The sequence below is a fragment of the Petromyzon marinus genome, unplaced genomic scaffold (genome assembly GCF_048934315.1).
Source record: "Petromyzon marinus isolate PM22_M1 ecotype Great Lakes invasive population unplaced genomic scaffold, UKy_Petmar_22M1.pri1.0 PM_G_Scaffold_4, whole genome shotgun sequence".
NCBI classification, from domain to species: domain Eukaryota; kingdom Metazoa; phylum Chordata; class Hyperoartia; order Petromyzontiformes; family Petromyzontidae; genus Petromyzon; species Petromyzon marinus.
The window spans coordinates 208,447-280,000 of record NW_027422983.1 but is presented as its reverse complement, the minus strand read 5'-3'; the positions used below and the strand labels follow the sequence as shown (position 1 = coordinate 280,000).

At 54.1% G+C, this 71,554-nt stretch overlaps 2 protein-coding genes across 3 annotated transcripts in view; both read left to right on the top strand.

The window, feature by feature from the left end:
- Positions 1 to 2,860, top strand: part of LOC142916578 (uncharacterized) — a 20,771-nt gene extending 17,911 nt beyond the window's left edge. The window contains exon 10 of one of the 2 annotated variants that reach the window (XM_076061703.1): positions 2,689 to 2,860. The gene's annotated coding sequence lies outside the window, so the exon portion shown is untranslated. The remainder of the gene's footprint in view (positions 1 to 2,688) is intronic. The other variant, XM_076061704.1, reaches the window with a different exon arrangement.
- Positions 2,861 to 30,610: 27,750 nt separating this feature from the next.
- Positions 30,611 to 56,573, top strand: LOC142916577 (protocadherin Fat 1-like). The gene is made up of 16 exons (XM_076061702.1): positions 30,611 to 33,962; positions 34,101 to 34,225; positions 38,000 to 38,213; positions 38,516 to 38,577; positions 39,479 to 39,784; positions 39,901 to 40,117; positions 41,252 to 41,391; positions 42,022 to 42,318; positions 47,272 to 47,482; positions 47,753 to 51,478; positions 52,349 to 52,735; positions 52,965 to 53,167; positions 53,863 to 54,016; positions 54,144 to 54,386; positions 55,209 to 55,598; positions 55,721 to 56,573. The coding sequence occupies exons 1-16, from the start codon at positions 30,722 to 30,724 to the stop codon at positions 55,924 to 55,926; spliced, it is 10,122 nt and encodes a 3,373-aa protein (XP_075917817.1). The 5' UTR covers positions 30,611 to 30,721; the 3' UTR covers positions 55,927 to 56,573.
- The last annotated feature ends 14,981 nt before the right edge of the window (positions 56,574 to 71,554 follow it).

Below are 71,554 nucleotides of genomic sequence, written 5' to 3'. Positions count from 1 at the left end.
ACTAGTTCAACACTATCCGGTTGTGTGTTGGAGAGTAAAACAACTACAACATTTACAATTATAGTTTAGTGTATAGTAGTGTAGTGTATAGTAGTGTAGTGTATAATGTAGTATATAGTTTAGTGTATAGTATAGTGTAGTGTATAGTATAGTGTAGTATATAGTAGTGCATAGTGTAGTGGAAATTGTGTGGTATAGTAGTGTATAGTGCAATGTACAGTGTAGTGTATAGTAGTTTATAGTATAGTGTAGTGTGTAGTGTAGTTTACAGTGTAGTGTATAGTTTAGTTTATAGTGTAGTGTATAGTGTACTGTTTTGTAGTGTGTAGTCTCTAGTGTAAAGTGTAGAGTATAGTGTAGTGTATAGTGTAGTTTATAGTGTAGTGTACAGTGTAGTTTATAGTGTGTAGTGTATAGTGGTTGAGTAGTGTATAGTATAGTTTTTACTGTAGTGTATAGTGGAGTGTATAGTGTAGTTTATAGTGTAGTGTACCTCCGAGCCAGAGGACATCCCTGTCATACCCAAAAGTGTACAGGGAATGGCTCCGACTCCTGGCCACGTAGTTTTGCCCGGGCCCGCTCACCATCATGAAGGTCCTTAATAATCGTGAGCAGAGGGTCAGGGACTCTGAAAGCACGAAGAACAATCCAGAGCCCAGGCCTACTGATGGTATCATAGGCCTTGACAAGGTCAATAAAGCAGAGATGTAGGTCTTGTTGGAATTCCCTACACCTCTGCTGTAGCAGGCGGACAAAAAATGGCATCTTTGCAGGACCGCCCTTTCCTCAAACAGCATTGGGGCTCCGCAAGCCTCTCCTCAGCATGCCTATCGAAGCGATGTTGAATAATCCTTGAGATGCCCCTGTAGTTGTTACAGTCTGTGCGGTCCCCCTTCTTAAAGAGGGGGACCACCAGGGCATCCTTCCAATCCTGCGGAACCCGTCCAGTGGTCCAGACTGTTGTTAAGATGTCATGTAGGGCAGTCTGCGCACAAAGGCCACCCTCCCTCAGCATTTCGCTTGGGAGATCATCTCTGCCCGCTGCCTTTCCTGGTCTCAGGCTCTGGATCGCCTTCAGTACTTCCTCAACAGATGGCACCTCAGCCAGCGCACTCACAGAGGGTGACTTCTTACAATATTTTAGGCATCACAGCCTCAGCAGGGTTATCCCCACTTTGTCCCACATTTTCCAGGCTGAGAGATTCCCCCTCCCCCAGGGCCTCACAGAAATGCTCAGCAAATCTGCAAACCTGTTCCTGGGGGTCGGAGATTGGATCACCGTTCTTTCCCCTAATGATGGTAATAGGTATGGCGCTGCAGGTAACTTTTTTGATGGAGTTAAAGAGCGATTTGTGATCACGGGCCATTGAGGCAGACTCCATCTCCTCAGCAACCCACAACCACCTCCCATCATTGCAGCGCCTCACGGCTCTCCGTACCTCCAAGCGAAGGCTGTGGTAAGCCTCCTCAATCTACGACATGGGATGTTGTAGCCAATGAGATTGGGGCCTGTCGCTTTTTCTCAGCCAGCCTGAACACCTCCTCTGTCAGCCTGGGTCTCTGGGGAGGTCTGGACCGTTTTCCCAAATCAGCCATTGCAGCTGCATGAGCCACAGTCCTAAATGCCGCCTATTTCCCCTCGACATCAGGAGGAGTGGGGGACGATGCCAACCCCAGCCACAAGTGATGATGACATTTTCACTTGCAGCTTTCATCAGCTAGCTGAGACCATGCCACCTTAGGTTGGAATGGGGTCCTGGGTGTACACCCACTACCGGAGTGGAAAAATGGCAGGTGCATCTTACAGATGACTAGTCGATGGTCAGTGGGCAGATCAGCTCCACGGTGGGTCCTGGTGTCAAGGACATGGGCTCGCATCCGCTGGTCCGTCACTATGTAGTCCAGCAGATGTTCTTGCTTGGACCCGGCATGCATCCATGATGTTGTGTGGATGCGCCGATGCCGGAACAGCGTGTTGGTAATTTCAAGCCCATTGGCTGCACAAAAATCAAGCAACCTCCTACCGTTGTTATTGAGCTGATCTGGTCCATGCCTTCCAATCACTCCAGACCAGGTGCCAGCATCATGACCAACTCGGGCATTGAAGTCACCCAGCAAGATGACTCTATCCCGAGGGGCCACTTTAGCTAGCACCTGTGACAGGAGGTCATAGAAGGCATCTGACTCATTGGCCTTGCCTGCATCCCTCCAGATGTTCATCTTCGGTGGGGGCATAAGTAACTACGACCACCACTCCTCGCCTCTGGTTGATGGGAAGGCGAGCCCAAAGTAGCCTGATGCTTACAGCTTCCCACACCTCACCGCCACGCTCCCACGCCCCCTTCATTCTTGCATTCAGAAGAAAAGCCACACCCTGTTCTTTGGCAGTCTCCTGCCCCGAGTAGAGGACTGTCCACCCCTCATGATAGCAGGAGCCAGAACCGGTCCACCGGACCTCCTGAATGCCACAGAGATCCAGGCGGTGCCGGTCCAGCTCCTAACAGAGGAGTGGCAGCCTCTCCTCCGCAGTGAGCGTTCGAACATTCCACGTGGCCATCCGCAGTGGTTTTTTGTTGTTTCTGTAGGTGACCCGAGGTAGGTACGTATCACCACCTTCATCACCACCTCCACCTTCATGCTAGCTAGCTACGGCGTGTCACCCTTGCCTACTTTCTCTGCTCCCTCCAGTGGCTTCGAGAGTGGCGTGCTGGCCGGGGGTCGCCACGACGACGACGACGATGGCGACGATGGCACCGTGGGGATGATGGAGCAGCACGAGGAGGAGGTGGAGGAGGTGTAACTGGAGGAGGTGGAGGAGGTGTAACTGGAGGAGGTGGAGGAGGTGTAACTGGAGGAGGTGGAGGTGAAGGTGGTGTAGGAGGTGGTGGAGGAGGAGGTGGAGGAGGAGGTGTAGGAGGTGGTGTAGAAGGTGGTGGAGGAGGAGGAGGTAGAGGAGGAGGTGAAGGTGGTGTAGGAGGTGGTGTAGGAGGAGGTGGAGGAGGAGGTGTAACTGGAGGAGGTGGAGGAGGAGGAGGTGTAGCAGGTGTAACTGGAGGAGGTGTAACTGGAGGAGGTGGAGAATGAGGTGGAGGAGGTGTAACTGGAGGAGGTGGAGGAGGAGGTGAAGGTGGTGTAGGAGGTGGTGGAGGAGGAGGTGTAACTGGAGGAGGTGTAACTGGAGGAAGTGGAGGAGGAGGTGAAGGTGGTGTAGGAGGTTGTGGAGGAGGAGGTGGAGGAGGAGGTGTAAGAGGTGGTGTGGGAGGTGGTGTAGGAGGAGGTGGAGGATGAGGAGGAGGTGGAGGAGGAGGAGGTGAAGGTGGTGTAGGAGGTGGTGGAGGAGGTGGAGGAGGAGGTGTAGAAGGTGGTGGAGGAGGAGGTGGAGGAGGAGGAGGTGAAGGTGGTGTAGGAGGTGGTGTAGGAGGAGGTGGAGGAGGAGGTGTAACTGGAGGAGGTGGAGGAGGAGGAGGTGGTAGCAGGTGTAACTGGAGGAGGTGTAACTGGAGGAGGTGGAGGAGGTGTAACTGGAGGAGGTGGAGGAGGAGGTGAAGGTGGTGTAGGAGGTTGTGGGAGGAGGAGGTGGAGGAGGAGGTGTAGGAGGTGGTGTGGGAGGTGGTGGAGGAGGAGGTGGAGGAGGAGGAGGAGGAGGAGGAGGAGGAGGAGGAGGTGAAGGTGGTGTAGGAGGTGGTGGAGGAGGTGGAGGAGGAGGTGTAGGAGGTGGTGGAGGAGGAGGTGGAGGAGGAGGTGGAGGAGGAGGAGGTGAAGGTGGTGTAGGAGGTGGTGTAGGGAGGAGGTGGAGGAGGAGGTGTAACTGGAGGAGGTGGAGGAGGAGGAGGTGTAGCAGGTGTAACTGGAGGAGGTGTAACTGGAGGAGGTGGAGGAGGTGTAACTGGAGGAGGTGGAGGAGGAGGTGAAGGTGGTGTAGGAGGTGGTGGAGGAGGAGGGTGTAACTGGAGGTGTAACTGGAGGAAGTGGGGGAGGAGGTGAAGGTGGTGTAGGAGGTTGTGGAGGAGGAGGTGGAGGAGGAGGTGTAGGAGGTGGTGTGGGAGGTGGTGGAGGAGGAGGTGGAGGAGGAGGTGGAGGAGGAGGAGGAGGAGGAGGAGGTGAAGGTGGTGTAGGAGGTGGTGGAGGAGGTGGAGGAGGAGGTGTAGGAGGTGGTGGAGGAGGAGGTGGGGAGGAGGAGGTGGAGGAGGAGGAGGTGAAGGTGGTGTAGGAGGTGGTGTAGGAGGAAGTGGAGGAGGAGGTGTAACTGGAGGAGGTGGAGGAGGAGGAGGTGTAGCAGGTGTAACTGGAGGAGGTGGAGGAGGAGGTGGAGGAGGTGTAACTGGAGGAGGTGGAGGAGGTGTAACTGGAGGAGGTGGAGGAGGTGTAACTGGAGGAGGTGGTTGGAGGAGGTGAAGGTGGTGTAGGAGGTGGTGGAGGAGGAGGTGGAGGAGGATGAGGAGGTGTAACTGGAGGAGGTGGAGGAGGTGTAGCAGGTCTAACTGGAGGAGGTGGAGGAGGAGGTGGAGGAGGTGTAACTGGAGGAGGTGGAGGAGGAGGTGAAGGTGGTGTAGGAGGTCGTGGAGGAGATGTAACTGGAGGAGGTGGAGGAGGAGGTGTAGCAGGTGTAACTGGAGGAGGTGTAACTGGAGGAGGTGGAGGAGGTGTAACTGGAGGAGGTGGAGGAGGTGGAGGAGGTGTAGGAGGAGTCTGATGGGGACATCTCCTGGTGATGTCTCTCCCCCCGCGGCCTCCATGGGCGCCACTGTCGGCTCACACCGCTGGCGAGGCCTCTCGGTCTCCGTGTGTGTGCAGCGTGCGCATTAGTGGTGTTGTTGTTGTCGTTATTGTTGATGTTTCGATTTAAAGCTTTCGTGACTGCAAGGATTCATCTTGTTTGGTTCTTTCGGTAAAGTCACGTAGATTGATAATAAAATAATGCTAAATTCTCCTGTTTGATTTGTACTAGGTGCCTCTGTGGATGTGTAAGCTTTGACTTTTACATTGCCATTTCTATGACCAGTCACAAGCTAATCACTCAGTTATTTCAATGCTAAATTCTGTTTGATTTGTACTAGGTGCCTCTGTGGATGTGTAGGCTTTGACTTTAACATAGCTATTTCTATGACCAGTCACAAGATAATCACTCAGTTATTTCAATGCTAAATTCTCCTGTTTGATTTGTACTAGGTGCCTCTGTGGATGTGTAGGCTTTGACTTTAACATAGCTATTTCTATGACCAGTCACAAGCTAATCATGCAGCTATTTCAATGCTAAATTCTCCTGTTTGATTTGTACTAGGTGCCTCTGTGGATGTGTAGGCTTTGACTTTAACATAGCTATTTCTATGACCAGTCACAAGCTAATCACGCAGCTATTTCAATGCTAAATTATCCGAACCAAACATTGAACTAATTTTCAATGGTACAGTATATTTTTTCAAGTATTGGTATCCCAAACTTTCGCAGCAGCTTAAATTCCCTTTTCACACCATCAATATGTAAATTCCCCCTGGTCTGCACATGTTCACCCCCTCTACACCGTTCATCGTGCTAAGTCCGCCAATTAAATGCAAATTTTTATGCTAATTCCTTTGTCAAGGCGCTCTGTTTCTTCTCACACAGCTTAAAGGTCGCGGTCTGAGCTTGGCTGTGTTCGCTCCAGCGCTGTCCTCCAGACAGTCTCGTCCCTTCACCTGATGAAGGCCACTTGTGTTGTGGCCGAAACGTCGTGATAATTTTATTGTGTTATTTTATTAATTTATTATTTTATTCTCATTCTACGTGGTGACTTTACCGAAAGAACCAAAGAAGATGCACCTCTTAACCCCGTCATCTCGTCAATTCCCGGATGCTCTTAGTTTTGAGTATCCTGCGGTGGTCTGAAGCGTTTACTGTGATAAAAATTTGGAGTGTTTCAAAGCAGTCCGCAACCTCGAATAGTGCAGCTCGGAATAATGGAGGACTTCGCGTTCATATTGTGTTGCTTTCTGGAGCCGAGGACATGATTACGAGGCGCAGGACCAGCAAAACGGTGTCGTCCAGCGGTGTGGAATAAACGTGTGTTGCCTCCTACTCCTTAGTGCCTCAGAAGTGACTCACTGCCTCTGGTACCACAAGTACACAGTATATATTCCCCGACAGTACACAGTATATATTCCCCGACAGTACACAGTATATATTCCCCGACAGTACACAGTATATATGCCCCAACAGTAAACAGTATATATTCCCCGACAGTACACAGTATATATGCCCCAACAGTACACAGTATATATTCCCCGACAGTACACAGTATATATGCCCCAACAGTACACAGTATATATTCCACAACAGTACACAGTATATATTCCCCAACAGTACACAGTATATATTCCCCAACAGTACACAGTATATATTCCCCGACAGTACACAGTATATATGCCCCAACAGTACACAGTATATATGCCCCAACAGTACACAGTATATATTCCCCAACAGTACACAGTATATATTCCCCAACAGTACACAGTATATATGCCCCAACAGTACACAGTATATATTCCCCGACAGTACACAGTATATATATGCCCCAACAGTACACAGTATATATTCCCCGACAGTACACAGTATATATTCCCCAACAGTACACAGTATATATTCCCCGACAGTACACAGTATATATGCCCCAACAGTACACCGTATATATTCCCCAACAGTACACAGTATATATTCCCCGACAGTACACAGTATATATGCCCCAACAGTACACAGTATATATGCCCCAACAGTACACAGTATATATTCCCCAACAGTACACAGTATATATTCCCCGACAGTACACAGTATATATTCCCCAACAGTACACAGTATATATTCCCCAACAGTACACAGTATATATGCCCCAACAGTACACAGTATATATGCCCCAACAGTACACAGTATATATTCCCCAACAGTACACAGTATATATTCCCCGACAGTACACAGTATATATGCCCCAACAGTACACAGTATATATTCCCCAACAGTACACAGTATATATGCCCTGACAGTACACAGTATATATTCCCCGACAGTATACAGTATATATTCCCCAACAGTACACAGTATATATGCCCCAACAGTATATAAAAATGAGGCAAAAGTTGAATGTAGAATGTCGATGTTGACGCGGAGGAAGACGCCGTGGTGTCTTCGGACGTGGAATACGCCGGGGAGGTGATTCCCCAGACAGCCCCGGGGCACCCCGGGGAATAATCCCTAGGGGCCGCTCCCGGCGGAGCAGCTGGAGGAACAATTACGATAATAAATATTACCCGACACATTCTGTTCTTCTTTGGTTCTTTCGGTAAAGTCACCACCACGTAGAATGAGAATAAAATAATAAAATAAAACAATAAAATTATCACGACGTTTCGGCCACAACACAAGTAGCCGTCCTCGGGTGAAGAAACAGGACTGTCCAGAAGACAGCGCTTTTATTCTCATTCTACGTGGTGACTTTACCGAAAGAACCAAAGAAGATGAATCCTTGCAGTCACGAAAGCTTTAAATCAAAACATTCAATTCTGTTCCCGTTCACAGCGATTTCGAGCACTCTGCTGAATTTCTAACGGCAAGTGCTTGATATTGTTGCGTACGAGAATCAGATGCGTCCACTCGAAGCGATTTTATCAGATTGACGAATCTATTGTTATCTGTACCGTGTGTGCATCTGGTGATACCGACGTCGATTAGGACAGGGGTGATCCATTCATAAAGCGATATGTAAGCTGCTGTTTGGAAGAGCGCAACCGATTCGAGAAGGAATCGACAACTGGAATCGAAATCTCCGCCACCCAGAGTCGTGAGTATTTATCGAGGCCGCACGAGCAAATCCGACGAGCCGTGAAGCTCTTTGTGACGGGTCTCGCATTTAAAGGCGCCGCTGCTAACGTGGCCTCCCTGTTTGGATCTCTCGTTTGTTGTTGGGGGATTATCAAGAGGCATCGAGCGTCTTGTTTACTGTTGTTGTTAGTGTCACCCCCCCCCATCTCCCCCCCCCCCACGTCTCCCCTCTCCCCCATGTCCCCCTCCCCACGTCTCCCCCCCCCACGTCTCCCCCCCCCCCATCTCCACCCCCCCACGTCTCCCTCCCCCCACGTCTCCCCCCCCCACGTCTCCTCCCCCCCCACGGCGCCCTCTGGTTGAGCACCAATTGGGACGAGGCTCAAAAGAAAGCCGTCCCTGGTGTGGACCAATCAGTTTCAAGGACAATGCATCATCATCATATTATCATAGTGTGTGTTTTGTTTGTATTTTGACCACAAGTATTGTGGTTAATGCAGCAACATGATTCCTTGTAACAAAAAAAGGTTTGAGTTTTGTTGCTGGAAAAAAAGTGGGAAACTCCTATTATTATATCATTATTACATTATTATATTTTATTATTATATTTTGGTACTGGCAAAAAGGTCTAATGATGTGAATCTTCCTGCGGTAACGATTTTCTGACGTTTTACAAAGCCGGCCTTGTGTTGTGAGCACAGCTGATGCTGCGTGCTCCTCATTCCGAACATCAAAGGCACGCACGCGCCACAATTAATGATAATGAGTGATAATTAGTGATAATTAATTGTGCCTGTTCCCCCAACAATATAATTATTGATGTCGTATAACCGGTGGCGAGCCAGTGGGGGGTGGGGTGGCACGTGTCCACCCCCCCTCAATGATCCAATCGAAATCCCTCATTTCGATTGGATCATTGGGGTTTATTAGCATAATTATACTTAAGTAATTATACTGTGCCCCAACAGTACACAGTATATATTCCCCGACAGGTGTGACGCTGCTACGAGTCATCTGGGAGATGAAACGAGGACACGCAGCGAGAGGTCCCAGGCCAGACAGACACACTACAACACGTTTAGAGACCCACACACACTACAACACGTTTAGAGACCCACACACACACTACAACACGTTTAGAGACCCACACACACACTACAACACGTTTAGAGACCCACACACACACTACAACACGTTTAGAGACCCACACACACACTACAACACGTTTAGAGACCCACACACACACTACAACACGTTTAGAGACCCACACACACACTACAACACGTTTAGAGACCCACACATACACTACAACACGTTTAGAGACCCACACACACACTACAGCACGTTTAGAGACCCACACACACTACAACACGTTTAGAGACCCACACACTCACTACAACACGTTTAGAGACCCACATACACACTACAACACGTTTAGAGACCCACACACACTACAACACGTTTAGGGACCCACACACACACTACAACACGTTTAGAGACCCACACACACACTACAACACGTTTAGAGACCCACACACTACAATACGTTTAGAGACCCACACACACTACAACACGTTTAGAGACCCACACACACACTACAACACGTTTAGAGACCCACACACACACACTACAACACGTTTAGGGACCCACACACACACTACAACACGTTTAGAGACCCACACACACACTACAACAAGTTTAGAGACCCACACACACAATACAACACGTTTAGAGACCCACACACACTACAACATGTTTAGAGACCCACACAACACACTACAACACGTTTAGAGACCCACACACACTACAACACATTTAGAGACCCACACACACACTACAACACGTTTAGAGACCCACACACACGCTACAACAAGTTTAGAGACCCCCACACACACACTACAACAAGTTTAGAGACCCACACACACACTACAACACGTTTAGAGACCCACACACACACTACAACACGTTTAGAGACCCACACACACTACAACAAGTTTAGAGACCTACACACACTACAACAAGTTTAGAGACCCACACATACACTACAACACGTTTAGAGACCCACACACACACACTACAACACGTTTAGAGACCCACACACACACTAAAACAAGTTTAGAGACCCACACATACACACTACAACAAGTTTAGAGACCCACACACACACTACAACACGTTTAGAGACCCACACACACTACACCACGTTTAGAGACCCACACACACACTACAATAAGTTTAGAGACCCACACACACTACAACACGTTTAGAGACCCACACACACACTACAACACGTTTAGAGACCCACACACACACTACAACACGTTTAGAGACCCACACACACACTACAACAAGTGTAGAGACCCACACACACACTACAACACGTTTAGAGACCCACACACACTACAACACGTTTAGAGACCCACACACACGCTACAACACGTTTAGAGACCCGCACACACGCTACAACAAGTTTAGAGACCCACACACACACTACAACAAGTTTAGAGACCCACACACACACTACAACACGTTTAGAGACCCACACACACACTACAACACGTTTAGAGACCCACACACACACTACAACACGTTTAGAGACCCACACACACACTAAACAAGTTTAGAGACCCACACACACACTACAACACGTTTAGAGACCCACACACACACTACAGCACGTTTAGAGACCCACACACACACACTACAACACGTTTAGAGACCCACACACACACTACAACACGTTTAGAGACCCACACACACACTACAACAAGTTTAGAGACCCACACACACACTACAACAAGTTTAGAGACCCACACACACACTACAACAAGTTTAGAGACCCACACACACACTACAACACGTTTAGAGACCCACACACACACTACAACACGTTTAGAGACCCACACACACTACAACACGTTTAGAGACCCACACACACACTACAACACGTTTAGAGACCAACACACACTACAACACGTTTAGAGACCCACACACACACACTACAGCACGTTTAGAGACCCACACACGCACACTACAACAAGTTTAGAGACCCACACACACACTACAACAAGTTTAGCAACCCACACACACTACAACACGTTTAGAGACCCACACACACACTACAACAAGTTTAGAGACCCACACACACTACACCACGTTTAGAGACCCACACACACACTACAACACGTTTAGAGACCCACACACACACTACAACAAGTTTAGAGACCCACACACACACTACAACACGTTTAGAGACCCACACAACACACTACAACACGTTTAGAGACCCACACACACTACACCACGTTTAGAGACCCACACACACACTACACCACGTTTAGAGACCCACACACACACTACACCACGTTTAGAGACCCACACACACACTACAACAAGTTTAGAGACCCACATACACTACAACACGTTTAGAGACCCACACACACACTACAACACGTTTAGAGACCCACACACACACTACAACACGTTTAGAGACCCACACACACACTACAACACGTTTAGAGACCCACGCACACACTACAACACGTTTAGAGACCCACACACACACTACAACAAGTTTAGAGACCCACACACACACACTACAATACGTTTAGAGACCCACACACACACACTACAACACGTTTAGAGACCCACACACACACTACAACACGTTTAGAGACCAACACACACTACACCACGTTTAGAGACCCACACACACACTACACCACGTTTAGAGACCCACACACACACTACAACAAGTTTAGAGACCCACATACACTACAACACGTTTAGAGACCCACACACACACTACACGTTTAGAGACCCACACACACACTACAACACGTTTAGAGACCCACACACACACTCCAACAAGTTTAGCGACCCACACACACTACAACACGTTTAGAGACCCACACACACACTACAACAAGTTTAGAGACCCACACACACACTACAACACGTTTAGAGACCCACACACACACTACAACACGTTTAGAGACCCACACACACACTACAACAAGTTTAGAGACCCAAACACACTACAGCACGTTTAGAGACCCACACACACTACAACAGGTTTAGAGACCCACACACACACTACAACACGTTTAGAGACCCACACACACACTACAACAAGTTTAGAGACCCACACACACACTACAACAAGTTTAGATACCCACACACACACTACAACACGTTTAGAGACCCACACACACACTACAACACGTTTAGAGACCCACACACACACTACAACACGTTTAGAGACCCACACACACACTAAACAAGTTTAGAGACCCACACACACACTACAACACGTTTAGAGACCCACACACACACTACAGCACGTTTAGAGACCCACACACACACACTACAACACGTTTAGAGACCCACACACACACTACAACACGTTTAGAGACCCACACACACACTACAACAAGTCTAGAGACCCACACACACACTACAACAAGTTTAGGGACCCACACACACACACTACAACAAGTTTAGAGACCCACACACACACTACAACACGTTTAGAGACCCACACACACACTACAACAAGTTTAGAGACCCACACACACATTACAACAAGTTTAGAGACCCACACACACACTACAACACGTTTAGAGACCCACACACACTACAACACGTTTAGAGACCCACACACACACTACAACACGTTTAGAGACCAACACACACTACAACACGTTTAGAGAACTACACACACACTACAGCACGTTTAGAGACCCACACACACACACTAAAACAAGTTTAGAGTCCCACACATACACACTACAACAAGTTTAGAGACCCACACACACACTACAACACGTTTAGAGACCCACACACACTACACCACGTTTAGAGACCCACACACACACTACAACAAGTTTAGAGACCCACACACACTACAACACGTTTAGAGACCCACACACACACTACAACACGTTTAGAGACCCACACACACACTACAACACGTTTAGAGACCCACACACACACTACAACAAGTGTAGAGACCCACACACACACTACAACACGTTTAGAGACCCACACACACTACAACACGTTTAGAGACCCACACACACGCTACAACACGTTTAGAGACCCGCACACACGCTACAACAAGTTTAGAGACCCACACACACACTACAACAAGTTTAGAGACCCACACACACACTACAACACGTTTAGAGACCCACACACACACTACAACACGTTTAGAGACCCACACACACACTACAACACGTTTAGAGACCCACACACACACTAAACAAGTTTAGAGACCCACACACACACTACAACACGTTTAGAGACCCACACACACACTACAGCACGTTTAGAGACCCACACACACACACTACAACACGTTTAGAGACCCACACACACACTACAACACGTTTAGAGACCCACACACACACTACAACAAGTTTAGAGACCCACACACACACTACAACAAGTTTAGAGACCCACACACACACTACAACAAGTTTAGAGACCCACACACACACTACAACACGTTTAGAGACCCACACACACACTACAACAAGTTTAGAGACCCACACACACACTACAACACGTTTAGAGACCCACACACACTACAACACGTTTAGAGACCCACACACACACTACAACACGTTTAGAGACCAACACACACTACAACACGTTTAGAGACCCACACACACACACTACAGCACGTTTAGAGACCCACACACGCACACTACAACAAGTTTAGAGACCCACACACACACTACAACAAGTTTAGCAACCCACACACACTACAACACGTTTAGAGACCCACACACACACTACAACAAGTTTAGAGACCCACACACACTACACCACGTTTAGAGACCCACACACACACTACAACACGTTTAGAGACCCACACACACACTACAACAAGTTTAGAGACCCACACACACACTACAACACGTTTAGAGACCCACACAACACACTACAACACGTTTAGAGACCCACACACACTACACCACGTTTAGAGACCCACACACACACTACACCACGTTTAGAGACCCACACACACACTACACCACGTTTAGAGACCCACACACACACTACAACAAGTTTAGAGACCCACATACACTACAACACGTTTAGAGACCCACACACACACTACAACACGTTTAGAGACCCACACACACACTACAACACGTTTAGAGACCCACACACACACTACAACACGTTTAGAGACCCACGCACACACTACAACACGTTTAGAGACCCACACACACACTACAACAAGTTTAGAGACCCACACACACACACTACAATACGTTTAGAGACCCACACACACACACTACAACACGTTTAGAGACCCACACACACACTACAACACGTTTAGAGACCAACACACACTACACCACGTTTAGAGACCCACACACACACTACACCACGTTTAGAGACCCACACACACACTACAACAAGTTTAGAGACCCACATACACTACAACACGTTTAGAGACCCACACACACACTACACGTTTAGAGACCCACACACACACTACAACACGTTTAGAGACCCACACACACACTCCAACAAGTTTAGCGACCCACACACACTACAACACGTTTAGAGACCCACACACACACTACAACAAGTTTAGAGACCCACACACACACTACAACACGTTTAGAGACCCACACACACACTACAACACGTTTAGAGACCCACACACACACTACAACAAGTTTAGAGACCCACACACACACTACAGCACGTTTAGAGACCCACACACACTACAACAGGTTTAGAGACCCACACACACACTACAACACGTTTAGAGACCCACACACACACTACAACAAGTTTAGAGACCCACACACACACTACAACAAGTTTAGATACCCACACACACACTACAACACGTTTAAAGACCCACACACACACTACAACACGTTTAGAGACCCACACACACACTACAACACGTTTAGAGACCCACACACACACTAAACAAGTTTAGAGACCCACACACACACTACAACACGTTTAGAGACCCACACACACACTACAGCACGTTTAGAGACCCACACACACACACTACAACACGTTTAGAGACCCACACACACACTACAACACGTTTAGAGACCCACACACACACTACAACAAGTCTAGAGACCCACACACACACTACAACAAGTTTAGAGACCCACACACACACACTACAACAAGTTTAGAGACCCACACACACACTACAACACGTTTAGAGACCCACACACACACTACAACAAGTTTAGAGACCCACACACACACTACAACAAGTTTAGAGACCCACACACACACTACAACACGTTTAGAGACCCACACACACTACAACACGTTTAGAGACCCACACACACACTACAACACGTTTAGAGACCAACACACACTACAACACGTTTAGAGACCCACACACACACTACAGCACGTTTAGAGACCCACACACACACACTACAACAAGTTTAGAGACCCACACACACACTACAACAAGTTTAGCGACCCACCCACACTACAACACGTTTAGAGACCCACACACACACTACAACAAGTTTAGAGACCCACACACACACTACACCACGTTTAGAGACCCACACACACACTACAACACGTTTAGAGACCCACACACACACTACAACAAGTTTAGAGACCCACACACACACTACAACACGTTTAGAGACCCACACAATACACTACAACACGTTTAGAGACCCACACACACTACACCACGTTTAGAGACCCACACACACACTACACCACGTTTGGAGACCCACACACACACTACACCACGTTTAGAGACCCACACACACACTACAACAAGTTTAGAGACCCACATACACTACAACACGTTTAGAGACCCACACACACACTACAACACGTTTAGAGACCCACACACACACTACAACACGTTTAGAGACCCACACACACACTACAACACGTTTACAGACCCACACACACACTACAACACGTTTAGAGACCCACACATACACTACAACAAGTTTAGAGACCCACACACACACTACAACAAGTTTAGAGACCCACACACACTACAATACGTTTAGAGACCCACACACAGACACTACAACACGTTTAGAGACCCACACACACTACACCACGTTTAGAGACCAACACACACACTACAACACGTTTAGAGACCCACACACACACTACAACAAGTTTAGAGACCCACACACACACTACAACACGTTTAGAGACCCACACAACACACTACAACACGTTTAGAGACCCACACACACTACACCACGTTTAGAGACACACACACTACACCACGTTTAGAGACCCACACACACACTACACCACGTTTAGAGACCCACACACACACTACAACAAGTTTAGAGACCCACATACACTACAACACGTTTAGAGACCCACACACACACTACACGTTTAGAGACCCACACACACACTACAACACGTTTAGAGACCCACACACACACTACAACACGTTTAGAGACCCACACACACACTACAACAAGTTTAGAGACCCACACACACACTACAACACGTTTAGAGACCCACACAACACACTACAACACGTTTAGAGACCCACACACACTACACCACGTTTAGAGACCCACACACACACTACACCACGTTTAGAGACCCACACACACACTACACCACGTTTAGAGACCCACACACACACTACAACAAGTTTAGAGACCCACATACACTACAACACGTTTAGAGACCCACACACACACTACAACACGTTTAGAGACCCACACACACACTACAACACGTTTAGAGACCCACACACACACTACAACACGTTTAGAGACCCACACACACACTACAACAAGTTTAGAGACCCACACACACACTACAACAAGTTTAGAGACCCACACACACACACTACAATACGTTTAGAGACCCACACACACACACTACAACACGTTTAGAGACCCACACACACACTACAACACGTTTAGAGACCAACACACACTACAACACGTTTAGAGACCCACACACACACACTACAGCACGTTTAGAGACCCACACACACACACTACAACAAGTTTAGAGACCCACACACACACTCCAACAAGTTTAGCGACCCACACACACTACAACACGTTTAGAGACCCACACACACACTACAACAAGTTTAGAGACCCACACACACACTACACCACGTTTAGAGACCCACACACAGACTACAACACGTTTAGAGACCCACACACACACTACAACAAGTTTAGAGACCCACACACACACTACAACACGTTTAGAGACCCACACAACACACTACAACACGTTTAGAGACCCACACACACTACACCACGTTTAGAGACCCACACACACACTACACCACGTTTAGAGACCCACACACACACTACACCACGTTTAGAGACCCACACACACACTACAACAAGTTTAGAGACCCACATACACTACAACACGTTTAGAGACCCACACACACACTACAACACGTTTAGAGACCCACACACACACTACAACACGTTTAGAGACCCACACACACACTACAACACGTTTAGAGACCCACACACACACTACAACACGTTTAGAGACCCACACACACACTACAACAAGTTTAGAGACCCACACACACACTACAACAAGTTTAGAGACCCACACACACACTACAGCACGTTTAGAGACCCACACACACACACACTACAACAGGTTTAGAGACCCACACACACACTACAACACGTTTAGAGACCCACACACACACTACAACAAGTTTAGAGACCCACACACACACTACAACACGTTTAGAGACCCACACACACACACACTACAACACGTTTAGAGACCCACACACACACTACAACAAGTTTAGAGACCCACACACACACTACAGCACGTTTAGAGACCCACACACACACACACTACAACAGGTTTAGAGACCCACACACACACTACAACACGTTTAGAGACCCACACACACACTACAACAAGTTTAGAGACCCACACACACACTACAACAAGTTTAGATACCCACACACACACTACAACACGTTTAGAGACCCACACACACACTACAACACGTTTAGAGACCCACACACACACTACAACACGTTTAGAGACCCACACACACACTAAACAAGTTTAGAGACCCACACACACACTACAACACGTTTAGAGACCCACACACACACTACAGCACGTTTAGAGACCCACACACACACACTACAACACGTTTAGAGACCCACACACACACTACAACAAGTTTAGAGACCCACACACACTACAACACGTTTAGAGACCCACACACACACTACAACACGTTTAGAGACCCACACACACACTACAACACGTTTAGAGACCCACACACACACTACAACAAGTGTAGAGACCCACACACACACTACAACACGTTTAGAGACCCACACACACTACAACACGTTTAGAGACCCACACACACGCTACAACACGTTTAGAGACCCGCACACACGCTACAACAAGTTTAGAGACCCACACACACACTACAACAAGTTTAGAGACCCACACACACACTACAACACGTTTAGAGACCCACACACACACTACAACATGTTTAGAGACCCACACACACACTACAACACGTTTAGAGACCCACACACACACTAAACAAGTTTAGAGACCCACACACACACTACAACACGTTTAGAGACCCACACACACACTACAGCACGTTTAGAGACCCACACACACACACTACAACACGTTTAGAGACCCACACACACACTACAACACGTTTAGAGACCCACACACACACTACAACAAGTTTAGAGACCCACACACACACTACAACAAGTTTAGAGACCCACACACACACTACAACAAGTTTAGAGACCCACACACACACTACAACACGTTTAGAGACCCACACACACACTACAACAAGTTTAGAGACCCACACACACACTACAACAAGTTTAGAGACCCACACACACACTACAACACGTTTAGAGACCCACACACACTACAACACGTTTAGAGACCCACACACACACTACAACACGTTTAGAGACCAACACACACTACAACACGTTTAGAGACCCACACACACACACTACAGCACGTTTAGAGACCCACACACGCACACTACAACAAGTTTAGAGACCCACACACACACTACAACAAGTTTAGCAACCCACACACACTACAACACGTTTAGAGACCCACACACACACTACAACAAGTTTAGAGACCCACACACACTACACCACGTTTAGAGACCCACACACACACTACAACACGTTTAGAGACCCACACACACACTACAACAAGTTTAGAGACCCACACACACACTACAACACGTTTAGAGACCCACACAACACACTACAACACGTTTAGAGACCCACACACACTACACCACGTTTAGAGACCCACACACACACTACACCACGTTTAGAGACCCACACACACACTACACCACGTTTAGAGACCCACACACACACTACAACAAGTTTAGAGACCCACATACACTACAACACGTTTAGAGACCCACACACACACTACAACACGTTTAGAGACCCACACACACACTACAACACGTTTAGAGACCCACACACACACTACAACACGTTTAGAGACCCACGCACACACTACAACACGTTTAGAGACCCACACACACACTACAACAAGTTTAGAGACCCACACACACACACTACAATACGTTTAGAGACCCACACACGCACACTACAACACGTTTAGAGACCCACACACACACTACAACACGTTTAGAGACCAACACACACTACACCACGTTTAGAGACCCACACACACACTACACCACGTTTAGAGACCCACACACACACTACAACAAGTTTAGAGACCCACATACACTACAACACGTTTAGAGACCCACACACACACTACACGTTTAGAGACCCACACACACACTACAACACGTTTAGAGACCCACACACACACTCCAACAAGTTTAGCGACCCACACACACTACAACACGTTTAGAGACCCACACACACACTACAACAAGTTTAGAGACCCACACACACACTACAACACGTTTAGAGACCCACACACACACTACAACACGTTTAGAGACCCACACACACACTACAACAAGTTTAGAGACCCACACACACACTACAGCACGTTTAGAGACCCACACACACTACAACAGGTTTAGAGACCCACACACACACTACAACACGTTTAGAGACCCACACACACACTACAACAAGTTTAGAGACCCACACACACACTACAACAAGTTTAGATACCCACACACACACTACAACACGTTTAGAGACCCACACACACACTACAACACGTTTAGAGACCCACACACACACTACAACACGTTTAGAGACCCACACACACACTAAACAAGTTTAGAGACCCACACACACACTACAACACGTTTAGAGACCCACACACACACTACAGCACGTTTAGAGACCCACACACACACACTACAACACCTTTAGAGACCCACACACACACTACAACACGTTTAGAGACCCACACACACACTACAACAAGTCTAGAGACCCACACACACACTACAACAAGTTTAGAGACCCACACACACACACACTACAACAAGTTTAGAGACCCACACACACACTACAACACGTTTAGAGACCCACACACACACTACAACAAGTTTAGAGACCCACACACACACTACAACAAGTTTAGAGACCCACACACACACTACAACACGTTTAGAGACCCACACACACTACAACACGTTTAGAGACCCACACACACACTACAACACGTTTAGAGACCAACACACACTACAACACGTTTAGAGACCCACACACACACTACAGCACGTTTAGAGACCCACACACACACACTACAACAAGTTTAGAGACCCACACACACACTACAACAAGTTTAGCGACCCACCCACACTACAACACGTTTAGAGACCCACACACACACTACAACAAGTTTAGAGACCCACACACACACTACACCACGTTTAGAGACCCACACACACACTACAACACGTTTAGAGACCCACACACACACTACAACAAGTTTAGAGACCCACACACACACTACAACACGTTTAGAGACCCACACAATACACTACAACACGTTTAGAGACCCACACACACTACACCACGTTTAGAGACCCACACACACACTACACCACGTTTAGAGACCCACACACACACTACACCACGTTTAGAGACCCACACACACACTACAACAAGTTTAGAGACCCACATACACTACAACACGTTTAGAGACCCACACACACACTACAACACGTTTAGAGACCCACACACACACTACAACACGTTTAGAGACCCACACACACACTACAACACGTTTACAGACCCACACACACACTACAACACGTTTAGAGACCCACACATACACTACAACAAGTTTAGAGACCCACACACACACTACAACAAGTTTAGAGACCCACACACACACACTACAATACGTTTAGAGACCCACACACAGACACTACAACACGTTTAGAGACCCACACACACTACACCACGTTTAGAGACCAACACACACACTACAACACGTTTAGAGACCCACACACACACTACAACAAGTTTAGAGACCCACACACACACTACAACACGTTTAGAGACCCACACAACACACTACAACACGTTTAGAGACCCACACACACTACACCACGTTTAGAGACACACACACTACACCACGTTTAGAGACCCACACACACACTACACCACGTTTAGAGACCCACACACACACTACAACAAGTTTAGAGACCCACATACACTACAACACGTTTAGAGACCCACACACACACTACACGTTTAGAGACCCACACACACACTACAACACGTTTAGAGACCCACACACACACTACAACACGTTTAGAGACCCACACACACACTACAACAATTTTAGAGACCCACACACACACTACAACACGTTTAGAGACCCACACAACACACTACAACACGTTTAGAGCCCCACACACACTACACCACGTTTAGAGACCCACACACACACTACACCACGTTTAGAGACCCACACACACACTACACCACGTTTAGAGACCCACACACACACTACAACAAGTTTAGAGACCCACATACACTACAACACGTTTAGAGACCCACACACACACTACAACACGTTTAGAGACCCACACACACACTACAACACGTTTAGAGACCCACACACACACTACAACACGTTTAGAGACCCACACACACACTACAACACGTTTAGAGACCCACACACACACTACAACAAGTTTAGAGACCCACACACACACTACAACAAGTTTAGAGACCCACACACACACACTACAATACGTTTAGAGACCCACACACACACACTACAACACGTTTAGAGACCCACACACACACTACAACACGTTTAGAGACCAACACACACTACAACACGTTTAGAGACCCACACACACACACTACAGCACGTTTAGAGACCCACACACACACACTACAACAAGTTTAGAGACCCACACACACACTCCAACAAGTTTAGCGACCCACACACACTACAACACGTTTAGAGACCCACACACACACTACAACAAGCTTAGAGACCCACACACACACTACACCACGTTTAGAGACCCACACACACACTACAACACGTTTAGAGACCCACACACACACTACAACAAGTTTAGAGACCCACACACTACAACACGTTTAGAGACCCACACACACACTACAACACGTTTAGAGACCCACACACACACTACAACACGTTTAGAGACCCACACACACACTACAACACGTTTAGAGACCCACACACACACTACAACACGTTTAGAGACCCACACACACACTACAACAAGTTTAGAGACCCACACACACACTACAACAAGTTTAGAGACCCACACACACACACTAAAATACGTTTAGAGACCCACACACACACACTACAACACGTTTAGAGACCCACACACACACTACAACACGTTTAGAGACCCACACACACACACTACAACACGTTTAGAGACCCACACACACACTACAACACGTTATTAGGGGCAGCGCTGTCACCAACCCCTCAGCGTGCCGCCGTCTCCATCCCGTGCTGCTGCTAACGGCCCCATTTGGTGCTGTCCGCTCTCACCACTCTGCAGGCAAGTGGCAATGTAACTTTCACCACTAACTATCACTAACTACTATCACCACTAGCTACTATCACCACGACAGCCACCACTACTATTACTACCACCACGACTATCACTAGTACCACCACTACTGCCAGCACTACTACCACTGCTACTGCATTCGACGATGTGTCTACTACAGGGGGTGTGCGGTCTCTATATATGTAATGTGTATGTGGTCTCTATATCATGGTAACAATGTGTGTTCATATTCTTGGTTCTTTCGTTAAAGTCGCGTAGACGCAAAATAAAATATATTTCACGACGTTTCGATCGCAACACAAGCGATTGTCATCAGGCGAAACAGAACCCAGCAGTATAGAACAGCTGAACTAGGAAGAACACAGCGAGAACGCTTCTACCACAACGGGTTGTATATGTCAGCTGTGTCAATGGGCGAGATTATGGGGAGAGAGATTAGTGAGAGATGAGCGTGTCAAAGTCAATGAGCTTCCGTCGCCGCATGAGAGCACACCGTCGCCTGCACAGCGGTAGCGTTAACGGGGGATTGGCACTGTCGATGGGAGAGAGGGAGAGCGATTGGGGGAGATTACCAAGCGAACGTCAAGTCTGTGGAGCACAAACTGGCCAGGCCTGCGCTGTGAGAGGCAAGCGCGTCAACCACCGCAGTAGTGGCCGTGCCAGGTGAGACACGCGCCCATCGAACGGTAAGAACCATTGATGCATCGAGGCAAAGGGAGCAGAGGTGGCGATGTTAGTGAGAACCCCAGCCCGTTAATGCAAAGTGCATCCCACAGGGCAATGCAACTCAGTCGGAGGTAACGGCCAAACGGCAGGAAGGTTGGAAGCATCACAGCGAGTTATTACTTTACCCGGTTCATAACGTCCTTCCAATGATTGCTCGGCTTATGCCCATCTCCTCGGTTGAAATTGTTTCTGTGTTTATATATCTGGACGGCTTGATGGACAAATCTCGATGGTGGCCCAAAGGTTTGCGGAGTATCTTGGTCTCGGAAAACACAATATCGTGCAAGCCCACAGCGTTATAACAATGATCAGCCACGGCAGAGGTATTGGTTCTGCAGTGTTTCAAATCTGCCTTGTGTTCGCGAACACGGTCCGAGACACGTCGTTTCGTTTCCCCAATGTCACTGCTGCTGCAGACACAACTTGGTTTGTAGACACCCGGGTATTGCATGTCAGGAATGACATCCTTAACAGATGTGATCAATCACGGATTTTGTGTATTGTATTGATTCGTACCTGGATCTTGTGTATGTTTAAGATTTTGGAAATCTTTTTGGTAACACCTGCTATGTATGGCAAGGTGATGGTTTTAACTGGGTGCTCAGATGGTTGTCTCCCCATGGTTTGGGATACAGCTTTGTGGATTGTGCGGCCTGAATATCCATTCATCTTGAGGGCCTTGTGTACATGCTCCGGCTCACTGGCTCGGTGATGTTGGTCGGAGATGCAGTGTTGCCCTACAGTGTAGTGATTTGATGGGGGAATTCTTCTGGGCCGGATGGTGTTGGGAATCAGGCTTTAGAAAGGAACCCGTGTGGGTGGCTTTCCTGCAGACGCAATGTCCCAATGAGCCATCAGGCCTCTCCTCGATCAAAACATCCAGGAATGGTAGCTTATCGTCATTCTCCACTTCCATGGTGAATCTGATGGATGGGTGTATGGAAATTATGTGGTTGAAAAAATGGTTCAGTGCTGGCAGGCCATGCGGCCAAATGACGAAAGTGTCATCTACGTATCTCTTCCACAAGGAAGGACGTAGGGTGGATGGCTGGATGGCATCTGTTTCAAATTTCTCATTGAAAACATTTGGTACCACTGATCAGGGAGAACCCATGGGGGTACCTTCATTTTGTTTGTAGAATATGTGTGTGTGGGGGGGGGTCTCTCTATAACAGGGGTCGGGAACCTTTTTGACTAAGAGAGCCATGAAAGCAAAAAATTTGGAAATTTATTTCAGTGAGAGCCATATAATATATTTTAAAAGTGAATTCAACTAAATGTCAGTATAATAAGCCTCTGAATTTATTCTTTTAAATAATGTTGTTATAACACTCACCATTAATGCGACTTCTGGTGCTGCATGGATTTGCTGATGTCTTTGTAGTCGGGTTGGTACTTGGTGAGGTTAAGCTTCATGCAAGCGTTGAGGCTTTCATCCGTTAAACGTGATCGTAGGTTGGACTTGATGTTTTTAAGATGTGAGAATGACTGCTCACATGCATACGTAGATCCAAACATGGGCAATACAGCAATACTCACACGCTGCAGTGTGTGGTATGTGACAGGAAGCGCGTTCCAAGTTTTGAGAATCAGCTGGTCTTCGGGTTGGAGTTTTTTCATTTCTGTCCACATGTGCTTGCTCGCCAACTCCGCTTTCTGTCGTGTGATTCTTTCCAAATCTTCATTCAGTGACTTGAACTTATTCACCCACATGTCTGAGGCCTTCAGGTCAGCCACTTCTGCTTCAAAATCTCTGACGGAGACACCAGGGATGTAATTCAGGTCGGCTGTGTTCAGTGAACACTCGTTTGGATGGGTGATGAACTTAAAAAGACGAGTGTGCTCACGAAATTCTCCAAAGCGTGCTTTGAAGGACTGTAGGAGACTGGATGTGCAGCCAGCTAGCTGGTGGAGATCAAGGTTTTGAATGGGCTCACTTGCTGTGCATGCATCTTTAAATTGGCTCAGTTTTTCAAAATGTAGTAAGCGACCTGTTTCAAGATCCGTGATGAAAAGCTCCAGCTTGTTTTCAAAAGCAAATACAGCTTGTTGAAGGGATAACACTGTATTTCCAATGCCTTGCATTTTCACGTTGAGCTGGTTCAGATGTTCAGTCAGATCTACGAGATAGTAAAACTTGAGGAGCCACTCGGTGTCGGCTAGCTCAGGATGCCCGACGCCTTTCATTTCAAGGAAAGTCCGGATTTCGTTCAGGCAAGCCGCAAAACGGCTAAGCACCTTCCCTCTTGACAACCAACGCACATTGCTGTGCAAAAGCAGACCAGGATAGTTATTTACAACTTCATCCAGCAGTGTTTTAAACTGGCGATCATTTAAGGCTCGGGCAACAATAAAGTTGATCACACGAATGACCAGCGACATCACTTCACTGCCTGTCACACATCTGAGCACAAAGTGCCTCCTGGTGTATAATGCAATGGAAACTTAGGATGGGTCTATTTTCATGTTCACGGAGAAGCGCCACAAATCCTTTGTTTTTCCCCACCATACACGGAGCACCATCAGTACACACTGAGAGAAGTTTATCCATAGGTAGACTTTTTTCTTGAGCAAACTCCATGAAAGACTTGAATAAATCCTCACCTCTTGTGGACCCTTTTAATGGCAGAACAGCAAGACTTTCTTCGCGCAGTGTGTCACCAACAGCATATCTTGCAATCACGCTGAACTGCGACAAATGGCTCACGTCTGTTGACTCATCCAAAGCCAGAGAAAAGAACGGCGCTGCATTTATGTCCTTCACTTGCGTTTCCTCCACTTTGTTTGCCATCACGATGGTATGATCATGAACAGTTCTTGCCGACAGAGGCATGTCTTGTATCCGTTTGATTATCTTGTCTTTGTTCGGAAGATCATGAAAAGTTCATTGGCTACATCCAGCATGAACGTTTTAGCATACTCGCCATCTGTGAATGGTTTTCCGTTCCTCACTATTGCTAAAGAACCAGCAAAGCTAGCCGAATTATAGTCACCTTGCCGGGTCCATACGCGGAGTTGCTGCTGGCTAGCTTGCACCCTGCTCAGAAGCTCTTGGCACGCTTTCTTTCTGCTGTCTCCCGCAGGGTATTTTGATGCAAAGGTAGCATGGCGCGTGTCGAAGTGCCGCTTTACATTCGACCGTTTCAACGATGTAATTTTGTCATTGCAAATTAGACACACCGCAGAACCCGCTCTCTCCACAAAGGCGAATTCTTCGGTCCGTTCGTCCTGAAATGTACGATACTCGTCGTCTTTTTTTCTTTTCGCCATCTTCGTCGAAGGGTCAGCTTTGAGCTAATGACCGAGCAGACGCAGTCTCAGACTGATTCAAAAGGGGGCGTTTACCTGTTTTACCCAGCAACGGCAAACGTAGGCCAGTATCATCCAATTAAAATAATGGACAATTGCTCCTGCAGCCCTGAACAGGACATGCGCAGTGAAAAATAGATGGATGGATTAAAACAAGTGAGAATATTTTGTTTTATCTGCGAGCCATATGCAATCATCAAAAGAGCCACATCTGGCTCGCGAGCCATAGGTTCCCGACCCCTGCTCTATAATAATAATGTGTGGTGTGTGTGTGTGGTCTCTATATAAATAATAATGTGTGGTCTCTATCATAATGTGTGGTGTGTGTGGTCTCTATACAGGTGGTCCCCGACTTACGACGGTCCGACTTACGATATTTAGATGTTATGTGGGGGCTAGTGCCCCCCTCCCCACTCCCCATTACGTGGGGGCTGATCTCACTCACCACGAGCAGGGGGGGGGCGCCACGTCTAATGGGTGGGGGCTGGTACCCCCCTCCCCCTCCACGCGCGGGGGGGGGGGGTGTTTGCCTCCCCCACCCCCGTCCCCTCCGCGTTTGTGTCTCTCGGACCGACATAGCTAGCGGCTGGCCCAGCCCGCCTAGGGGTTGATTAGGCGCCGCGTGATTCCCCCACTCCGTGTGGCCTAACCGCGTGGATGACGTAATGGTTTGACTGGCCGGCTGTTTTGAGTTAATTAATTACTTCTGCTAAGCCATTGTGTCAACAAGCCAAGGTGCTCGGAATCAATAATTAATTACTCTCTGCGCACGCTCGCGGGCGCGTTCAAGCGTCCCTCTAATTAATTATTTATTTGTGCGTGTGCGCGTCTTGCCTATGCCGATTAAAGTCACCCACACACCGTCGTTGCGCCGACTGCTGTCCCACCGCTCTTCACAGATGCACACATGGCACCACGCGTCACAGCGTCAGTCTGTGCTGAGATTTATTTCCCGGAGCGAATAGTGAACCCCCGTTTATGGCCCCCTCCAGCCAGCACCCTTCCTCCTATCACTTACCCGTCGCAGATTGCGTCTATCCCCCAAGCTCGAGCTGACTGAATTGGCCCCCCTTTCCCGTACCCACTCACCTCTTCAGCTGCCCGATGGGGGCTGGGGAAGATGCTCGCCTCGGGGACTTTTTCTGGCCGACCGTTTCCAGCTCCACCCTGCAGGCGTCGCACGGACGCTGAGGACGGCTGGTCTCTCCCGCCGCTCCAGAAGAACTCTGATTCAATCCACCCCTCCGGCCCCCTTATGTCTCCAAAGCCCCTTAACCCCCGGGTCACATGACGTCATCCTGCGCATCCAATCGAATCCTCTTTGCGGCCGCTTTGAGCGCTCTGGCCGTTGGGTGGGGGGGGGGGTCGCGTCATCCCCCCCCCTTCCCATTGTGTCTGTGCCTGCGTTCCTCGCCGTTGACTCATCGATAATCCCCTCGTTCCCTCCAACTTAAGTCAACTTCTTATCTGCCTAGGGGCTTTTCCCTCCCACCCCACTGTTTACCCTGCCGCTGGGTACTGGCTGAAGGTCCCACCCCCCCATGCTGTGTATGCTTCATCACGGCCGGCCTGTAAAGCTCTATGCCCCCTTCTTGGGGGGGGCGCCATATAATCCGGTCTGGGGGGCTCGGCTAATTTCCTGGTCCGGGGAAACCGTGGAACATCCCTGCTAGTGGGGTCCTCGGGTGAAAACCCATCGCACCAGGTGATCCCTCCTCGCGACCCTACGGGGGTGCATGCGGGTGTTTAGTGGGGCGTGCGTGCGTTCATGGGATGGGGAGGGGGGTGCGAGTAGAGGGTAGAGCCGGCGGAGTTGCTCCGCTGTGGTGGCACCACAGTTACGATGGCGATAGCAATATGACAAAATAGCAAAATATTTTTAATTTTGCGCGGCAGGCAAACGCAGCAGCGTGCTACGAGGTACGAGACTGTAACTTGATCATCGCCATCCTCCTCTTCCAACAACTAAGTTAATGTGGCCATCAACCTAACATCGTTCAAGTGTGCAGACGACGGACAGAATCTTGGTGAGTCCAGTACAATATGATACGTTACGATACGTTCAATGCGTGTATGATAACATAGCTTTAGCGATTTCATTTTAGGGTTACTACGATACATACGTTTAATGCATGTTAAAAGTTTTTATAGCAGATAGGATTGTTTCCTGAAAACACTTTCTATGAAATTGCAGTTCACATAGGTAGGCTAAGAATTTACCTTGTTTTTTACTTTGAATTTTACTGTGCAATACAGTATTGTAATTAATAAATACATACAGTATATAGTTTATACAGTACGATACTGTAAATTGCTCTGTTTTGCTAAACTATCACCATTCTTTAAGACTCCTGGGTAGGCTTAGGCCATTTTCGCATTACGATATTTTCGACTTACGATGGGGTCGTGGTAACGCATCTCCATCGTAAGTCGGGGACTACCTGTATATATAATAATGTGGTGTGTGTGGTCTATATGGGGAGCGGTAGTGTAGCGGTTGTCGCGCTGCGCTATGAACCCAGCGACCCGGGTTCAATTCCCGCTCACGGCCAACACCATCAGTGACGATTATCTAAACCGATCCTGGGCCTCCCCTAGGTCGACTCAGCCTCAAATGAGTACCTGGTGCGGTGTGTAGTAAACATCGCCACTGGGGAGACAAAGGCGGTCGGGTGTGGTTGCTGGCCACCCACCCCCTCGTGTACCGTTACCGGCCTTCGTAGGCGCTCGCAAACAGCACTTGCCCCTACAGTCTGTTAAGGCTACACGGGGGGGTCTTTGTCTCTCTAACCTATACAATTAATTTTATCGTCTGTCTGTGTCCGTCTGCGCACGCGTGCTTGCGAGGGATTTGGCTACCAAACCGTGGGGTTCACGTGAGAAATGTTTCTGCCAGGAAGCACGCCGTGGGCAAGCGCTGTGCCGTCTTCCCGTCGCTCGCATTCAAAAGAGTTAAAGTTGAGTTGTGTTGGCGATTTCCATTTAAATATTTAGTTAGGTTTGCGGCTATCTATTTATTTATTTATTTCCCCACGCGCCTCGGCCCGGAGACAACATCATCAGCTGCGCGCACGTGCACAACGCTCGCACGGTTGGCCCCTGCAAGCTCTCACGCACCATCGACGGAGGCGTGCGTCCTTTTTTATTCGCCTGCACACTCTACAGGCAAGTCGCACACATTGGTATCGTAAGCATTTATATAATTACACTTTGCACCGCTGGCAGGGGTTGCCCCTAGCAATGCACACACGATCGGCACACATTTTCATTCGCGTTAAAACTGCAACAAAAACGCACACAACACGCTGAGGTTGAATGTCCTCTTCTCCCCACTCCACACCAATGCATCCTGTTACTACTATAGAGCCCCTAGATATTATTATTACTGCGCTTAGATAGTATTATTGTAGCGTGGCCGGGGGAGCGGCCCAGCCCACACCCTACCAAGGTGAGTGGGTCTCTCTGGTCTCGCAGTGGGTGGGTTTCTGTGGATCTCTGTGCCTGTAGAAACGTGCCTTTTCAAGTATTTGGCTGCTGCTGTAATTATAAATGTCCACGAGGTGACGACGACGATGATGAGCCACTTTGTTGAGCTATCGTTCACGACAGCCAATTCGCTTCTCAAAAAGCACTACCCGGTAGCTCAGCGGGGTGCCTTACCTGGCAAAAAAAAATAGTTTGGTTTGTGTTTGGTCTTGATCTGACATGTTAGAGGAGGAGGAGGAGGACCGACACCCCATTGGGAGCGCCAGACTTTGGCGTCGCCCACCTCTCCGACCGCGGCTCCGTGTCGTCGGCGGCTCTCGGGCGCAGAGCCTGACGCCCAACACGATGGCCTCGGCGCTCCTCCCGCTGCTGCTCCTGCTGCTGCTGCCGCCGTGCGGGAAATGCCTCGACGGGCAACGGGGCCGGCCGAAGCCCGCCCTGCGCTTCACCAGCTTGTCCTACAAAGCCACCGTCTACGAAAACTCCGCGCCCGGGACGTACGTGGAGAGCCACGACAAGATGGGGATCCACGTCGGCCGCTCGGCCCCCGGGGCCCGGTACGCCGTCGTGTCCGGGGACGAGGGGGCCGCGTTCGAGGCCGAGGGGCTCGTCGTGGGCGACTTTTGGTTCCTGCGCGTCCGCACGAGGGGCGTGCCGTTGGACCGCGAGGAGCGCCGCGGCTACACGCTGGGGGTGAAGGCGTTCTCCGAGAACAGCCGCGGTTCGGCGTCCGCCACGGTCTTCGTCCAGGTGCTGGACCGCAACGACCTGAATCCGCTGTTTTCGGCTTTGTCGTACGCCGCGAGCGTCGCCAACGACGCGCCGGCGGGCACCACGGTCCTACGTGTCGCCGCCACGGACGCCGACGAGGGCCCCAACGGGCGCTTCAGTTACGCCCTGGCGTGGCGCTCGGACGCGTTCGCCGTGCACCCGATGAGCGGCGCGGTGACGCTCGCCAGGAGGCTGACGGAGCCCGGCGACGCGGGGCTGCACGAGTTCAAGGTGATGGCCGTCGACGGCGGCGGGCTGAGCAGCTCGGCGCGTGTCGCGGTGAATGTGAGCCGGGCGAACGCCCACGCCCCGCGCGTCACAGTCGTCGCGACCCGCGGGCAAGGGGCGCCGTTCGCCGACCCCGCTGCCGCGTACGCGGAGCTCGCTGCGGTGGACCGCGACGCCGGCCCCGAGGGGGAGATCGTCGCCGTGGAGATCGTCGCCGGCGACCCCCTCCGGGCGTTCTCTGTCGCCCCGATGGACGGCGCCGGCCCCGCCTCGGCCTACGCGGTGAGGCTCTCGGGGCGGCTGGACTGGGCGGACTTCCCCTTCGGGGTGAACCTCACCGTGCAGGCTCGCGACGGGGGGAGGCCGCCCAGGCACTCGCGGCCCGTCACGGTCACGGTCCGGGGGGGCGGCGCCGCCGGCGCGTTCGAGCGGAGCGTCTACGCGGGCGCCGTCGAGCGGCGGTCTCCGCCCCGCGCCGTCGTGCTCGCGGTTCGAGCCTCTTGCGGCGCGCGGGGCTGCCGGTACGTCGTCCGAGGCGGCGCCGATGGCGACTTCTTCGCCGTGAACCCCGCCACCGGGGTCGTCTCCGTCCGCGGGTCCCTGGCGGCGGTCGACAGACGCCGCTTCGAGTTCGACGTCGGCACCGACGCCGGCCCGGGCGTCGCCGGGGTCGCGATCGACGTCGCGGACTACAACGCCCACGCCCCGGTCTTCGAGCGGCCCAACTACTCCGCCTCGTTGAGCGAGGACGTCCCGGCGGGCACGTTCGTGCTCATCCTGCACGCTGCCGACGACGACGAGGGGGACGACGGCCGCGTGACGTACGGCCTGGTGGAGGACGAGCCTGGCCCCTTCGCCGTCGACCCCCGCACGGGCATCGTCGTCACGACGGGGCCGCTGGACCACGAGGAGATGGCGGGGGCCTACCGGCTGCGCGTGCGAGCCTCGGACTGGGGGACTCCGTTCCGCCGGGAGGCCGAGGCGACCGTGACGGTGAACGTCACCAACATGAACGACAACGCGCCCGTCTTCGAGTCCGTAGACTGCGTGGGCGAGATCCCCCGGGACCTCCGGCCGGGCGAGCCGATCTTCACCGCGTCGGCCATCGACGCCGACGAGCTCCGGCCGGTGCTCTACGGCATCGCGTCCGGGAACGAGGGCGGCTTCTTCGCGCTGGACGGCGCCCTCGGCGTCGTGACGCTCGCGCGCTCCCTCGCCGACGTCGCCGCCGGGCCGGCGGGGGCCTTCCGCCTCGGCCTCACGGCCACCGACGGGGAGCTCTCGGCGGAGACGGCGTTCCTGAACGTCTCGGTCGTGGACGCCGCTCCCGGACGGGTGCCGTCATGGCGGTGCGTGGAGACGGGGATCGCCCGGAGGATGGTCGCGTGGCTCCACCGGGCAAACCAACGGCGAAACCGCCCGCGCCCCCTCGCCGCCGGCGCCGTCAATCGGCACGCGCCGGCGTTCGCCGCCCCGGCGGTCGCCGTGGAAGTCCGCGAAGATTTGCCAGTCGGGGCCGAGGTCACCCGAATGGAGGCCACGGATCCGGACGACGGCTTCGAGGGGAAGCTGCTGTACGCCCTGACGGACGACGGCGGGGCGAGCGGCCTCGCCGTGGACGCGGAGACCGGCGTCGTGAGGGTCCTGGTGCCGCTGGACCGCGAGGCCACCGCCTCCTACCTCGTGAACATCGTCGTCCGCGACCTGGGCACGCCGCGGCGCTCCGCGAGCGCCACCCTCCGGGTCGTCATCTTGGACGTCAACGACAACCGGCCGGAGTTCTCGCGGCGCGCCTACGAGGCCCGGGTGCCGGAGAGCACGCGGCCGGGCCGCGAGGTGCTCCGGCTGGAGGCCGCCGACGGCGACGCGGGCGCCGCGGGCGCCGTGCGCTACCGTCTGCTGTCCGACACCGACCTCTTCCGCGTGGACGCTGAGACGGGCGCCGTGGAGGTGGCGGCGCCGCTGGACCGCGAGCGGCGCGCCGAGCACGCGCTGCTGGTGGAGGCGTCGGACCTGGCGCCGGAGGAGAGCCGCCTCTCCTCCGTCGCCGCGGTGACCGTGACGGTGGAGGACGTGGACGACCACGCGCCCGCGTGCGCGCCGGCGCCCCTCCGCCTCCGCGTGCCCGAGGACTTCCCGGTGGGGGCCGTCCTCGGCTGGCTGGACGCTCGCGACCCCGACGCGGGGCCGGCCGGGGAGGTGCGCTACTCCCTGCCGGGCGAGGACGAGGACGGCGGCACGTTCGGGGTGCACGAGACGAGCGGGGCCCTGCGTCTGGCGCGGCCGCTCGACTTCGAGAGGCGGCGCCGCCACGACCTGACGGTGGCCGCGCGCGACGGCGACCCCGGGGGGCCGCCGCCGGCCGCCTGCCGGGCGACGGTGGAGGTGGTGGACGTGGACGAGAACGACCACGCCCCGCGATTCGCGGAGTTCGCGGCGGCCGCCGCCGTGCGGGAGGACGCCCCCGTGGGCGCCGTCGTCGTCACCGTCACGGCCACGGATGAAGACCGGGGGATCGACGGGGAGGTGCGGTACTCCCTCGTGAATGAATCCGGCCTGGGCGTCTTCAGCATTCATCCAGAGAATGGTAAACCGCACCTACTCCCCCCCCTCCTTCCTCCCTTCCCCCCCCCCATCCTCCTCCTCACGGCTCACGACGCCGACTGACGGCTCACGCCGGCGCCCGTCTCTGCCGTGTGTCGTGCACGGCGCTCCGCGCCGGCAGGGATGATCATCACGGTGCAGCCGCTGGATCGGGAGACTGCTGACAGCTACTGGCTCACGGTGCGCGCGACGGATCGCGGAGTCGTCCCTCGCTTCTCCACACTGCACGTCTACGTGGACGTGCAGGTACGGAAACTCACACACACGTACACACACACACGTATATACACACACACACGTACACACACACACACGTATGCACACACACGTATACACACACACACGTATTCACACACGTATACACACGTATATACAACAACAACAACCGCCATTCGCCACTAAGTGGCGGTGACGTCACCACGACGCTTGTGCCAGGCTATGTGCACCCTGAGGCCACGTGAAGTGTCGAACGCCCGCTGGCAGGAGGTCACGGGGCAGACCCAGGTGCCACAGGTCGACTGACTGAGATGACTGGCTGATGCACCACCTGTACCCCCTACTGTGCAAACCTGCTGTGCTTGAGCCACTCGGCGCTCCGCTCGTTGTTGTGAGCGTCGCTCCTCCGCCCTCCGTTGTTGTTGGATGGCGACTACCTCCAACTGCCCAGTAGCGTCCTTCACGAGCCTCCTCCACAGAGGCCGATCTTGACACCGTTGGTACCAGTCATCGGCAAGTCCACTCAGCTCCACGTCCTCCTGTACCACATCACACTATCTCTTCTCTAGCCCGTGCCGCGCCCGCTTAGCCCCCTCAATCCGGCCGGACAAAAGCTGTTTTGGCATGCGGTGGCTGGGCATGTGGGCTACATGACCCAGCCATCGCAGCCTTCCCCGCCAGAGGAGCTCACCGATTGGACCTTGCCCAGATCTTTCCAGGATTTGTGAGCTCCTCACACAATCCAGTCTGGTTAAACCCAGGATGGATCGTAGGCAGGCCAGCCTAAATGTTTCTAACCGGCGAAGATGTTTCATTAGGGGGGTCCACGTTTCGCAAGCGTAGAGAAGGGAGGGAATGACCGTGGCCGAGAAGACCTGAAGCTTAGTGCGGAGCGACAGACCAGGTAGCTTCCACACAGCGTTACGCAACCGATGAGTCCTCTGCTGTTAAACTGGAGCCAGTCATAAGCACACTGCCCAGGTATGGGAAACTCTCCACTCTCTCCACAACTGCCCCATCACCGATTGGGAGTTGTGGGGGTGGAGTGTCCGATGGTACAAAATACCCAGGCAGGTGCTTAGTTTTGGTGGGGCTGATGGTAAGGCCCCACCTCTTAGTGGCACGCTCCAGTCTCAGCAGCAGCGTCTCCAACTCCTCCTCTGAATGAGCAGCTATTACCAAATCATCAGCATACATAACGTGGTTGAGCAATAGGGAGCCATCCCTTGACCGCACCCGGGCATCGATCAGCCTCTCATTATATCTGTACCATATGGAAATTCCCTCGGTACAGCTATTGAAGGCTTCACGAACTATGTGGTCAAAATAGATGTTAAATAATGTGGAAGCCAGAGGACATCCCTGTCGCACCCCAAGGTGTACAGGGAATGGCTCTGACTCCCGGCCACGTAATTTTACCCGGGCCCACTCACCATCATGAAGGTCCTTAATGATCGTGAGCAGAGGGTCAGGTACTCCAAAAGCAGGAAGAACAACCCAGAGCCCAGGCCTACTGATGGTATCATAGGCCTTGACCAGGTCAATAAAGCAGATATGTAGGTCTTGTTGGAATTCCCTACACCTCTGCTGTAGCAGACGGACAGAAAATATGGCATTTGTGCAGGACCGCCCTTTCCTGAAACCGCATTGGGGCTCCGCAAGCCTCTCCTCAGCGTGCCTGGCAAGGCGATGCTGAATAATCCTTGCCAGGACCTTTCCCGGCACACTGAGGAGTGAGATGCCCCTGTAGTTGTTACAGTCTGTGCGGTCCCCCTTCTTAAAAAGGGGGACCACCAGGGCATCCTTCCAATCCTGCAGAACCCGTCCAGTGGTCCAGATCGTTGTTATGATGTCATATAGGGCAGTCTGTGCATAAACGCCACCCTCCCTCAGCATTTCGCTTGGGAGATCATCTCTGCCCGCTGCCTTTCCTGGTCTCAGACTCCGGATTGCCTTCAGGACTTCCTCAACAGATGGCACCTCAGCCAGCCACTCACAGGGGGTGACTTCTTCCAATATTTGAGGCACCGCAGCCTCAGCAGGGTCATCCTCACTTTGTGCCACGATGTTTTTCTGGCTGAGGGATTTTCCCTCCCCCAGGACCTCACAGAAATGCTCAGCAAATCTGAAAACCTGTTCCTGGGGGTCGGAGATTGGATCACCGTTTTTTCACCTAATGATGGTAATAGGTGTGGCGCTGCAGGTTACTTTTTTGATGGAGTTAAATAGAGATTTGTGATCACGGGCCACTGAGGCAGACTCCATCTCCTCAGCAACCCGCGACCACCACCCATCCTTGCAGTGCCTCACGGCTCTCCGAACCTCCGAGCGAAGGCTGCGGTAAGTCTCCTCATTCTCTGACGTGGGATTCTGTAGCCGATGACAGTGGGCCTGTCGCTTTTTCTCAATCATCCTGAACACCTCCTCTGTCAGCCAGGGTCTCTGGGGAGGTCTGGACCGTGTACCCAAAGCAGCCATTGCAGCTGCATGAGTCACAGTCCTAAACCTCGCCCATTTACCCTCGACATCAGGAGGAGTCGGGGACGATGCCAATCCCAGCCGCAAGCGATGATGAAATTCTCGCTTGCAACTTTCATCAGATAACTGAGACCAGGCCACTTTAGGTTGGAAAGGGGTCCTGGGTGTACACCCACCACCGGAGTGGAAGAATGGCAGGCGCATCTTACAGATGACTAGTCGATGGTCAGAGGGCAGATCAGCTCCACGGTAGGTCCTGGTGTCAAGGACGAGGGCTCACATCCGCTGGTCCGTCACTATGTAGTCCAGCAGATGTTCTTGCTTGGACCCGGCATGCAACCATGATGTTGTGTGGATGCGCCGATGCCGGAACAGCGTGTTGGTAATTACAAGCCCATGGGCTGCACAAAAATCTAGCAGCCTCCTACCGTTGTTATTGAGCTGATCTGGCCCATGCCCTCCAGTCACTCCATACCAGGTGCCAGTATCATGACCAACTCAGGCATTGAAGTCACCCAACATGATGACTCTATCCCGAGGGGCCACTTTAGCCAGCACCTGTGACAGGAGGTCATAGAAGGCATCTGACTCATCGGCTTTGCCTGCATCCCTCCACGGATGTTCATCTTCGGTGGGGGCATAAGTAACCACGACCACCATGCCTTGCCTCCGGTTGATGGGAAGGCCAGCCCAAAGTAGCCTGGGGCTTACAGCTTCCCACACCTCACCGCCACGCTCCCACACCCCCTTCATTTTTTTGTTCAAAAGAAGAGGCACACCCTGTTGTTTGGCAGTCTGCTGCCACGAGTAGAGGACTGTCCACCCCTCATGGTGGCAGGAGCCAGAGCCGGTCCACCGGACCTCCTGAATGCCACATAGATCCAGGTGGTACCGGTCCAGCTCCCGACAGAGGAGTGGCAGCCTCTCCTCCGCTGTGAGCATTCGAATATTCCACGTGGCCACCCGTAGTGGCTTTTCGTTGTTTCTGGAGGACACACACACGTATACACACACACACACACGTACACACACACACGTATACATACACACACGTATACACACACACGTATACACACACGTATATACACACACACACGTATATACACACACACGTACACACACACACGTATACACACACACACGTACACACACACACACACGTATACAAACACACGTACACACACACGTATATACACACACACACGTACACACACACGTACACACACACAAGTACACACACACATACACACACATGCGTATGCACCGCTGCATTTTAAAACGACACACAATGCGAGTACCGTGTGTCTCTCCCCCCCCCCCCCCCAGGACGTTAACGACAACCCCCCGCGGGCATCGCGTCCGTGGTACCAGGCCGCGGTGGCGGAGAACTCCCGTGGGGGCGTCAGGGCAGTGCAGGTGGACGCCTGGGACCTGGACAACGCCGCCGCCATGTCCTCCAACGATGCCCGGGGCAGGGGCCTCACGTTCAACATCGTCAGCGGAGACCCACAGGGATTCTTCACCATAAACAACGCGACAGGTGGGGGTTGGTGGTGGTGGAGAGCAAATCCAGAACATTTACAATTATAGTGTAGTGTAGAAAGCAAATCTATAACATTTACAATTATAATGTAGTGTATAGTGTACACTACATTATGCACGACACAACTATACACTACAGAATGTGCCAATTCGTTACTAGTACAGCACTAACCGGTGTGTTGGTGAGCAAATCCAGCAACATTTACTATCCACGTTGGCCCCCACCCCACCCCACTGCGTGCGTGTGCCGGCCGGCGTGGGATGGTTGTTGTTGACCTCCGGTGAACGGACTCGTTGCAGGCGTCATCCACACCACCAGCAGGCGGCTGGACAGAGAGAGGCAGGCGGAGCACGAGCTGGAGGTGAGAGTCACCGTGATGGTGGTGGTGGTGGTAGTGGCCTTCAATAGCTGTACCGGAGGAATTTCCATCTGGTACAGATATAATGGGAGGCTCATCGATGCCCAGGTGCGGTCAAGTGATGGCTCCCTATTGCTCAACCTTGCCAATGATCTGGTAATTGCTGCTCACTCAGAGGAGGAGTTGGAGGCGCTGCTGCTAAACGTGGAGCTTGCCACTAAGAGGTTGGGACTTACTATCAGCCCCACCAAAGCTAAGCACCTGCCTGGGTATTTTGTACCATCGGACAATCCACCCCCACAACTCACAGGGCAGTTGTGGAAAGAGTGGAGAGTTTCCCATACCCTGGCAGTGTGCTCATGACTGGCTTCAGTTTGACAGCGGAGGTCTCACTCCGAATCAGTCGAGCGGCATTATCTTTTCATCGGTTGCATAACGCTGTGTGGAAGCTACCTGGTCTGTCGCTCCGCACTAAGCTTCGGGTCTTCTCGGCAAATCATTCCCACCCTTCTCTACGCTTGCGAAACGTGGACCCCCCCTAATTGAACATCTTTGGCTGGTTAGAAACATTTAGGCTCACCTGCCTACGATCCATCCTGGGTTTAACCAGGGTGGATTGTGTGAGGAGCTCACAAATCATTAAAACATCTGGACAAAGACCCATCGGAGCGCCGGGTGGCTAAAGCACAGTAGGGGGCACAGGTGGTGCATCGGCCACTCATCTCAGTCAGTCGACCCGTGGCACCTGGGTGTGCCCCGTGACCTCCTGCCAGCGGACGTTCGACACGTGGCCTCGACGTGCACATGGCCTGGCACAAGCGTCGTGGTGCCGTCACGGCCACTTAGTGGAGGTCGTTGTTGTTGTTGCGCGTGTGTCTGCGTGCGTCCCGCCCGCCGGCGCCAGGTGTCCATCGTGGACGGCGGCGTGCCCCCGCGTGAAGCGAGGGTGGCGGTGACGCTGAGCGTCTCCGACGAGAACGACAACGCCCCGCGCTTCCGCAGGAACCTCACGCGCGTTTACGCGGTGGCGGCGAAGGAGCCGACGGTGGTGGCCATCGCCCGCGTCTACGCCGCCGACGCCGACTGGGGCAACAACGGCATGCTGTTGTACACCGTCCGCGGGTGGCAACACAATTACTATTCCGATGAGCACGGAGTCGTCTACAGCCGGAGCGACTTGCACCGTGCGGGGACATCCCACTCCATCCTGGTACTGGGCACACTCCCCTCGCGGTCCTCCCCCCTCATCCTCACGGACACGCTTCACAATGTTGACCCCCCACCGTGAAGCAGAACTCGCCGATCTCGCCGTTGCCCGCCCCGCAGATCGAAGCCAGAGACTCGGGGCAACCGCCGACCTTGCCGTCGACGGCCGTCATACACGTGGAGTGGATCGCCGCTCCCCGGCCGCCGGAGACGCCCGCGGCCTTCGGCCTGAGCCGGCACGCGGTCACCGTGTCGGAGACGGCCGCCGTGGGCTCCGTGGTGATCGCGCTGCCCACGCAGAGCACGGCGGGGAGCCTCCTCTGGTTCAGCATCACAGGTCACGTGGTGCCACCACACACATTCCACATCCCACCCCACATCATGATGGTGTGTTAATGGTGACATCATGATGATGGGTTAACGGTGACATCATGATGATGGGTTAACGGTGACCTCATGATGGTGTGTTAACGGTGACCTCATGATGATGTGTTAATGGTGACCTCATGATGATGGGTTAACGGTGACCTCATGATGGTGTGTTAACGGTGACCTCATGATGGTGTGTTAATGGTGACGATGATGGTGTGTTAATGGTGACCTCATGATGATGAATTAATGGTGACCTCATGATGATGTGTTAACGGTGACCTCATGATGGTGTGTTAATGGTGACGATGATGATGTGTTAATGGTGACCTCATGATGATGGGTTAATGGTGACATCATGATGATGTGTTAACGGTGACGATGATGATGTGTTAATGGTGACCTCATGATGTGTTAATGGTGATATCATGATGGTGTGTTAACGGTGACGATGATGATGTGTTAACGGTGACATGATGGTGTGTTAATGGTGACGATGATGATGGGTTAATGGTGACGATGATGTGTTAGCGTTGACCTCACGATGGTGTGTTAACGGTGACATCATGATGGTGTGTTAATGGTGACCTCATGATGATGTGTTAATGGTGACCTCACGATGATGGGTTAACGGTGACATGATGATGGGTTAACGGTGACATGATGATGGGTTAACGGTGACGATGATGGTGTGTTAATGGTGACAATGATGATGTGTTAACGGTGACGATGATGGTGTGTTAACGGTGACCTCACGATGATGGGTTAACGGTGATATCATGATGGTGTGTTAATGGTGACGATGATGATGTGTTAACGGTGACGATGATGATGTGTTAATGGTGACCTCACGATGATGGGTTAACAGTGACATGATGATGGGTTAATGGTGACATCATGATGGTGTGTTAATGGTGACATCATGATGGTGTGTTAACGGTGACATGATGATGATGGGTTAACGGTGACATGATGGTGTGTTAACGGTGACATCATGATGGTGTGTTAATGGTGACGATGATGGTGTGTTAACGGTGACATGATGATGGTGTGTTAACGGTGACGATGATGATGACGTTAGGGGGGCGCCGCGTGTTGACAGGCGGTGACGTGGAGCACAGCTTCCACGTGACGGAGCACAGCGGCGTTGTGGAGGTGGCCAAGCCGCTGGATGCCGAGCGGTGCTCCTCCTACCGGCTCACCGTGACGCTCACCGACGGGACCAACGCTTCAACCACCCTGGTGGGCGGGCACGCGTGTCTGTGTGTGTGTCTGTGTGCGTGTCTGTGTGTGTCTGTGTGTGTCTGTGTGTGTCTTTGTGTGTGTCTGTGTGCGTGTCTGTGTGCGTGTCTGTGTTTGTGTGTCTGTGTATGTGTGTCTGTGTGTGTGTCTGTGTGTGTGTCTGTGTGTGTGTGTGCGTGTCTGTGTGTGTGTCTGTGTGTCTGTGTGTGTGTCTGTGTGTCTGTGTGTGTGTCTGTGTGTGTCTGTGTGTGTGTGTCTGTGTCTGTGTGTGTCTGTGTGTGTCTGTGTGTGTCTGTGTGTGTCTGTCTCTGTGTCTGTGTGTGTGTCTGTGTGTGTGTCTGTGCGTGTCTGTGTCTGTGTGTGTCTGTGTGCATGTCTGTGTGTGTGTCTGTGTGTGTCTGTGTGTGTCTGTGTGTGTGTGTCTGTGTGCGTGTCTGTCTGTCTGTCGCACAAGGTGGGCGTGACGAGGCCGTCAGGGCGACGCGGTGACGTCACGAGGCCGGGGGTTGCCGCGGTGGCCGCGTGAGACGTGCCGGGTGCATCGGCACCTCTTGCCAATTCCTCCTCACCACCACCACCACCGCCACCCGCATCACCACTTTACTCACCCCCCCCCCCCCCCCCCGCTAGGTGGTGGTGACGGTGCAGGACGTGAACGACCACCGGCCCCGCTTCTCCCGTGACCTCTATGAGGCGACCGTCACCGAGGACGCCTCTCCCGGCGCCTCCCGGATCCTGCGGCTGGAGGCGACCGACGCCGACGCCGGCGCCGCCGCCGCCCGGCTCTCCTTCTTCCTCGTCGGCGTGGGCGGCGGCGACGCCGTGGAGGGCCGGCGTCTGTTCCGCGTAGACCCCGTCACCGGCGAGGTCACCGTCGCCGAGAGGCTGGACCGAGAGGCCAAGTGGAGCCACGTACTCACCGTCATGGTGAGTACGTGGCTCCACGCCGGGTGTGCGCGTGTGTACGTGTGTGTGTACGTGTGTGTACGTGTGTGTGTGTACGTGTGTGTACGTGCGCACATGTGTGTGTGTACGTGTGTGTGTACGTGTGTGTACGTGTGTGTGTACGTGTGTGTGTGTGCGTGTGTGTACATGTGCACGTGTGTGTACGTGTGTGTGTGTACGTGTGTGTACGTGTGTGTGTGTACGTGTGTGTACGTGTGTGTGTGTCCGTTGAACTTCGTCCGCAACTGTACGTAGCCAACTGCTGATCGAAGGCGACGATGATGACGACGACGACGCCGTGACCACCGTCTTGCGTGGTGACCACAGTGTGCGGTGTACTTCATAGTAATGCGTATAGTGTAGTTTGTCACGTAAACAAGCCGTGTAACTAAATCGCCACATTTTGTTTGGGTGACACAAAACCTTGCCGACCGGCCGTGTCAGGCGGCGGTGGCACAGTCGGATGACGACACGTTGCACGCGACCAGCACGTCCCTCCACCGAGAATGGCGTCTGCCGCGAAAGCCTCCTGTCCGGGGGTGTTCGGAGCGAGCGCTCCGCTCAGCCCTCTCTCTCTTCACTCTCTCACTCTCTCTCACTCTCTCACTCTCTATCTCACTCTCACCCTCTCACTCTCTCACTCTCTCACTCTCTCTCTCACTCTCTCACTCTCTCACTCTCTCACTCTCTCTCTCACTCTCTCACTCTCTCTCTCACTCTCTCTCTCTCACTCTCTCACTCTCTCTCTCACTCTCTCACTCTCTCGCTCTCTCGCTCTCTCACTCTCTCTCACTCTCTCGCTCTCTCACTCTCTCACTCACTCTCACTATCACTCACTCACTCTCACACTCTCTCACTCTCACACTCTCTCTCTCTCTCTGCGCATGCGTGGAGGAGGCTGCGTCCAGGTGAAGTTCCGCGCTGCTCACCTGGATCAATGGGGGCCTGATTTTCCATAAATTAGGCCAAGCCTGAGAGAGGTTACAATGGGGAGTTTAAACATCGCTCTTCCCCTCGTTTTGTAATGGTTTATTCCCTTTGATTTCTTCTTTATTTTTGCTCACTGAGTCGTCCCGGAAAATTTATTCCGAGCGGCTCGTGGGCTGAACAGAGAACGGCAACAACGACGACAACAACAACAACGACGACGACAACAACAGCGAACACGTGCGCAGGTGTGGCTGCTGCCGACCACCACCATGGTGCAGCGCACCGCGCTGGAGACTCTCACGAGGAGGAACGGTTTCGCCACCTTTCCGCCGTCCGGGATCGCCGTCGTCGCCGCCGCGGTGGCCGCGACGACGTCGGCTATGCCGGCGTCGTCGCGGCCCAGCGGCAGAGCGGAGGGGTCACGGTGTACGTGGCGGAGGAGGCGATGGCGGCGCGCCTGGTGGAGACGGGGCTCACCGTGGGTGAGCTTCACCTGCGGTGCGCCCCGCTCGCCACGCCCGCCGTCAGGGTGGCGCTCTCGGGCACGCCGCCCTTTCTGAGCGGCGCCGACCTGCTGCGGGACCTCCAACGCTACGGGACGGCGGTGTCGAAAGTCACGCTGCTGCCTCTACAAACGAGGGACCCCGGGTCGGCGCACGTATTGTCGCTTCAGCGCCAGGTTTTTATGGTCCTGAAGGACGGCAACACGGACTTAGACATTAACTTTAAGTACACGGTGCAGGGCCACGTGTACACAGTACACGCATCCACGGCGGGGATGCGTTGTTCCGGGTGCGGATGCAGCGGCCACGCCCGGAGGAACTGCCCGAACAGGGCGAGCGAGTCCGCCGCGCGTGCTGCTCCGCCCGCAACGGGGCGGGCGGAGCAGCAGCAGACACAGCAGCAGCGGCCGCAGCAACAGCACCGCCATCAACTACAACAAGAAGAACACCAAAATCAACAACAGCAGCAGCAGCAGGGAGGGCAGCGGGGTGATCTCGCCGTCCTGGCAGCTGACTGCGGGGCACGGACGACCGAGGACGAGGGAGACGTTTTCGTCCGCCCGTCCGCCCCTCCCTGGCGGAGGAAGCGGAGGGCAAGGAGCGACCCCGCGTCAGCGGGACGCGTCGGGGCCCCCGCGATGCGGACGGTGGTCGCCGGCGACAACAGCGAGCCAGAGGACCGCACGGAAGCGGCGACGGGGAGCGACGGCGAACCCGGGCCGCGGGACGGGATGAGCAACGACGGCGGACTCCACCTGCCGGACGACGTCGCGGTAGCAGAGCGACCGTCGGAGCCGGACCCAGCCTTGGCCGCTCCGGAATTGCAGACCAACAACAACAACAACCGCCATTCACCACTAAGTGGCGGTGATGTCACCACGACGCTTGTGCCAGGCTATGTGCACACTGAGGCCACGTGAAGTGTCGAACGCCCGCTGGCAGGAGGTCACGGGGCAGACCCAGGTGCCACGGGTCGACTGACTGAGATGACTGGCTGATGCACCACCTGTGCCCCCTACTGTGCCAACCTGCTGTGCTTTAGCCACCCGGCGCTCCGCTCGTTGTTGTGAGCGTCGTTCCTCCGCCCTCCGTTGTTGTTGGAGGGCGACTGCCTCCAACTGCCCAGTAGCGTCCTTCATGAGCCTCCTCCACAGAGGCCAATCTTGACACTGCTGGTACCAGTCATCGGCAAGTCCACTCAGCTCCACGTCCTCCTGTAACACATCACTCCATCTCTTCTCTAGCCCGTGCCGCGCCCGTTTAGCCCCCTCAATCCGGCCAAACAAAATCTGTTTCGGCATGCGGTGGCTGGGCATGCGGGCTACATGACCCAGCCATCGCAGCCTTGCCCGCCGGAGGAGCTCACCGATGGGACCTTTCCTAGATCTTTCAAGGATTTGTGAGCTCCTCACACAATCCAGTCTGGTTAAACCCAGGATGGATCGTAAGCAGGCCAGCCTAAATGTTTCCAACCGGCGAAGATGTTCCATTAGGGGGGTCCATGTTTCGCAAGCGTAGAGAAGGGTGGGAATGACCGTGGCCAAGAAGACCTGAGGCTTAGTGCGGAGCGACAGACCAGGTAGCTTCCACACAGCGTTACGCAACCGATGAAAAGATATTGCCGCTCGACTGATGTGGAGTGAGACCTCTGCTGTTAAACTGGAGCCGGTCATAAGCACACTGCCCAGGTATGAGAAACTCTCCACTCTCTCCACAACTGCCCCATCACCGATTGGGAGTTGTGGGGGTGTAGTGTCCGATGGTACAAAATACCCAGGCAGGTGCTTAGTTTTGGTGGGGCTGATGGTAAGGCCCCACCTCTTAGTGGCACGCTCCAGTCTCAGCAGCAGCGTCTCCAACTCCTCCTCTGAATGAGCAGCTATTACCAAATCATCAGCATACATAACGTGGTTGAGCAATAGGGAGCCATCCCTTGACCGCGCCCGGGCATCGATCAGCCTCCCTTTATATCTGTACCATATGGAGATTCCCCCGGTACAGCTATTGAAGGCTTCACGACCACCACCACCATCACCTTCACCGGCGCCGCCGCGCCTGACGGTGCCGCGGCGCTCGAGGGTGCCGTGACACCTGACGGTGCCGCGGCGCACGCGAGAGACGAGCAGCCCGCCTCCCCGTCTGACGGGGCGATGGCTGCTGGACCCGCGGAGGTACACCACCCCAAGCCCAAGAAAAACCCGGCTCGGGGTGGCCTGACACGAGAGGCGGCCGCCAAGCCCCAAGAGAACATACAAGGCGACTGTAAAAACAACAGCAACGAAAATAACGACAACAACAACACCTACAGGGACGACGGGTGGTTAAGGTCCAACGTTGTTGAGAACACAAGTGAAACGAGCCGCCCGCGAGTCCGGAGGGGGATAGAGTACAACCCAGGGGCCATCATTGACTATGTACGACACCCCTTCAAGGGGCGCGCGGGCACCTTCAGAGAGCAATTCCCCGACGCGCTGGCCTTCATGCAGGCCGCGCGACCACTTTGCAAGGATCCGCAAAGGTAAGTCTGCAGCCGGAAGGAGGCCGACAAGGTGGAGGCTCTAGTACGGAAGGCAGAGAGGAGGTATTCCTCCCAGCTAAAGGGCCCCCCCCTGCGGCCACCGCCAACACCAACACCTAGCGTTGTGGCCTCGGGATTTAAAAGGGCAAGGTGCGCGATGACGCGCGCGGACTCGAAATGGTTTCCTCTGCGCACGCGATCACCAGAGGCTGGCGGTGGACCGTGAGCCACCTAAGCTGGCGGTGGCCACGCCAGGAGGTGTGCTGTGCGTGCCTCGTGTGCAGCACGTCCACTGAGGCGGTCTGTATACCTACCTGCATTGGCGGCGATCAGCTGCGTCATTTGGATGTGCACGCGGTGACACGTGCGGACCGATTTTGATTTGGTTTTGGTGGTTGGGTTCACCCGTACCGTGGGGGGGGCGGCGCGTGGTTCGCACTTTGGACCAGGTTTTTTTCCCGCTTCTGTGTCATTGCAGAACGGTGTTGTTTTTCGATATGTGCGCTTGTGTTGACGGTGACGAGGTTGTTGCCTGTGGCTGGTGTCGATGGTCTTGCGCGCAATGACGCGCACGGACATTGTTGGCTTTTTTATTGGCGACTCTCGCAATGGAGCACCGGAACCGTCCAGGGCATTTGCTGCTGGACAATAAAGTTTATTTAAAAGTCAAAGTCTCTCACTCTCTCTCTCTCACTCTCACTCTCTCTCTCTCACTCTCTCTCACTCTCTCACTCTCTCGCTCACTCTCTCACTCTCTCTCACTCTCTCACTCACTCACCCTCTCTCACTCTCTCTCACTCTCTCTCTCACTCTCTCACTTTCTCTCACTCACTTTCTCTCTCTCACACTCTCACTCTCTCTCTCACTCACTCTCTCTCTCACTCTCTCTCACTCTCTCTCACTCTCTCTCTCACTCTCTCTCTTACTCTCTCTCTCACTCTCTCACTCACTCTCTCACTCTCTTTCTCTCACCCGCGCGAGCAGGTGCAGGACGGCGGGGTCCCCGTGAGGCGAGCGTACGCCACGCTGGCGGTGAGCGTCAACGATGCCAACGACCACGCGCCCCGCTTCACCGGCGGCCCCTACGAGGCCCGCGTGGCCGAGTCGGCGGCCGTGGGCTCCGCCGTGGTGCGCGTCACGGCGACGGACCGCGACGACGGCCCCAACGCCGACGTCAGATATAGCATCAGATACGGTGACCGCCGCTTCCGCCGCCGCTCCCGCCGCCCCTCCCAACCGCCCCGGGGGGGGGGGGGGAGTTTCTGCACAGGGGCACGTTTCCAGCGTCGTGGTTTCTCCGTCGCGTCCCTCTCCCCGAGCGAGTCGCGAGCCGCGGGTCCAACTCGGATCGCTCGGGAGCCGACGGGCGCCGCGGTTTCCCCCGCGTCGTTTGCCCTCGGCGTCTCCCTCCGGATTCGGTGACGTGAACTCGCGCCCGTCCCGCTCCTCCGAATTCTCCCGGCAGGAAACGTGGGGAATTCCTTCGCCGTCCACCGCGCGCTGGGCGTCGTCTTCGTGGCGAGGAAGCTGAACGGCTCCGCGGTGGAGGCCTACGAGCTGACGGTGAGGGCGGTGGACCGGGGGCGCCCGCGCCGCGTCACGAATGCCGCCGTCCGCGTCGTCGTCGTCGCCGCCGACGCCGACGCCCCCCCCAAATTCGCCTCCGGAGGCGGCGGCGGCGGCTACTCGGCGGAGGTCGCCGAAGGGGCCGCGCCCGGGAGCTTCGTGCTCGCGGTGAGCGCCTCTGGCCGGTCGACGGTCGCCTACGAAATACGGGAGGGCGATCCCGAAGGCGCCTTCGACATCCACCCGACGTCCGGGGTCGTTGCCGCCAAACGGCCGCTGGACCGCGAGCGGACGCCGTCGTTCCAGCTGACGGTGCGGGCCACAGACGCGGCGGGCCTCTCGACGGACGCGTCGGTGACGATCCTCGTGCTCGACGAGAACGACAACGGGCCCGTCTTCGACCGCCCTCGCTACCGCGGGGCCGTCGGCGAGGAGGCGGCGGCGGGGACCCCGGTGCTGGACCCGGACGGCGTCCCGCTCGTCGTCAGGGCCGCCGACGCGGACGACGGCGAGGGGCGCGCGACGGTCGCCTACGGGATCGTCGAGTTCGGAGCCAGGAAGTACTTCTCCGTCGACCCGCGCACCGGGGCCATCAGGGTCGCCAGGGCCCTCGACCGCGAGACGACGGCCGAGTTCCGCTTCCGGGTGACCGCCTCGGACGGCGGCAGCCCGAGGATGTCCGCCGAAGCTCCGGCCAAGGTGACGGTCGCCGTGCTGGACGCCAACGACTGCCCGCCGGCGTTCTCGACGGCTGCGTACGAGACGACGCTGACCGTGCCGACCCGCGCCGGCGTCCGCCTGCTGACCCTGGCGGCCTCCGACCCGGACGTCGGTGCCACGCTGACCTACCGCGTCGCCTCGGGAAACGTCGGCGGCGCGTTCGCCGTGGACGCGCGCACCGGGGACGTCGAGGTGCGAAACGCCTCCCTCCTCGCCACCGGCTACGACCTCGGGGTCGAGGTGTCCGACGGGAAATTTCGGAGCGCCGCGCGGGTGAAGGTCTCCGTGCGGGCGTTCGGCGGCAGGCTGCGGGTTCCGCCAAAGATCTCGGCGCGCATCCCCGAGAACGGCGCGGCGGGCGCCGTCGTGGCCGCGGTCGTCGCGACGGGGGGGGACCTCAACGAGCCGCTCGTCTTCGACCTGCTCGACCCGAGCGGCGCGTTCCGGATGAGGCCGACGGCGGGCGTCCTGGAGACGGCCGGCGTCGCGTTCGACAGGGAGGAGCGCGATCACTACGAGCTGCTGGTGGAGGTGAGGGGCGGCTCGCGGGCGCGCCCGAGCGTCGCTCGCACCGTGGTCGAGGTGGCCGTCGAAGACGTCAACGACAACACCCCGGCGTTCGTCGGCCTGCCGTACCGCGCCGTTGTCGGGGCGGCGGCGGCGCCGGGGAGCGCCGTGCTCACCGTGGCGGCCCTCGACCGGGACGTCGGCGAGAACGCCAGGGTGAGGTACTCGTTGAGGGACGACCGCGACGGCCGCTTTCGCGTCCGCCCTTCCGGCGGCGAGATCTTGCTGAGGACGAGCTTCGCCCCGGGCGCGTCGGGCAAGGACTTCGTCGTGACCGTGGTGGCGACGGACTGCGGGACTCCTCCGCTGTCGTCTGCGGTCGGCATCACGGTCACGGTGCTCGACGAGGACGCGCCGGCGTTCGAGAGCCTCTCCCACGTCGCGTGGGTGCCCGAGGACGTCGGGCCGCCCGCGCCGATCGCTCACGTCCGCGCGGCGGGTCCCGAGGGCCTGCCGCTCGTTTTCTCCATCGTCGACGGCGACCCCTTCGACCAGTTCTCCGTCGACTTTGGCACGGGCGTCGTGAGCGTTGTCGGCTCGCTGGACCGCGAGACGCGGGCCAACTACCGCCTCGCGGTGCGGGCCGCCTCCCCGGCGACGGGCCTGCATGCCGACGTGAGCCTAGACGTCGTCGTCGGGGACGTCAACGACAACCGGCCGCTCTTCGCGCGGGGCGCCTACGCCACCACGCTGTCCGAATCCGCGCCCCCGGGGACCTCCGTCGTCCGGGTGAGCGCCGTCGATGCCGACGCCGGCCCCAACGGGGCGCTCCGCTACGAGATCGTGGACGACGGGGAGAAGGGCGGCGAGGGATTCTACGTGGACCCGGACGGCGGGCTGGTCGTGACCACGGCGCCCCTGGACCACGAGCGGAGCAGGCTCCATCGTTTCTCGGTGCGGGCGACGGACGGCGGCTCCCCTCCCCTCGCCTCCGACGTCACGGTGACCGTCGCCGTCGAGGACGCGAACGACAACGCGCCGGTGTTCGAGCGGCCGCTGTACGAGGCGTCCGTGAGCCGGCTGTCTTGGCCCGGGCACTTCGTGGCCGCGCCGAGGGCGTTGGACGCCGACGCGTCGGACGCCTACCGGCTGCGGTACGCCATCGTCTCCGGCGACGACGACCCAGCGAGCTTCGCCATCGATGCCGAGACGGGCGTCGTCTCCGTCGCCATCCCGCTTGAGCGGAAGAAGCCGGCCGCCTGCTACCGCCTCCGAGTCTCGGCCACGGACGGCGCGTTCGTCGGCGACGCCACGCTGGCGGTCGACGTGCGGCCCACCAACCGGCACGCCCCCGCCTTCGAGCGGGCCGAGTACGCGGCGGAGATTCCCGAAAACTCCGTGGCGGGGACCCCGGTGGCCTCGGTGCGGGCCACGGACGCCGACGCGGGCGCGTTCGGGCGAGCGTCGTACTCCATCGCGAACCGGTTCGCCCGCGAGCGCTTCACCATCGACGGGAGCGGGCGGATCTTCGTGAGGGCGCCCCTCGACAGGGAGGACCCCTCGCAGAGGGCCGTGGACGTCCGCGTCGTGGCCCGGGACGGCGGAGGCAGGGCGGCCTTCGCCACGGTCAGGGTCGTCGCCACGGACGAGAACGACAACGCGCCCCGGTTCGTCGCCGCCGAGTACTCCGGCGGAGTGCCGGCGAGCGCCGCGAAGGGGACCACGGTCCTGCGGGTCGCCGCCACGGACCGCGACGAGGGGAGCAACGCGGCCGTCGTCTACTCGCTCCGGAAGGGGTGGGAGCCGGACGCCTCCGAGGACGTCCTGGAGGTGGAGCCCCTGACGGGCCGCGTCATCACCAAGGGCGGCCTCGCCGGCCTGGAGGGCTCGCGGCTGTCGTTCTTCGTCGTGGCGGAGGACGGCGGCGGGCGCGCCACCGCCGTCCCCGCGTCCGTCGCCGTGCTGCCCGCCGGCACGGCGGCGCCGGCCTTCGCCCAGGCGGCCTACGAGCTGACGGTCGCAGAGGACGTGCGGGCGGGGAGCGAGGTTGGCGCGGTGGCGGCCGCGCTCGCAGGCGACGAGGCGGCCGCGTACGCCGCAGTGCCTGGCGGCGGCGGCGGGGTGGCGGATGACGGCGCCGGGGGCGGCGCATTCGCGGTGGTCGCCGGCGACGGGCGGATCGTGGTGGCGAGGGCGCTCGACCGCGAGGCCGCGGGGAGCCACCGCTTCGAGGTGAGGGCCACGTGGCGGCGGGGCGGAGCCGACGTCACGGCGCAGGTCCCGGTGACGGTGCGTGTGGAGGACGTGGAGGACGAAGCGCCCGTGTTCGAGTCGAGCGTCTACGAGGCCACCGTGTTGGAGAACCTGCCAGGCGGGGTGCTGCTCGTTCAAGTGAGAGGTAACGCAACCGTGTGCGGCGCTGGGCTCACTCGGTCAACAAACGCGTCTTTGTGTGGGTGTCTGTGTGGTGTGTCTATGGGTTTCTGAGCGAGTAGTCTATGGGTCACACAGATAGCTCCAAATGGTAGGGGCTGCCACTCTTCGGTAACCAATTTAACCAATTTACTGGGAAAATATCACGGCGGGAGGAAGTGTCCGCAGGGACGAGGCCTGGAAACAGCAGGGCAGGTGGGGGACCCCGCCTGACGCTGTTGACGCAGCGGCGTGCTCTCCCCTGGCGGTGTCGATTGCGCGTGCCGCTGGTTCTCTGCGATGCTGGCTCGGTCGATGCTTGGCGCTTTCCGCCCTTTCTCGACGTTGATGGCTTGACATTGCAGAACTCTTTGGTGACTGATCGACCTCGGTGGCTGGCCGTCGTCTTCGCTAGTTGGTCGCCGTCTTCTGCCGCCGGTAGCTGTGATGACGATGTATGGCTCGTGTCTCTCTTCTTATGCCAAATTTCTTCCTCTGCCGCTTTCTCACCAAGGATCGGAACTTCCTTTGATTTCACTCTGTGCTGTGGGGGGGGGGGGGTGGGGGGTTGGTTGTACGTGTGTCCGTGTGTTCTGATTTATTAAGCCATCTGTCTGTTCAGTCTCACCCTGGTTTGATTCTTTTATGGCTTATCTCCGTCCCTCGGTTGTGTGTGAGAAACTGTTGCTGTGAGGGGAGGGAGGGGTGTTCACCTCACCCCATCTGGCCTCCAAGCGACACCATGATTGATAAAAAAAAAATATTGGCAAAATCATTCTTAATATCAATTTGGAAAAAAGGCCTATATACAACACCCCCCCCCCTCCCCCCATCCTCCCCCTGACCCGTCCCTCAGCGACGGACCGAGACGGCGGTGCCCAGCCGGTGTACAACCTGGTCGAGCCGCGCGAGAGCGGCGACGCCGGAGAAGCGGAGCCGCTCTTCATGGTGGACGCCCGCAGCGGCTGGGTGAGCACGCTGAGCCGGCTGGACTGCGAGGCCCGTGACAGGCACCACCTCCTCGTCAAGGCTTTCGACCCGGCACGCCCCGAGCGCCCGCCGGCCGTCGCCAAGGTGCTCGTCATCGTGAGCGATGCCAACGACCACCCCCCGCGGTTCTCGGCCTCGGTGATCGACGTCCGAGTGCCGGAGGACGCCGCGCCCGGCCTGGCGTTGGCTGTCGTCCAGGCGGACGACGCGGACGCCGCGCCGGAAAACCGGGATCTTACGTACCACCTGACAGGTAGTGTGCAGTAGTGTATAGTGTAGTCTACTAGTACGCCACTACACCTGTTGTGTTGGAGTGAACCCACCACCGCATTCACAGTTGGTCGCGGAAGCCTCTGCATTAAACCGACTCTCGTCATCATACTCTCGCCATCATACTCTCTTCATCACACTCTCTTCGTCACACTCTCCGTCTCGACGGCGAGCGACGTCCGCGTCCCACCCCCCGTCCACGCTGGCCACAGGTGGCGACCCGCTGGGCCACTTCTCCCTCGGCCCCGTCAAGAGGGGGGGCGAGTGGACGCTGCGCCTGGAGCGGCCGCTCGACCGGGAGGAGCAGGAACGCCACCACGTGCTGGTGATGGCCACCGACGGCACCTTGGTGAGGACGGTCGTCGTGGCCGTCACCGTGCTGGACGTCAACGACAACGGCCCCGTGTGTGACAAGGTATCCGTAACCGTAGACTCGCCACACAGGCTCACAGACTCGTCATACCCTACCACACCACCGTACTGCTGTAACGCCATGAACACACGGTATACTTACCTGCACTGGCGGACAGACGCCAGTAGGGGGTGGTATGTGGGCCACCGGGGTTCCCAAGACCCCAATAAGGGGGCTGTGGGAATATTCTAATATCCCCTGGAACACTCTGGAAGGAAGGCGTGGCCAGGGGCAGAGAGGGCGTGGCCAGGGGTGGAGAGGGCGTGGCCAGGGGCGGAGAGGGCGTGGCCAGGGGCGGAGTATAAAAGCCGGACCCCTGAATGGGTTCCGCAGTTCTCAAGTTGAAGACTGGAGACCGGGCTTAGAGTAGGACCCTGGGAACCCCCAGACCCACTGTCCTTGTAAGGGCCGGGGCTGTGAGGGAAAGTGGTCGGACCCAAGGACCTTGGCCGGGTTGAGTCAAAGTAGCCTCCCCCTAGGGCCCCTAGCCGCAGGGCTGAGAGTGTACGTGGTCCCAGTCGATAGGACACGATAGCCCGGAGGCCACACCTCCCCAGATGGCGGGCGTAAGGGGCCGTCACCCCCTTTGTGTTAGAGGCCCTGTGCTATAGTTACTGTTAAATAAGTGTCGCCTCGACTACCGGCTCTCCCTCACCTTTGGGCTCACTGCACTACCGCTGTGCCCCACGGTGCCCCAGCTGTGGTACAACGTCACCGTGCGGGAGGACGTCGCCCCACAAGTCTTCCTGCTGAGGGTTTCAGCCCGTGACTCCGATTCCGGCTCTAACGGAACCATCGGGTACTCGCTGCACGGTGCCGGAGCGAATCTCTTCCGCTTGGACCCCGTCAGCGGTAACGCTCATCGCGCTCTCTCCATCGCGCTCTCGCAGCCGTCGGGGTTGTGATCAAATTTCACGTCCACCTCCTGTGTAGCGGGCGAGGTGGTTAACGTCTTTCTCGTCGGCGTGGCCCCGCGTAGGGGAGCTCTTCACGCTGGCGCCGCTGGACCGCGAGGCCGCCCCGGCCCACGCGCTCACCGTGGCCGCGACCGACGGCGGCGGCCGCTCCTGCCGGGCGGAGGTCCTCGTGAGGGTGGAGGACGTGAACGACTCGGCCCCGCGCTTCCTCACGGGGTCGCCCCCCCGCGCCGTCGCCCTGCGCCTGAGCCACGCCAGTGTAGGGACGGCGGTGACGAGCGCGCGCGCCGTCGACGCCGACCTGGGTACGACGGTGGCGACGTACACACGCGCCCGCGCGTGACTTTGAGTGTGTATGTGCGCGTGTGTGTATACATTATGGGTAGCGGTTAGCGCGCAGCGCTACGAACCTGGCGAACATCGCCACTCGAGAGACAAAGGCGGCCGGGCGTGGTGCTGGCCACCCACCCCCTCGTGTGCCACGGTGCCGGCCTTCATAGGTGCTGCTCTCTTACAGCACTTGCCCCTACAGCCTGAGGCTACACATGGGATCTTTGGCAATCTAGACATGTTCTTATCGGTGAGTTCCGGCAGGCAAGACTGCGTTGGCTCGGTCGTGTAGCCCGCATGGCCCAGCCACCGCAAGCCCAAGCAGCTCCTGTTTGGCCGGATATAGGGGGCTGAACGGGCGCGGCACGGGCTAGAGAAGAGATGAAGTGATGTGGTACAGGAGGATGTGGAGCTGAGTGGACTTGCCGATGACCGGTACCAGCGGTGTCAAGATCGGCCTCTGTGGAGGAGGCTCGTGAAGGACGCTACTGGGCAGTTGGAGGCAGTCGCCCTCCAACAACAATGGAGGGCGGAGGAGCGACACTCACAACAACGAGCGGAGCGCCGGGTGGCTAAAGCAAAGTCGGGGGCACAGGTGGTGCATCGGCCACTCGTCTCGGTCAGTGAACCCGTGGCACCTGCTGGGTCTGCCCCGTGACCTCCTGCCAGCGGGCGTTCGACACTCCACGTGTCCCCAACGTGCACCTGGCCTGGCACAAGCGCCGTGGTGACGTTGCCGCCACTCGGTGGCGAACGGCCGTTGTTGTTGTTGTTGTTGTTGTCGCCGTGTATTGTAGGCCCCCACCGCAAGGTGACTCACTCTCTGCTGAACTCTGCCGGCGACCGCTTCGCCATCGACGGCCGCTCGGGTGTCATCACCGTCAAGCGTCCGCTGGAGAGCCGCGACGTCTACAGCCTCATGGTGCTCGCCCACAGCGGCGGCGGAGCCTCGGCGACGGCGTCCTCCACCGCGGTGATTTCCGTGTCCCTGCACGACAACGATGAGCGCGGCGTCGCCGCCGCCCCGGCGTTCCGGCGGCTGGCCTACCGCGCCACCGTGCCGGAAGACGCGGCGCCGGGCACCGCGGTCATCGCCGTGGCGGCCGTCCTCGGCGGGGGGGGCGCGGTGAGCTACGGCGTCGCCGGCGGCAACGAGCTCGGGGCCTTCGACGTCGACCGGAGGCTCGGTGAGAGACGCGGCGCAGGGCGCAGGCGGCGGTCCCCTCGGGCCGTGGGGGGGGTCCCCCCGTCCGTGTGTCTCCGTCTCTCCGTCTCACAGACGTGCGTCGCGTGTGCCGCGTGTGCCCAGGCGTAATACGCGTCGCGGCGAAGGCCCTGGACTACGAGAAGCGCCGCCACCACTACCTGACTGTGTGGGCGGCCGCCGCCAGCGACGACGACAACGACGACGCCGCCGGAGGGGCGGCGACTTCGCCGAGCGCCGTCACCGTGGTGACCGTGGACGTCACCGACGTCGACGACGACGCGTCCGCGGTTCCCCCAATGGGCTCGTGAAGCGCCGTCGTCGGGGAGGACGCCCTGCCTGGCGACGCCGTCGTCGGGGAGGTGGTGGCGTTGACCCGTAACGACGCGGTTACGTTGTCGCTAGACCGTCGGCAAATTTACATTTCAACGGGATCATTTGGCCAAACGGTCATCGTCCCTCGTGGTCGTCATCGGCAGCTGGCAGCTAGCAGCAGCAGCAGCTCAGCGAGCGGGGGGGGGGTCTTCACCTGCTGACCGTCAAAATGCACCGTTGCTTTTGTTTTGCACGAGCAGGATTTAAATTCGCGAACTCTTCCCGTTGCCGAGCCGCTCACCGTCACGCCCAGCCGCCTGCGGGGCTACCGTGGGGTGCCAGGACGCGGCGACATCATGGTGACCATGGTGGCTGGTAGTGTTCGTTGTTCAGTTGAAGAAGCCGTCTCCCTACTGTGTTTGTGCTGCGCCGTTGAAGCCGCCTCCTTCGCCGTTTCGGCATCCGTTGAGTGGAGCGGCAACGACAGCAGGGAGGAGATGCTGCGTCCTCGCCACAGCCGGCGTGTGGGCGGCGAGTCCACGTTCGACTGATGGTGCCCCCCTCTCTCCTGTTTGTTTGGTTTAGACCCTCGCCCCCTTCAAAGTTGCGTTCGAATAAAAGAAACCACGCGGTTTGAAATGGCGTTGTGTTGTGCGGTGGCCCTATATACTCGCACACGCACAGACTCGCACGCACGCACACAGGCAAACGTACATACTCGCACGCACACACACACACACGCGCTCTGTGTGGTCACCACCTGGCTAGCTACACCAGTCACGTGGTGCCTAGTGTAGTCAGCCTGGTGGTCACCACCTGGCTAACTACACCAGTCACGTGGTAACTAGTGTAGTGAGCCTGGTGGTCACCACCTGGCTAGCTACACCAGTCACGTGGTAACTAGTGTAACTAGCCTGGTGGTCACCACCTGGCTAGATATACTAGTCACGTGGTAACTAGTGTAGCTAGCCTGGTGGTCACGACACACTCCACGGGGTTCCAAGCAAGTTCCCACGGGGTTCCAAGCAACTTCCCAGGGGTTCCCAAGCAACTTCCCACGGGGTTCCAAGCAACTTCCCACGGGGTTCCAAGCAACTTCCCACGGGGTTCCAAGCAACTTCCCACGGGGTTCCAAGAAAGTTCCCACGGGGTTCCAAGAAAGTTCCCACGGGGTTCCAAGAAAGTTCCCACGGGGTCCCAAGCAAGTTCCCACGGGGTCCCAAGCAAGTTCCCACGGGGTCCCAAGCAAGTTCCCAGGGGTTCCAAGCAACTTCCCACGGGGCCCCAAGCAAGTTCCCACGGGGTCCCAAGCAACTTCCCGCGGGGCTCCCTCCACAGCCGACTGCTGCCCCGTGCTGCCTCCTCGTGGCCAGCGTGGGATCAGCCAATCACGGCCGGCCACGAGGAGCCCCGCAGCCACCTCCAGCCCCGGCGCTGTTCCCCGACTCCTCCTGTGACCCCGTGACCCCCTGACCCCGTGACCCCTCCGCTCCACCCAATGCTATCAGTAGCAGCCACCACCACCACCCGCTATCAGCAGCAGCCACCACCACCACCCGCTATCAGCAGCAGCCACCACCACCACCCGCTATCAGCAGCAGCCACCACCACCACCACCCACTAGCAGCAGCCCTCACCACCACCACCACCCACTAGCAGCAGCAGCCACCACCACCCACTATCAGCAGTAGCAGCCCTCACCACCACCACCACCCACTATCAGCAGTAGCCACCACCACCACCCGCTATCAGCAGCCCTCACCACCACCACCACCACCCGCTATCAGCAGCCTTCACCACCACCACCATCACCCGCTATCAGCAGCCATCACCACCACCCGCTATCAGCAGCCCTCACCACCACCACCATCACCCGCTATCAGCAGCCTTCACCACCACCACCCACTAGCAGCAGCCCTCACCACCACCATCACCTGCTATCAGCAGCCTTCACCACCACCACCCGCTAGCAGCAGCCCTCACCACCACCACCACCACCCGCTAGCAGCAGCCACCACCACAACCACCCACTATCAGTAGTAGCAGCCCTCACCACCACCACCACCTATTATCAGCAGCAGCCACCACCACCACCACCCGCTAGCAGCAGCAGCCACCTCCACCACCCGCTATCAGCAGTAGCAGCAGCCACCACCACCCACTATCAGCAGCCACCACCACCCGCTATCAGCAGTAGCAGCAGCAGCCCCAGGTTAATGTCGCTCTATGTAGCTTGAGTCGGCCACACCCCTTGTCAGCATGCGAGCTCGCATGCTGACACGGGGTCTGTATGCGTCTGCGGGTTATATGCGGGAAAATACGGTGCTCATATTACAGGAATACACACGCTTCTCTTTTTACGCATTTAGACCTGAGGGCTAAGGTAGTTTACCTCACTTAATTTTTTAATTAAATATCATGAGTTTAATAAAAAATAAACGTTGTAATTACTGTCCGGATCTGCGCACCTTCTTCATACGTAAATGGAATTGTAAATCACGAGGCGGGTAGAACTCGTAACAGCCTTTATTATAAATCACTGTGGAACGTCAATCTCAGTGGAGTGCTAATACAACTCACATGATAACCACCACCACCATCATAACCACCACCACCATCATGACCACCACCATCATAACCACCACCACCATCATAACCACCACCATAACCACCACCACCATAACCACCACCACCACCATCATGACCACCACCACCATCATAACCACCACCACCACCATCATAACCACCACCACCATAACCACCACCATCATCATAACCACCACCACCATCATAACCACCACCATAACCACCACCACCATGATAACCACCACCACCATCATCATAACCACCACCATCATAACCACCACCATCATAACCACCACCACCATAACCACCACCACCATCATAACCACCATCACCATCATAACCACCACCACCATCATGACCACCACCACCATCATAACCACCACCATCATAACCACCACCACCACCATCATAACCACCATCACCACCATAACCACCACCACCATCATGACCACCACCACCATCATAACCACCACCACCATAACCACCACCATCATAACCACCACCATCATAACCACCACCACCATCATAACCACCACCACCATCATCACTACCATCATAACCACCACCACCATCATAACTACCACCACCACCATCATAACCACCATCATCACCACCACCGCCATCATAACCACCACCACCATCATAACCACCACCACCATAACCACCACCATAACCACCACCATCATAACCACCACCACCATAACCACCACCACCATCATAACCACCATCACCATAACCACCACCACCACCATAACCACCATCATCACCACCACCACCATCATCACCACCATCATCACCACCACCACAGAGCTGTGCCGAGCGGTTCACTTGTGCGGCGATGTTGAAGGAGCGATCGAGTGCGGCGACGTCGTTACAGACGAGGGCGTATTTCAGGACGGCTCGTAGAAGCAGCAGCGGCGGCGGCGGCCGTGGTCGTCCCCGTCGCCACAATCACCAACACCGTCGTCACCGTCGCCGCCGCCGCCGCCACCGCCACCAGGGATGCGTGGGCACCGACGGTGTGAGCGGCGGCGCTTGAGAGCACCGCAACCGGCGGGATGCCGGCGGGGGGTGGCCGGGCGACGGCGCAAACCGGCGGGGAACCACCAGGAGCCCCCCCTCCGCACGTTTGAGGCCGGGTCGACCTAGGGGAGGCCCGGGTGCCGTTCAGATAATCCCCGTCACTGTTACAGCGACGGATGAACTTCGACCTTTGAATTGATGCCGTGGTGCAGGAACGGTGCAGGAGGGGGGAGGAACATGGGGAAGGAGGAGGGTGGGGGTGGTGGTGCAGGTGATGGGGGTTGGACGAGGTGGAGTAGATGGAGGTGCAGGAGGTGGGGTGGATGGAGGTGGAGTAGATGGAGGTGGAGTGGATGGAGGTGCAGGAGGTGGAGTGGATGGAGGTGGAGTGGATGGAGGTGGAGTAGATGGAGGTGGAGTGGATGGAGGTGCAGGAGGTGGAGTGGATGAAGGTGGAGTGGATGGAGGTGAAGTAGATGGAGGTGGAGTGGATGGAGGTGGAGTCGATAGAGGTGCAGGAGGTGGAGTAGATGGAGGTAGAGTAGATGGAGGTGGAGTGGATGGAGGTGGAGTAGATGGAGGTGGAGTGGATGCAGGTGGAGTAGATGCAGGTGGAGTAGATGGAGGTGGAGTAGATGGAGTAAATGGAGGTGCAGTAGATGGAGCTGGAGTAGATGGAGGTGGAGTGGATGGAGGTGGAGTGGATGGAGGTGGAGTGGATGGAGGTGGAGTAGATGGAGGTGGAGTAGATGGAGGTGCAGGAGGTGGAGTAGATGGAGGTGGAGTAGATGCAGGTGGAGTAGATGCAGGTGGAGTAGATGGAGGTGGAGCAGATGGAGGTGGAGCGGATGGAGGTGGAGTAGATGGAGGTGGAGTAGATGGAGGTGGAGTGGATGGAGGTGGAGTAGATGCAGGTGGAGTAGATGCAGGTGGAGCGGATGGAGGTGGAGTAGATGGAGGTGGAGTAGATGCAGGTGGAGTAGATGCAGGTGGAGCGGATGGAGGTGGAGTGGATGGAGGTGGAGTAGATGGAGGTGCAGGAGGTGGAGTAGATGCAGGTGGAGTAGATGCAGGTGGAGTATATGCAGGTGGAGTAGATGCAGGTGGAGTGGATGCAGGTGGAGTAGATGGAGGTGGAGTAGATGGAGGTGGAGTAGATGTAGGTGGAGTAGATGGAGGTGGAGCGGATGGAGGTTCTGGTGTCTGTACGCCGGTCACCTTGGCGGTGCTGGCTCCCACGTGGGGGTTGGCGGAGCGCGTGTGGATCTCGCGCTTCACCTGCTGCTGCTGCTGCCTCTGCCTGTAAATGTGGAGGCGGAGGTTTGGCCGCTGCTCTAACGACGGCACTACACGCACCTCTATGAGTCTCCGTGAGTCTCTATGCGTCTCTATGTATCTCTATGTATCTCTATGAGTCTCTCTGTATCTCTAAGTCTCTATGTATCTCTACGAGTCTCTATGTATCTCTATGAGTATGTATCTCTATGCATCTCTATGTATCTCCATGAGTCTGTAAGTATATCTATGAGTCTATGTGTCTCTATGCGTCTCTATGTATCTCCATGAGTCTATGTGTCTCTATGAGTCTCTATGCATCTCTAGGTACCATAGAGACTCATAGATACCTAGAGACTCATGGAGATACATAGAGACTCATGGAGATACAGAGACTCCACGCGATCACGGCGATTATCTATGCAACCTCCTGTAGACCAAGTGAGGTAGTCAACATCTCATAGCCACCGTGATGAGACACGCAGACTCCAAATATGCAGCAGCAGACATCGTCAGGATTGGTATCAAACCCACGACCTCCTGTACACCAGGCGAGGTAGTCAACATCTCATAGCCACCGTGATGATGATGACAGACGCAGACTCTAAATATACAGCAGCAGGCATCGTCAGGATTGGTATCAAACCCACGACCTCCTGTACACCAGGCGAGGTAGTCAACATCTCATAGCCACCGTGATGATGATGACAGACGCAGACTCTAAATATACAGCAGCAGACATCGTCAGGGTTGGTATTAAACCCACGACCGCCTGTACACCAGGCGAGGTAGTCAACATCTCATAGCCACCGTGATGATGATGATGACAGACGCAGACTCCAAATATACAGCAGCAGGCATCGTCAGGGTTGGTATCAAACCCACGACCTCCTGTACACCAGGCGAGGTAGTCAACATCTCATAGCCACCGTGGGTCCCATGAGTGTGAGGCGAGTCAAGAGCTGCAAGGCTGAACTTGTCCGTTCATCGACGTGGGATGGATGACGCCTCGCTTGGACGCTCTGTGGACGCTCACCATTCACCGCTCGATGCTCACCGCTCTCCGCAGACTCGCAGAGCGAGCCGATGCCAATTACCGGTTCATTGCGGCCGTGGTGGTGGTGACGGTGGTGGTGGTGGCCGTGGCGACGGTGACGCTGGTGGCCGTGGCGGGGGTGATGGCGTCCGTGGCGACGGCGTTCCTGGCTTCGGTGACGTGCGTCGTCCACGCCGCTTCCTGCTCCAGCCGTCGCCACTTGGCTCGTCGGTTTTGGAACCAACCCTTGACCAGGACCGCAATAACAAAATCATCCAGCGGTGTGCGTGGTGTCTGTGTGTGTCTACATGTGTCTGTGTGTGTCTGTGTGTCTACGTGTGTGTCTACGTGTGTCTGTGTGTCTACGTGTGTCTGTGTGTGTCTGTCTGTGTCTGTCTGTGTCTGTGTGTCTACGTGTCTGTGTGTGTCTGTGTGTCTACGTGTGTCTGTTTCTACGTGTCTGTCTACGTGTGTCTGTGTGTGTCTACGTGTGTCTGTGTGTCTACGTGTTTGTCTACGTGTGTCTGTGTGTGCCTACGTGTGTCTGTGTGTCTACGTGTTTGTCTACGTGTGTCTGTGTGTGTCTACGTGTGTCTCCGTGTGTCTGTGTGTCTACGTGTGTGTCTGTGTGTCTACGTGTCTGTGTGTCTGTGTGTTTGTGTGTCTACGTATCTCCGTGTCTGTGTGTCTACGTGTGTCTGTGTGTGTCTACGTGTGTCTGTGTGTGTCTGCGTGTGTCTGTCTGTGTCTGTGTGTCTACATGTGTCTACGTGTGTCTGTGTGTGTCTACATATGTCTGTGTCTACGTGTGTCTGTGTGTGTCTGTGTGTCTGTGTGTGTCTACGTGTGTCTGTGTGTCTGTGTGTCTACGTGTCTCCGTGTCTGTGTTTCTACGTGTTTGTCTACGTGTGTCTGTGTGTATCTACGTGTGTCTGTGTGTGCGATGGTCTAGCAACCAGACATGACCACCGTCTCCGGTAAGATCGGTCACTAAAGCCAACGACTACTTCTGCTCCTCCCACCCTAGCGTTGAGATTACCACCACGTGGTTGGTGGGGGGGGGGACTTACCTTGACCTTCCTCACCGAGATGTTGGTGGCAAGAGCGAGCATCAGCTGTCGATGTGGGTCCGGGTAGGGCTCGTCCACGAATGCCTCCTCCAGCCGGGCAAGCTGAGCTGCGCTCCGTCGGAGGTTTAGACCGTTAAAATCTCGTCCCGTCCGGGACATCGTAAAAAAAAATCACGCGGGAGATTTGGTTTAGAGCGCAGGGGCGAGAGTCTCGGTCGCCCGTCGAGTTTGTCAGTGGCCGACGACGAGCAAGATGGGGGGGGGACGCGGGGTGCGGAGGTTGGGAAGGGGTGGTGGGGGAGGGTGGTGATAGGGAGAGGGGTGAGGCGAGGTGGATGGTGGGGGAGGGTGGTGAGGGTGGGTGGTGGAATCAACTGAATCAATTGTGAATTGTCCTCGCCAATTCAGCATCAGAATATCCATACTTCAGCAGCGGGAGGGGGAATCCGAAGAGCTGTGAAGCTCTTAGTGCATCACAGATGTCCAGTAGTAGGGGCCATGGGGTAAGAACGTTACAACAGAGACAAATATCCCCCGCCGTGTCGCCTGTGGCAGACTTAGGGGCGAGTGCTGGTAGTGGCGAGTAGCAGCACCCATGAAGGGCGGCACGACACAGCAGAGGGTGGATGGCTCACACCACCACGCCTTAGTCTCCCCGGCGGCAACGTTCACTACATACCGCCGCACCAGGTACTCATTTGAGGCTGAATCGACCTAGGGGATGCCCGTTGACCGGTTCAGACAATCGTCACCCGGTGGCGTTGGTGGCCGTGAGCGGGAATCAAAACCCCGGCTCGCCGGGTCGCTAGTGCAGCGAAGCGCCGAACCGTTACCATGCCACAACAACTACGGCGACGAGGCAGCGACACGCAAACAGGACGGGAGTGCAGCGTGTGTGGCACGGGTGGCCACGTCGCTCAGCGGTAGCAACGTCGCGCCAACGACGGGGTCGGGGAATCGGAATCTTTAAGCCGCGGCGGGAGGAATCCAAAGGGCCGCAAAGTGCTTCGCGCGTCACGGATGTCCAGCTTTTTAAGTGATGAAATTAAATATTTTTTTTGCATTTATATATATACCGGGGACTACCTCTACTTACGAATGAGTCAGGTTCCAGAGATCTGTGTTCGTAAGTCGATTTATCCAACTTTACTCCTCTAGATTTGTACGGCATGTACATCTACATCTGCGGAACGTGAAGAACCAGTGGCATCTACATCTGCAGAACGTGAAGAACCAACATATTTAATTTCATCACAGTACAACTATACATGACACTACTATACACACTACGCTACTATATACTACATTACTATATACACTACACTACGATACACACTACACTACTATATACAACACTACTATACATATTACAATACTATATACACTACTATACACACTACACTACCATAGATACTATACTACTATACACACGACGCTACTATATACATTACTATTTACACTACACTACTATATACACAACATTACTATACATATTACAATATTATAAACACTACTATTCACACTACACGACTATACACACTACACTATACAGGGACTTACCTCTACTTACGAACGAGTTAGGTTCCAGAGGGTCTGTGTTCGTAGATGTAGATGCCACTGGTTGTTCACGTTATGCAGCTGTAGATGTCACTGGTTCTTCACGTTCTGCAGATGTAGATGCCACTGGTTGTAGGAAACATGATGCCTTGAATAAAGGTGTCAGTTTTTGTGCCAGTTAAAAGGGTAAAACCTATTCCTATATCTTGCTACTGGCAAAGGAGGTCTCATAATGTAAATGCTCACTCCGAGCCCTCAATACTCTGATAGTGCGCTGTTTCTGAGTTGTACGCCTTTTGGCGTCTTCTGGTCCAACACCAATGGAGACTAGGCTCTAAGAAAAGCCGTCTCGGGTGTGGACCAATCAAATTCAAGGACAGTGCATATTATTATCAGAGTTGTCTTTTTTGTTTGCATGTTGACTGCTTGTGTTGTGGTTATTGCAAACATGATGCCTTGAATAAAGGTGTCAGTTTTTGTGCCAGTTAAAAGGGTAAAACCTATTTCTATATCTTGTTACTGGCAAAGGAGGTCTCATGCCACTGGTTGTTCACATTCTGCAGATGAAGATGTCATTGGTTCTTCGCGTTCTGCAGATGTAGATACCACTGGTTCTTAACGTTCTGCAGATGTAGATGCCACTGGTTCTTCGTGTTCTGCAGATGTAGATGCGAATGGTTCTTCATATTCTACATATGTAGATACCAATGGTTCTTCATATTCTAAAGATGTAGATGTCACTGGTTCTTCACGTTCTGCAGATGTAGATGCCATTGGTTCTTCGCGTTCTGCAGATGTAGATACCACTGGTTCTTAACGTTCTGCAGATGTAGATGCCACTGGTTCTTCGTGTTCTGCAGATGTAGATGCGAATGGTTCTTCATATTCTACATATGTAGATGCCAATGGTTCTTCATATTCTAAAGATGTAGATGCCACTGGTTCTTCACGTTCTGCAGATGTAGATGCCACTGGTTCTTCACGTTCTGCAGATGTAGATGCCACTGATTCTTCACGTTCTGCAGATGTAGATGCCACTGGTTCTTCATGTTCTACAGATGTAGATGCCACTGGTTCTTCATGTTCTGCAGATGTAGATGCCATTGGTTCTTCACGTTCTGCAGATGTAGATGGTACTGGTTCTTCACGTTCTAGAGATGTAGATGCCACTGTTTCTTCACGTTCTGCAGATGTAGATGCCACTGGTTCTTCACGTTCTGCAGATGTAGATACCACTGGTTCTTAACGTTCTGCAGATGTAGATGCCACTGGTTCTTCGTGTTCTGCAGATGTAGATGCGAATGGTTCTTCATATTCTACATATGTAGATGCCAATGGTTCTTCATATTCTAAAGATGTAGATGCCACTGGTTCTTCACGTTCTGCAGATGTAGATGCCACTGGTTCTTCACGTTCTGCAGATGTAGATGCCACTGATTCTTCACGTTCTGCAGATGTAGATGCCACTGGTTCTTCATGTTCTACAGATGTAGATGCCACTGGTTCTTCATGTTCTGCAGATGTAGATGCCATTGGTTCTTCACGTTCTGCAGATGTAGATGCTACTGGTTCTTCACGTTCTAGAGATGTAGATGCCACTGTTTCTTCACGTTCTGCAGATGTAGATGCCACTGGTTCTTCACGTTCTGCAGATGTAGATGCCAATGGTTCTTCACGTTCTGCAGATGTAGATGCCACTGGTTCTTCACGTTCTGCAGATGTACATGCCACTGGTTCTTCATGTTCTGTAGATGTAGATGCCACTGGTTCTTCACGTTCTACAGATTAGATGCCACTCGTTCTACATTTTCTGTAGATGTAGATCCCACTGGTTCTACATGTTCTGTAGATGTAGATGCCACTGATTCTTCACGTTCTACAGATGTAGATGCCACTGGATCTTCACGTTTTGTAGATGTAGATGCCACTGGTCTTCGTGTTCTACAGATGTAGATGCCACTGGTTCATCACGTTCTGCAGATGTAGATGCCACTGGTTTTTCATGTTCTGCAGCTGTAGATGCCACTGCTTATTCACGTTCTACTGATGTGGATGCCACTGGTTCTTTACGTTCGGCAGATGTAGATGCCAATGGTTCTTCTCGTTCTGCAGATGTAGATGCCACTGGTTCTTCATATTCTATAGATGTAGATGCCACTGATTCTTCACGTTCTGCAGATGTAGATGCCACTGGTTCTTCATGTTCTGCAGATGTAGATGACACTGGTTCTTCACGTTCTGCAGATGTAGATGCCACTGGTTCTTAATGTTCTGCAGATGTAGATGACACTGGTTCTTCACGTTTTGCAGATGTAGATGCCACTGGTTCTTTATATTCTACAGATGTAGATGCCACTGGTTCTTCACATTCTGCAGATGTAGATGCCACTGGTTCTTCACGTTCTGCAGATGTAGATGCCACTGGTTCTACATGTTCTGCAGATGTAGATGCCACTGGTTTTTCATGTTCTGCAGCTGTAGATGCCACTGCTTATTCACGTTCTACTGATGTGGATGCCACTGGTTCTTTACGTTCGGCAGATGTAGATGCCAATGGTTCTTCACGTTCTGCAGATGTAGATGCCACTGGTTCTTCATATTCTATAGATGTAGATGCCACTGGTTCTTCACGTTCTGCAGATGTAGATGCCACTGGTTCTTCATGTTCTGCAAATGTAGATGACACTGGTTCTTCACGTTCTGCAGATGTAGATGCCACTGATTCTTCATGTTCTGCAGATGTAGATGACACTGGTTCTTCACGTTTTGCAGATGTAGATGCCACTGGTTCTTTATATTCTACAGATGTAGATGCCACTGGTTCTTCACATTCTGCAGATGTAGATGCCACTGGTTCTTCACGTTCTGCAGATGTAGATGCCACTGGTTCTTCACGTTCTGCAGATGTAGATGCCACTGGTTCTTCATATTCTACAGATGTAGATGCCACTGGTTCTTCACGTTCTGCAGATGTAGATGCCACTGCTTCTTCATAGTCTACAGATGTAGATGCCACTGGTTCTTCACGTTCTGCAGATGTAGATGCCACTGATCCTACATGTTCTGCAGCTGTAGATGCCACTGGTTCTTCACGTTCTGCAGATGTAGATGCCACTGGTTCATCACGTTCTGCAGATGTAGATGCCACTGGTTCATGTTCCTCATATGTAGATGCCACTGGTTCTTCACGTTCTGCAGATGTAGATGCCACTGGTTTTTCATGTTCTGCAGCTGTAGATGCCACTGGTTATTCACGTTCTACTGATGTGGATGCCACTGGTTCTTAACGTTCAGCAGATGTAGATTCCAATGGTTCTTCACGTTCTGCAGATGTAGATACCAATGGTTCTTCATGTTCTGCAAATGTAGATGCCACTGGTTCTTCATTTTCTATATATGTAGATGCCACTGGTTTTACATGTTCTACAGATGTAGATGTCACTGCTTCTTCATAGTCTACAGATGTAGATGCCACTGGTTCTTCACGTTCTGCAGATGTAGATGCCACTGATCCTACATGTTCTGCAGCTGTAGATGCCACTGGTTCTTCACGTTCTGCAGATGTAGATGCCACTGGTTCATCACGTTCTGCAGATGTAGATGCCACTGGTTCATGTTCCTCATATGTAGATGCCACTGGTTCTTCACGTTCTGCAGATGTAGATGCCACTGGTTTTTCATGTTCTGCAGCTGTAGATGCCACTGGTTATTCACGTTCTACTGATGTGGATGCCACTGGTTCTTAACGTTCAGCAGATGTAGATTCCAATGGTTCTTCACGTTCTGCAGATGTAGATACCAATGGTTCTTCATGTTCTGCAAATGTAGATGCCACTGGTTCTTCATTTTCTATATATGTAGATGCCACTGGTTTTACATGTTCTACAGATGTAGATGTCACTGGTTATTCACGTTCAACAGATGTACAGTGAGGGAAAAAAGTATTTGATCCCCTGCTGATTTTGTACCTTTGCCCACTAACAAAGAAATGATCAGTCTATAATTTTAATGGTAGGTTTATTTGAACAGTGAGAGACAGAATAACAAAACACTCCGAAAAACGCACGTCAAAAATGTTATAAATTGATTTGTATTTTAATGAGGGAAATAAGTATTTGACCCCTCTGCAAAACATGATTTAGTACTTGGTGGCAAAACCCTTGTTGGCAATCACAGAGGTCAGACGTTTCTTGTAGTTGGCCACCACGTTTGCACACATCTCAGGAGGGATTTTGTCCCACTCCTCTTTGCAGATCTTCTCCAAGTCATTAAGGTTTCGAGGCTGACGTTTGGAAACTCGAACCTTCAGCTCCCTCCACAGATTTCCTATGGGATTAAGGTCTGGAGACTGGCTAGGCCACTCCAGGACCTTAATGTGCTTCTTCTTGAGCCACTCCTTTGTTGCCTTGGCCGTGTGTTTTGGGTCATTGTCATGCTGGAATACCAATCCACGACCCATTTTCAATGCCCTGGCTGAGGGAACGAGGTTCTCACCCAAGATTTGACGATACATGGCCCCGTCCATCGTTCCTTTGATGTGGTGAAGTTGTCCTGTCCCCTTAGCAGAAAAACACCCCCAAAGCATAATGTTTCCACCTCCATGTTTGACGGTGGGGATGGTGTTCTTGGGGTCATAGGCAGCATTCCTCCTCCTCCAAACACGGCGAGTTGAGTTGATGCCAAAGAGCTCCATTTTGGTCTCATCTGACCACAACACTTTCACCCAGTTGTCCTCTGAATGATTCAGATGTTCATTGGCAAACTTTCTTGAGCAGGGGGACCTTGCGGGTGCTGCAGGATTTCAGTCCTTCACGACATAGTGTGTTACCAATTGTTTTCTTAGTGACTATGGTCCCAGCTGCCTTGAGATCATTGACAATATCCTCCTGTGTAGTTCTGGGATGATTCCTCACCGTTCTCATGATCATTGCAACTCCACGAGGTGAGATCTTGCATGGAGCCCCAGGCCGAGGGAGATTGACAGATCTTTTGTGTTTCTTCCATTTGCGAATAATCACACCAACTGTTGTCACCTTCTCACCAAGCTGCTTGGCAATGGTCTTGTAGCCCATTCCAGCCTTGTGTAGGTCTGCAATCGTGTCCCTGACATCCTTGGAGAGCTCTTTGGTCTTGGCCATGGTGGAGAGTTTGGAATCTGATTGATTGATTGCTTCTGTGGACAGGTGTGCTCCTAATCTCAGCTCGTTACCTGTATAAAAGACACCTGGGAGCCAGAAATCTTTCTGCTTGAGAGGGGATCAAATACTTATTTCCCTCATTAAAATGCAAATCAATTTATAACATTTTTGACATGCGTTTTTCTGCATTTTGTTGTTGTTATTCTGTCTCTCACTGTTCAAATAAACCTAGCATTAAAATTATAGACTGATCATTTCTTTGTCAGTGGGCAAACGTACAAAATCAGCAGGGGATCAAATACTTTTTTTCCCTCGCTGTAGATGCCACCACCACCATCTGTTGCGCGCCGGTTGAACTTACGACTCTCGGTACGAGCAGCTGCAAGTGGACATACGGACCAGGTTTGTTCGCATCTCTGAAAGTTCGTAAGTCGAATGTTCATAAGTAAGGAAGTCCCTGTAGTAATGTTCGTACATAGAGTACATGCTGTGATGTCCGTAGGTAGGGGAATCCACGTCGTAGCGCTCTTAAGTATGGGAATCTCTGAAGTAATGTTCGTAAGTAGGGGCGTCTCTATAGTAATGCTTGTAAACAGGGGCGTCTTGCGGTAATGTAAGGGAATCCCTGCAGCAGTGATAGTAAATAGAAGAATCCCTCTGGCGATGCTCATAAGGGAGTATCTGCGGTAATGATTGTAAGTAGGGAAGTCCTCGCAGTAACGTTCATAAGTAGGGGATTATCTGAAGTGATGTTTGTAAGTAGAGGAGTTCCCTGCCTTGGTGATTGGCTTCACTTCTCCTCCATCTTGCACCCCGAGTCAAACGGGGAGACGCGGCCGCGACCTCCCCGAGGCTATCGTCGTCGTCCCCGCCGCCGCCGCCACGCCAGGCGTTTTCTATCAGCTTGAAAATAACGAGATCCGACTCTGTCCAGGAGGAGCCCCCTCGGGTCGCGTCGTCGATGGCCTCCGAGGGGAGACCTCCGAGAGTCGACGACGTCGAAGTGGAGGCGGTGGAGGAGGTCACGGCGGAGGCGACGTCAAAGATCCGTTCCCAGGGGTCCCCTCCGTCGGAACACGGCAAAGCCTCGTCTCCAATCGACTCCATGGGAGAGCACTTGTAGCCTACGTCCTCCACCTCGTCTAACTCATCACACGGGACACGCTCCCCCACCTCGTCTAACTCATCACACGGGACACGCTCTCGTCTAACTCATCACACGGGACACACTCCCCCACCTTGTCAAACTCATCCCACAAGACACGCTCCCCCACCTTGTCAAACTCATCCCACAGGATACGCTGCACTTCATCTTCCACCTCGTCTAACTCATCCCACGGGACACGCTCCCCCACCTCGTCTAACTCATCACATGGGACACGCTCCCCCACCTTGTCAAACGCATCCCACAGGACACGCTCCCCCACCTCGTCTAACTCATCACACAGGACACGCTGCACCTCATCGTCCAGCTTGTCGAACTCATCCCACGAGGCACACTCCAGCTTGTCTAACTCATCCCACGGGTCACGTTCCACCTGCTGTCCCTCCTCCTTTTCCTCCGCCTCTTCCTCCTCCACCTCCTCCTCTTTCTCCTCCACCACCACACAAAGCCCTTCCAAGGTAACGCTCCGCTGGGCTAAGTGGAGCTGGGTGTGAGCGCCGCCGCCGACGTGGTGAGTCTCCACGTCGTCTGGAAGATCCATTGCTTCAACATTCACGGCATTCTCTTTCCTGGGGGGCGGGGGGTTTGTTTAAAATAAAATATAAGAGTTATTATCATACTCTTGGTAAAGTCACGTAGGTAAAAAATAAAACAACAAAAATCACGACGTTTCGGCCACAACACAAGCAGCCTTCATCAGGTGAAGGGACCAGACTTTCTCGAGGACAGCGCTGGAGTGAAACACAGCCACGCTCAGACCGTGACCTTTAAGCT

What these genes read in the sequence shown, in the direction of transcription:
- LOC142916577 (XM_076061702.1), top strand. Translation starts at nt 30,722, where the DNA reads ATGGCCTCGGCGCTCCTCCCGCTGCTGCTCCTGCTGCTGCTGCCGCCG. An exon ending in AGGCGGAGCACGAGCTGGAG is followed by an intron (nt 38,578 to 39,478) that starts GTGAGAGTCACC and finishes CGCCGGCGCCAG; the next exon opens with GTGTCCATCGTGGACGGCGG. An exon ending in ACGGCCCCGTGTGTGACAAG is followed by an intron (nt 53,168 to 53,862) that starts GTATCCGTAACC and finishes ACGGTGCCCCAG; the next exon opens with CTGTGGTACAACGTCACCGT.